Source organism: Aulonocara sp. 'chitande type north' Nkhata Bay, linkage group LG7 (assembly GCF_057382095.1).
Source record: "Aulonocara sp. 'chitande type north' Nkhata Bay isolate Kocher_YH1m ecotype deep benthic linkage group LG7, A_spYH_male_GT1.1, whole genome shotgun sequence".
In the NCBI taxonomy this organism is placed as follows: Eukaryota; Metazoa; Chordata; class Actinopteri; order Cichliformes; family Cichlidae; genus Aulonocara; species Aulonocara sp. 'chitande type north' Nkhata Bay.
The window spans coordinates 34837971-34910059 of NC_141350.1; the positions used below are offsets into that span (position 1 = coordinate 34837971).

The 72089-nt window shown below is 40.8% G+C and overlaps 3 protein-coding genes across 8 annotated transcripts in view; all 3 read left to right on the top strand.

Annotated features, from left to right (window-relative positions):
• The first annotated feature begins 8978 nt into the window (after positions 1-8978).
• Positions 8979-28387, top strand: ehmt1b (euchromatic histone-lysine N-methyltransferase 1b). Its single transcript, XM_086300175.1, is given in 27 exon segments — positions 8979-9055; positions 9057-9180; positions 12465-12555; positions 12644-13164; positions 16558-16813; positions 16930-17078; positions 17530-17682; positions 17833-17904; positions 18057-18159; positions 19299-19412; positions 19984-20261; positions 20998-21230; positions 21312-21524; positions 21606-21688; positions 22230-22336; positions 22498-22620; positions 22706-22807; positions 24083-24187; positions 24284-24438; positions 24534-24704; positions 24816-24960; positions 25719-25796; positions 25950-26065; positions 26216-26302; positions 26969-27047; positions 27188-27357; positions 28155-28387. Coding segments are annotated over 27 exon segments (4080 nt in total). The 5' UTR covers positions 8979-8993; the 3' UTR covers positions 28345-28387.
• A 3301-nt stretch (positions 28388-31688) lies between these two features.
• Positions 31689-38972, top strand: LOC147325605 (uncharacterized). The gene is made up of 3 exons (XM_086300182.1): positions 31689-31749; positions 32947-33268; positions 38210-38972. Exons 1-3 carry the CDS (start codon positions 31689-31691, stop codon positions 38499-38501), a joined length of 675 nt encoding a protein of 224 aa, XP_086156308.1. The 3' UTR covers positions 38502-38972.
• A 1570-nt stretch (positions 38973-40542) lies between these two features.
• LOC147325606 (putative voltage-dependent N-type calcium channel subunit alpha-1B) overlaps positions 40543-72089 on the top strand; it is a 217353-nt gene continuing 185806 nt past the window's right edge. For 5 of the 6 annotated variants that reach the window (XM_086300176.1, XM_086300179.1, XM_086300177.1 and 2 more), the window contains exons 1-2: positions 40548-40648; positions 45429-45568. In XM_086300176.1, coding sequence (XP_086156302.1) covers positions 40556-40648; positions 45429-45568 — 233 coding nt within the window. In that variant the 5' untranslated portion in view covers positions 40548-40555. Of the gene's footprint in view, positions 40649-45428; positions 45569-72089 lie in introns of all 6 variants that reach the window. The other variant, XM_086300181.1, reaches the window with a different exon arrangement.

The following is a 72089-nucleotide window of genomic DNA, read 5'->3' on the forward strand; positions in this document are numbered from 1 at the left end:
GACAGACTCCACCACATTTTCCCACTTTTCAGCACTTTTTCTTTTATTTCCGGTTGTCACAAGTTATGCACGGTGGCAGCTTTTCAGTTGCCAGCTAAACACACCACTAACAACAACAGAATCCAGTTCATTCTGCTTTTAAGCCAGTGAGGCGTGATTGCTGATGCCGCTCAGGTGTGTCTGCCTCCCCCGCAGCCACACCACAGACCACGCCTTGCCACATACCCCCATCGCTTGAATGAGGCCGGGGAGTCATCCGGCCGAACCTATTCGGCAGCAGGTATGTGTTGGCTCGGCTGCATGGCAAGCGGCGTTGGCGCAGCAGTTACGGATGTGAGCCGAGGTTCGCAGGCGGCTGGCATGCAGGACCCCACCGCACGCTGGTCTCTGGTAGAAACGAGGCAGGTCCAGCTGGTGCGCAGGTCCCTCCTGCACTCTGACCTCCTCCAGTTGAGCAGCGGATGCTCTGGATGAGCAGGACTCTCCTGCACACTGTCAACCAGCTCAGGCTGAGCAAGTCCCTCTGCCGGACACCCGGACCGAATGGCGTTGGCCATACGTGGGACGCCGATGGGGGAGGTGGCAGTGTCAGCCAGGACCCAATCCGAGCTGCATCAGGCACTCTGTGCGGTCCTGCGGCTGTTTCCACTGGCGGCGTAACATTGCCACCTGCTCCTTCCGCTCTCCCGGCCACCATTTGGTTTAGCACTTCGCCTGGCTGGCCCAGTCGTAGTTCCGCCATGCTCGATTTCTGGGTTTTGGCACCACTGTAATTGATTATTGCAGATGCCGGTCAGGTGTGTCCGCCTCCCCCGCAGCTGCGCCACAGACCATGCCCTGCCATGCAGTCATTTCCAATTACAATCGAGTAAGATTTAGTCTGCGTGGGGTCGTTATAGAAACACAGGTGAAAGTCCAGTGACACAATTTGTATACAACACAACACCACAACAATGGAGGACGTCAAGACGTTGGTATACCTGCTGGTTAGTGTATGACTTTTTGTTTGGGGACTACGGTGTTCTTTCTTTCTTTGTTTACCCATTCCCCTCATTGCTAAGTTTTAATAAGAGTGGTTTTGATTTTCAAAAAAAAGACTCTTTCATGACTCGAGTGACGCCACTGAATAGCCAGTCGGTAGCATGCAGACTGTTGATGTCACATTTTCGGGTTGCCTAATATCATGTGGAACCCCAGCTGAGTAAGTAATAAAAAAAGTACCTGGTGCTATGTGCTACCACCCAGTGGAAAACCTGAGACGAGTAGGTAGTTCTGACAGCAGTCTACTTGCCTTTGCGAGATGGGCTTCACTGTCAAAAAGACCCGCTAGTCCCGGCCCAACTCATTGTCAAATGAACCTGTGTCATGTTTATTTGATTTTCAGTTGAATTACATTTAAAGCTAAGAGAATCCACTGTTTAACAAACATCATGCAGTTTTTTTTAATATAGTTAATATCTTGTGTTAAATAATTGAAATTATAAAATTGACCAAAATAATCACAACACTTATTTTTCTCGGTAGAGCAGGGCGATATGACCAAAAATATTTATCACGATATACATTTGAAAATTTGTGATAACGATATAACTGACGATATAATTGACACTAGACAAAATACTTTACAACTCCACAACTTTGATGGGGTTTTTTGCACTAATAATGTATTTTCACTTAAACAAGCAGCTATATATATATTTTTTTATGTGCATTAAAGTTATATAAAAATTTAACAGTGCAAATTCCTTGCTGACCGTTTAACCAAAGGGCATTTCCAGTGTAAATTGGCCAACATATCCTTAGCATAACCATATATAATATCCACAAAACTTAAAAAGAGGTTATACACACTAGGGCTGCTCAATTAATTGAATTTTAATCACGATTACGATCTGGGCTTTCAACGATCTTTAAAAATGACTGAGCCGATTATTAGCCCCTCCCTCGTGCTTTACTCTCGCGCTGCTCGGTGTGGCAAATCGAGCGCACCTCTCTGCGTTTCAAACACGCGTCACAACAATTAAATGGACCCGAGGGAAGCTCGGAAAGCTAAGCAAAAGTTATTTGGAGAGGAGAGTGACTGCCGTTGGTTGAAAAGAGAGGTAAAAAAAAAACTTCAGTGGTGTGGAAACATTATGGGTTCGTGGAGTCAGACGTGGATCAAGTAGACTTTGCTATGGTGTCGTAGCTGCACCACAGAGCAACACTGCAAAGTTCACTAAACATAGATGTTTACATTTTTCATTTATTTCTTATATTGCAAACATTTGCACTGTTATCAGTATTTGCACACTATTTTATATTATTTTTTAAAATCATTATTCAATACATTGTTATTGTTAACCCTTTAAAGCCGGTCAGAGCAGCACGCTCCGTTTTGTGTAACTATTTTTAAATCCCTGTAGAACCTGAACCATGTAAGCTAGCGCAATATTTTTTTTGCATTTGAAACCAGAGGAGTTGTACTTGCATCTTATGCCATCAGCTTGTCCTCGGTCACGGTTTCCTTTCACATATAGCTTTGCAAAAATTGCATAAAAAGGCTTGCAGGAACAAAAACATAATATTCCAGAAACACGCTTTGCCAATCCGATCAGCTGTTCGTAACACTTCCCACATTGAAACAGACGTCAGCGCGAACTATCACATGTCCGCCATTTCCTGCCCGAAACCGGAAGTGACGTCATTTTCGCGGAAAATGTAGTTTTTTACTTGTAGGCCTTAAAAGCCTATTCTGGTGTTTTTATAAGTAATGTTTGACTTTTCTGAATAGTTTCTGGGATGCTTAGAACTCGAATTGCACTGCTGGAAATAGTTTATTTTGATGCACATGCTGTTTTCTTTGCAAATTTGCATTATAAGATTGTTTTTCGTTTTTCCTGCAGTATATAAAAATTGCTGTATCTCTAAAATAAAACTATGAAGACACTCAAAATAAATTTCCTGTTGTTGTAAAGTATTTTTTGCAACTTTTTTGTATTTAAAGTTTTGAGGGATAAACCTCTTAAATTTCCCCAAGTAGAAATATATATATGTAAAAAAAAAAAAAAGAAGAAGAAAAAAAAAAAAGACAAAAACGATTTTCAATTTTTTTTTGTAGTTTATTGCACTTTTTTGCAATTAATGTAATTACTATGGACTTAATGCATACATATTATTAAAATATGGGCTATAACAGTTGTATTGATGTATAGCAACTTGAAATGCTCCCACAAATGGCACTACAACATGTAAAAAAAAAAAATATATAAGTTCTGGCGAACTTGGTTCTATGGTAGGTCTTAAAGGGTTAAATAAATATCGTCAAATAATCAAGATCTCAATTTCAGTGAAAATAATCGTGATTATCATTTTTGCCATAATCGAGCAGCCCTAATACACACACAATATGGTAATATTATGTCGAAGCACAGTACGTATCACTCCGCGAGGCGCCTGCCTAATATAGCCGTAATGCTCCGACAATCCATCAAGCGGTGCGGGTTTGTAGCTTAGCAAAGTCGTACTAAGACATTTGACAGATTTTCGAGCGCCGTGTACGACATAAAATCGTTTCGAGGTCAGTAAACAAAAACAGAATTCATACATAAGGCACACAGGATTATAAGGAGCACTGTCGACTTTCAGAAAAATCAAAGGATTGATTTTTAAGTGTGCCGTATCTTCCAAACAACACGGCAATAACGACAGCCCGCTAGCATGCTCTACCAAAAATAGTGCTTTGTTGTGTATCTGATGGACGAAAGCCAGACCAGTTCCACACCACTGAAGTTGCAGCATTTTTACAAACCAATTCTGATTCATCAGTTTCAAACAGCTGAGTCATGGTTTGCGATACATGTGGCAAAAAAGTGCTCCAAGAGTGAGGCGTTGTGGCTATACTTTCCCAACCTTGAGACCTCAGAATTAGGGAGACATTCAAAGGGGCTGTTGGGGGGGGGGTTGATAAATACATTTTACAGTGTTAGGGTTAAATGTGGGTAGTGACCGAAAGAACGAGATCGCGGATACAAGCGGCGGAAATGAGCTTCCTCCGAAGGGTGGCTGGCCTCTCCCTTAGAGATAGGGTGAGAAGTTCGGCCATACGGGAGGGGCTTAGAGTAGAGCAGCTGCTGCTCCACATCGAAAGGAGCCAGCTGAGGTGGTTCGGGCATCTGGCAAGGATGCCCCCTGGGTGCCTCCTGGGCGAGGTGTTCCAGGCATGTCCCACCGGGAGGAGGCCCCGGGGCAGACCCAGGACACGCTGGAGAGATTATATCTCTCGGCTGGCCTGGGAACGCCTTGGTATTCCCCCGGACAAGCTGGAGGAGGTGGCTGGGGAGAGGGAGGTCTGGACCTCTTTGCTTAGGCTGCTACCCCCGCGACCCGACCTCGGATAAGCGGATGAAGATGGATGGATGGATGGATGGATGGATGGATGGATGGGTTAAATGTCACCGTTATTATTAGCCGGTCCAGAAACAGCGGGGGTGTCCAAATTCAGAGGCTGCTTCCACCTGAGGACCCGCCCTTCACGGTCTAAAGAAAGCCAGGTAGTACGTCATGAGTTCCCTCGGTGGAGTGAAACTCAGCCATCTGCTCCTTGCTATCTAAAATATAACCGGGCGCTGGCGTAAACTCTCGACCGTCTCACACTTTCTTTAATTAGTTTTCTGTTTGATGTTTATTCGGCTGTGTGAAAACCCCGGAGGAACCCTCCCGAGGGATTAATAAAGTTAAATTTAATTTAATCTAATCTAATAACTTTAATCTTAGCCAAACCGATTTACTCACGAACAAATAAAACACTGAAAAAGCCAAACAATAACATTTTTAAGTTATCAAAGTGACTTGTATATCATGTTTAACCCGAGTAGCGAAAGACCGCGGGGGTTTGAAAACGATGTGTCGATCGGCTCAGATATTTGAAGTTTACACAGCTACATTCTCATCTGAAAACATGTTAAAAGTTGGGTTTTTTTGCGACCCAGAAAGAGAAATAAGAGTAATATTAAAACTAAGTAGCTGCCGCCATTGTTGGAAACTGGAATTGGCTGGGCCGCGCTATGAATTCTGCGATATGGTTTTTCAATTTTGTTGTCCAGGTGGAAATTCGGGAGAATGGTGGCTCCGGGATTCTCGGATTCTTATTAAGTGATAAGAACAAGTAATCTGATGTCCTGCAATCATTATGACGCTATAATTTGAGATACAAAGAATAAAATACGGTTTTTGGATAAAGTATCGGTATCGGATCAGTATCGTCGATACCCGCCTGAAAATTACTTGGGATCGGAAAGGAAATCAGTGGTATCGCACATGACTACTTGAAATTCCGTCTCCACCGTTGCTTGACACTGCGTGTATAGAGCAGGTAGTGCAACAATAGAAAAATAGTTGCGGGACGGCACTGTGTAGCGTTTGTCTAGGGTGTTGATCATTTTCCTAAATCCCTCGTTTTGCACAGTGTTGATGGGAGCCATATCTTTGGTCAGGTGATAAGTGATAGCCTCCGTAATTTCTTTGTGCCTGCGGGAGTTCGACGGGTATAGGGAAGCGCTGTATAAGGTTCCTGTTATTGATGTTTGGGTGGTTGACAGGGACGGATTTTCTCCTGTCACTTTCTCGTCATCCCTGACGTGCTCTCCGTTGTTTTTTCCCTGCTAATTTTAGCATCACACGGCACAGCTTCTGTATCACGTGGTATAAGGCTCCGCCCTTGTCATTTGTTGAGCAGGAACAGTGAGCGCTTGTTTTCATGCAGATTACGTCCCGGATCAAAATGCGGTACAATCGTCGTCGTCGACATCTTTGAGATTGTCTTTATTATTTCTCACATGACTCTGTTTTACTTAACATTAGGGATGGGTATCGTTTAGGTTTTATCCGATACCGGTGCCAAACCGGTACTTTTGAAACGGTGACTGTGCTTAAACGGTGCTCAAACCGGTGCTTAAACAAATTGCACACGAACAACATTAAGCTACTCACCCAGAGAAGAACGGCTGCTGCTGCCATCATCATCCGTCATCATTTCTGCTACACTGGCAGGGCTAGGGGCCAGGACTGTACTCCTCGGGTTCTTGGGGGGATGTTGCTAACTCCGGGTCCGATAACAGGCACCACATCTGCAGTAGATGTGCTCAGTGTGAGGTCTCGCAGCAAGCTATCAAATACGGTGCATTTTTCGGCTTTCAAAAAAACACTATGCGTTGCCAGGAGTTTCATCAGATTCGAGGTGTTTCAGTACAGCCAGACTTTTTACCTCTTCGCCTTGGGCATTTTTAATCTGTAGCTCTGCTCTAAAAGAACATACGTACCTGGGCCCGCCTACTATCCTTGGAAAGGTAAAATGATCGGCTAAAATCCAAAGCGTATGACATCTCAGGGGGGAAAAGCACCAAAATGTGCACTGCTTTTCGGTCTGGTCACTACCGTTTATGTCAGAACCGGTACCCATCCCTAGTTAACATTTGCTCAATGTAAATGATTTGGGCTTAGCAGTCTCTTTTTAGGGTTACTAGGGTTTAGTAACTATGGGGTCTTTTCAAAAACACATTTTTCTAATAATAGATAATAATAGATTTATCCTGGATAGCTTTTTAAGGGTTTCTAGGAGCCAACAATTAGATTACCCCTCTAATATTTTTTTAGGGGTCCCTTTATACTCCTAGAAAAGCTTAGACACTTTGGGAAATGGACGTGGAGCATCTGAGGGTGTGTAGCTGTGTGTTATCATCAGAACTTTGGCAGCACATCCTCTGTGTTGGGTCTGTATGAATCAAGTTTGTTCCATCAATGCTCAGTCAGATTGAGATATGAAGCTTTTTTTTATTTTTTTTATTTTTATTTTAGTCCACATTGATGCCTTGGGTTTTATTATTTGTAGTTTTTGGAGTGTGGAGTGTGGTGGAGTGTTTGTTTTGCTGGCCTACACACGTGTTCATCAGGGAGAGCTGTTGGCAAGTGAGGTTGTCTGGTCCCACTGAATAACAAATTGAATTTTTGCTTCAAATGCTAATCTCTACAAGATATGACAAAAATGGGTGTCTCCCAGGCCTACTTCTGCTGTCATTGTCCATGCAAACTACAGGCAGTATCTTCAAAGAAAATCACAAGGAAGGTTTTGATGCAGCAACCTTTTTGCAATCAATTTAACTTGGTTGCAGACAGCAAACACTTGCGACCAATCGGGGAACACACATTTTTCCTGAGCCACCAGTGGTTGTAAGGGATCACCAACTGGTCTTGAGACCTTATGCTTGTCATTCTCACCATTGTGAGTGGTTTCAAATGACAAAAGCGACGTCACATCCGCTGGTGTAAGTCGTCCTTTAGTGTTGTTTCAGCTGGTTGCACATTTAAGTTAAATTATAGCAGGTGCAGTTATTTTCAAAATGGACATGTTTCAGGCATGGCTGTGTGAGCATGTCCACCTCTGCAAGCATACATGACACAACGAACATGGGAGGACAGAAATCGTGGAGAGAGATTACTGCAGCAGTGCCGAGTAATTTCACGAGTACAAATGGATGTGGCTGTGTGATGACGTCACCTGATCAGCGCACAAAGCCATTGTGGCGAGCATAAATGGATCATTAAGCCGATGTTATTTGAGAGCATGTTTTGGCTGGTGAGCGATCTTTGAAGAATAGCTGAATAGCTCCTTGTGAAAGAGTACTTCTTAAAAAATATTTTTATTTTTTATTATCATCAGGGACTCACTGAGCTTTTTAGGAGGGGCACAAATGCACTTATATAATGGAAATGGGAGTGCTTGATTTGGAGCAGGAAAAGGAGAGCTTTGTAGAGAAAATTAATACAGAGAGAGTAATAATTATGTCCTGATTATTTGGCTGTCATAATTTAGAAGCCAGAATTAAAATGAACATTCATGAATTATAAAGTATAATGCTTTCTGTTAGAACTGCTTGTTTTCTCCTTTTTATTCATAATAACTTGAGTATTTTCATGTTTTAGACACCCAAGATGTCAGAATGGTATGCCTCCCAACCTGCTTCCATTGTCATTGTCTTGGGCATGTTGCATAGCTCACATGTCAGGATTAGCTTGTTATTGTTTAGCTGTGAAACAGTATAAGCTGTAGCATTTCTACATCTGCATTCCTACCTGTCCAGGAAGTCTCCCAATGAACTAACCTGTTTTTATGTTTTTGATTTTTTTATTAATTGTGAGTTAATTGTTGGCAGAAATGCTAAAATAAAATGTCAGGGTTCGTTGATATACTTCCTCTTGATGTCATTTTTTTTTATTGGATAGATGATTCAATTCATTGATCACATTAAAACAAAGTACGACAAAGACAACAAAAACAACGATGGAAAACCTTTGTACTGACATGTTATGCTAAGTTTGATTGATCTCGTAGGCTGATATCTTCAGGTCCTTTTGTGCTTTCCTTTCTAAGTGTTTCCAGGCTTCTTTAATGGCTGCTCAGCCTATAACTTAATATCTGTTTCATGAGCCTGGCAGGCCATGTTTAGTGGTGTTTGTTGGCCTTGAGCTGAGTGGAGACAAAAGATACTCCTGTTGAGAGGTTCAAAAAGTGGCCTGCTGTCTATGAAGAAAAGCAGTTTGGTTTTGGGCCTCATTTCTTGTACCTCCTCCTTCCTTCTCTCCATTGCTCCACCTGAAACGGCAGTGCCTGCATACTGTCGAGGCTTTTTGGAGCTTAAAAATCCTTTACTGACGAGAAGATTTATTATTTTTATATGAAACGATGAAAGGAATTACAAAATATGTATAAATAGAATAAGTGAATTTGGCATGAATACAGGAATATAAAATCGTCTGTACGTGCTGGTTGTTCAGGCTTTTTCCTCTTATTCTTGTTGGGTATGCAGCCTTTGGGTGGTGATTTGGGTCTTCGTTGGCAGTGAGGGTCTTCCAGTTTGGGGGGGGAGAATGGAGTGGTGTTACAGTTGGAAATGACTGAGCATGCTCTGTGGAGACCCTCTGACAGAGAGGACCGACAGAGGGAGCCACCAGGTCACATGACCGGCGAGGTGAATGTGCATGCGGGGAAAGAAAAGGAAAGGAGGAACAATCTGTTCGACAGATCCTCGCGCTCTCCCTCTCTGTCCTCCCTCATTCTCTCTCTCTCTCAAACACACACTCTCCCTCACTCACTCCTTCTCTGCCGCCTTCTTCTCCTCAATGGAGGCCATGAGAAGAAAGCAGGTATGATGCTTCCTGGAGGCACAAGAGAAACGACATGTTAGCTTTGTATTCTTCACCCTTAGTTGGCTTTTAGTGGTCTGAGGAGATGCATAGTCTTTCTTCCCAGTTCCTTTTAGACCAAGTTACTACCAATTAGTTTCAGCTCTTGCTGTCTTCTCTTTGAGAAGGTTTCTGTTTCTGTTTTTTCTTTCTTTCTTTCTTTTGTTTTTGTTTTGTTTTGTTTTTTTAATTTAAGACGTGCTCCTCGAGCTGCTCATCTGTCAGTAATTCTAATCTGTCAGATTTCTCTGGATTCCTGAAATCGAAAACTAGATCTTAAAGGAGAGAGGATTTGTTTGTGCGTTTTTTGTGTGTGTGGTAGCAGAGAGATGTGATTATGGCATGGATGGATCCTGTGACTGGAGACGGCTCCCTTTGAATTAGAGCAATCACTTCATGACAAATGTCAATCTCAATATGGGAAGATAAGCGTGACCTCCTGAAGATCTTGAAATTTACCTGATTTTTCTAAAGTGAGGTACAGCCACCTTTTTTTGGTTATACCTTTATCTTTAATCCCTTCTCTTCTCTACTCTCTCAGTGGTCAGTATGTAGTAATGAGGTCACTGTGGCCCTTGTCTAGGCTACAGTATGTTCAGATATATACTGCAGATGCTGTTTATTAATTTAGAGGAAGTACATTGGGGTGTGATGTGAGCTATGTTTACCAGCTGCTGGATTCTGACTCGGGGTCATTGGTTCATTTGCACAATGTGTCCCATGGCGGGTTAATTATTGACATATTCATAAAGGTTAGCTGAAATTTTATGCCAAGTCAATTATTATTTTTATTTTTTTTAAGGCTATCTTTGCCTTTTTATCTAGACAGTGGACAGCTGGGAAACGACAGGAAATGAGCTAGAAGAGAGGCTGCATGACAGACCACCCAGACTATTCAAACTGAGGGTTTTTTGCAATTACAGTCTGCAGCTTCAATCCCTAAACCACCTGGAAAAAGAGCTTCTTTGTCAGATTTCTTTAGCACAGTGTCAGGCTGTTACTGTGAAGTGGTAGCAAGTTAAATGTCAGGGTGATCTGTACGATTGGGCATTTTTTAGGATTTTTTTATTAGCATGTAATGGGGGCGGGGGTACTTTTATGTAAGCAGATCACAGCAGAGAACAGGTTTTGCAAATTGGTTCTTCATTCTTGAGGGATCAGGGTTCATTATTGTTTTATCTCATCTGGGTACTTAGGTACTCGGTACTTAGTGCCAGCCCCGGCAGCCTGATAGCTGCCTGTGTAATGTGTTTGTGGTTTGGTAGCTCTCTCTGACTTGTTTTCAGGTCTCTTTCAGCAGATCTAAAGATAGGTCACATCAGCACCTGCCTTGTCACATAAGAGGTTCACATTAAGTTGTATGGACAGGAAAGGCTGATCCTTTATAGTGCTATGAGCTTCTTTCTAATATTTATAGTGTAATATCACTAGTAACTCAACCACTGGGGCCTTCTTTGTGCACTCATAGTTGCAGCTTAGGCTCTGATTAGCTCTCACAGCCTTGGTTTCAGCTTTGGAGCTTCTTTCAGCAGCCTCCATATTCCCATCTATGAGTTTCCAGACCCCTTCAGTCCCCATCTAGTGGAAAACTGCTGCAATGGCTGCGCTGTGTCAGTAAACAATCTGGTTGCGAAATGGCGGCGATCTGCAGACAGCCTTCTCTGCTTCCCTCCCTCCCCCTTCTCCTGTCTCCACTGTGTATGTTCCACTTTTCACCACTAGGGGGAGGGCTGAGGCTTGTGTGTTTTTTGTGTAACTGGCTTTCTTCAAACCATTGGGGGGGGGGGGGGAAGGGAGGGGAACTAAAAGATTCTTCTTCTCTTGACGCTCACAAGTGTTCACTAGATTCCCCCATGTTGATCATACACCAAAGAGGGTTGTCCCAGACTAGATGTTCTTTGGGGACAAACCCTCACAGACCAGTCCTTGGCCTGGACTTGTTGCTAATTGATTAGGTTCATGTTTGGCTCAGGAGCATGAACAGGGACGTGTTTCCTGACGGTTTATTTAGTTGGAGTCTCGGTTGTAAGCAGATCAGGACTCACACAGTCTGACTGTCTGAGCCATTGAGGAGAGGCTTTAGAGTAACTGACTGAATCCATTAGCTTATAGTGGCCTTATTCTCTCTCAGGTCTTTTGATTGGCTTTGTGTGAGAAGAAAATGTGTCCTCTGCTTTCCTTCATAAAGGTTAACTGATATTTTATGCAAAGTGTATTTTTTTTTTTTTGGATAGGCTTTGCCTTTTATCTGGATGGTGGACACTTGGGAAGCAAACAGGGAGAAAGGATGCATGGCAGACCACTCAGACTATATTTGATTGGCTTAATGTGAGAAGAAAATGAGTCCTCTGCTTTCCTGGGGCAATTGGCTTCAGTACCTGACTTACTTCTCATCAGATATGACCTCTCACCACTGATCAGCACGTGTCTGTCCCTAAATATGCCCTAAATGAGTCTTAAGAGGTTAGGGAAAGTGTAAACCTTTATTTTCTGCGCTGGTTCTGTGTAATTCCTCAAGGTTGAACTGGCCTAGATTGACTAAATGTTGATATTTGAGCTGAAAGAGAAGGCTTTGCAACAAAGTAGACCTTAATAGTAAGCATGAGAGTGAAGTCATGATGATTTTTCCTTCAAGGCCTCCTGTTTCCTTTGGGCCTGTTTTTCCAGAGTGAGCATGAAGATGAAGGTCTGCTCCGGAGGAAGAGTCTTTATGTTTCCTGCTGTTATCTCTGAGATGTAAAGACGGTCGATGGGTGATTTGGTTTTCTTTTGAAGCTGTGGCAGGCGTCTGTTGCTCCACTGGTTAGTTGTAGCATATAAGGAGAGAAGCCGGAGACAATGAGAGTGCATAGTGGTGGCCCCCAATCTCTTGGCTGGCTCTACAGTATTCCTGACACTGATACATTACTGAAAAGCACAAATAAAAAGGGATTTTACACAGGATTAGGTGCATCGAAGGATGATGGTTTAATTCAGAGATATGCCTGCTTAGGCCTGGATCACAAATGTGGCTTTGAGAAGCTAAAACCAGACTTTTTGGGGTATTTCTATCAAGAAATATGTCTTTACACTCACTTTTCAGATAGTCTTAGGCTTTAGGAACACCTGGGGGGCCTATTTTTAGACACATTACAAACTAAGCAGCCACTTGATAATGTTATCCACAAAAAATGTATTTAATAAAGCTTAATTTAACAGTTTCCCTCACATGTACTTTTTTTGTTTTTTGTTTTTCTTTAAATCAGCCCGCTGGTCTAGCCAAGAGCTGCGTGGATAAAGGTGGATCCACAAAGAAAGAGGGACTAGATCCAGGAAGCAATGGAGAAGAGAAGTCAGGTATTTGTCTAAATACGCTTGAACGTATTTTATTTGTGTAAATGATGGGTTTACATTGTGATTTAATTTGTCTTGTTTGAATGCGAAGATGGGGACAAAGAGGTAGCAGACAGACTGGCCTTTTCCCCTGCAGCAGAGGTGATGCTGAACGGCACCGAGAGCGACGACACAAGCCACAAGGACCTGACAACAGGAAATAACAAGACTGTACTGTTGTTAAATGAAAATGGCACGTCTGACACGGAGCCACCGCATGGTTCTGTTACTGGAAGCAATGGATTCATTCTCACTAAGCAGCAGCAGCCGGAGCAGGAAGGCAGCGCTGCAGCGGCACCAGGTTTTGGAGTTTCCCCTCACAGGACTAACTGGTTGCCCTCGGGCTCACCGACAGGGGGGCATGCAGCCAAAACCCTCCCTGCCTCGGCATCTGGGAGTGCACAGAGTTCAGGTGCACTAAGGACTGCCCCCAGTACAGGGACAAAGCCGGGGCAGGGGACACCAGACACTAAAAATGGCCCCAGTTTATCTCCTTCCCCGGTTCCAGCGCCAGTCACCGTACACAGAGCGCGCAAGACCATGTCCAGACCTGCTGTCAGCCCTGCACAAAAGGTGAACCATGACCAAGAGCAAGGGATTATCATGTTTGCTTTAGATTTGTTTTTTTTCAACACCTTAAGGAATAAAAATAGTTGAAGGCCAAATTGGAAAAATCTGTAAGTCAGAAATGCCCTTACAATATACAACAGGTTTATCCCTGCAGCAACTCTTATAGTAATACAGCTTATATTGCCCTGTATGCAATTTCAATAGCAGTTTCATAGTTAGGGTACTATTAAACTGCTAGAGGCTTGCATTATGCTTTATATCAGCAGCTCTATCATACATCAACACAGGAGTTCTCAGATTCCCAGCTGGCAAAGAGGGAGATGCTAAAAACGTAGGAAAAGATGAGATGTTCTGCAGAAAACATCCTCCTCATACATTTTGTTTCCTGTTTGAACTTTTTCCATTTCTGTTCCAGTGCTGAAGCGTGGTCATTTCTGAGTATCCACACCTTAGCATTTGGGTGCCTCACACTTGAGTGTGAATGGTTACAAAGCTGTGTTAAAGTAGTAGTTCATGCATGCTGCAACACATCAACCCTAACCCTGATGTTAGAGCTTACAGGGTTAATCTGCGACTATAAAGGCAAGTATTAGAAGCAATTTGACCACAACCACATTTCCTCTGAGTAATGGTGTGTTATTCATTTCATCCCAAGGGTGTTGGGTGACCTTGAGGTCAGTGACTATGTAGGCCAGCCCAATTGTCTTTTCTTGTTTCTTGTGGTTTTTGCCTTCATTTGACTAGGCAAATCATAAAGAACAATTTCTTTATAGATCTGGCTTTGCGAATGTGTATTTTGTCCTGATGAACCAGAAAAACGGCTTCCCCAAACTCAAAGCTGCAAGCTGTCGAAACAGAATTATATAATTGTGTACTCGAGTGCATGACTGCTTCCTTTTTAGACCTGTGGCTCTTTTCACAAAAGGATCTTATCTTGCCTTTGTTACCTGAAATGTCACTAAAAGTTCCTACCTCCTAAGAACTGTTTACAAAGGTGCTGACAGGAACATTTAATAAGGAGCAGAGTGGAAATGGAAGAGATTGGGACCTTTGTGGAACTTTGCTTTTGAAAAGATTGTCATTAAAACGAAGATGGGTGGAAGGAAGAACTTGCCACCATTGAAACACCTCATGTGGGTGCACATTTCTCAATAAGAATAATTACCTGCAGCACTAGTGCAAACTACAACAAATGTAATGGGTCCCCTTGGTGAAAAGTGAAACTTTTAATTGGAAAGCAGACATGGGGCACACAAGTTCTTCACTCTGAGGTTCATCGAGCCAGCTGCTCAACAGGCGGCTTCTCTAATCTAATATGAAGGCAGATGATAAACGATACGACTGAACAAGATTTTAACAAGAGCAAATTATAGCAAACACAGGGATCAATGGTAAAAGTGCAGTAAAAGTTAAGCCTGCATTCTTGGCCAGCATCTGGTGACTAGTTTTATACAGCCTCAGTTCCTTGTCCTGTGACCTCAGTAAAAACCTTGAAGAATTTATGGCTTCAGTCAGTAGTTTCAGGCTGTTTAAAACACCCTAATTTGATTAAATTGCAGTCATTATTGAAATAAAAGAGGATTATCCAGGGTGTGCTCTTTGGCTACTGGGCGTGCTGTGACCATCAGTTTCACAGTCAGATCCAGCCCCTAGTTTCAGTTTCAAAAAGCCAAGATGGCTGACAGCTGAAGGCTTCACAGGCTTCACTAACTCTTGGATTTGTGACACTGATATTGTGCTCGGACATGTAAAACCACTTTATATTTCTTACAGTCAGTATTTTCATGAAGTTTACCTGGTTTAGCAAGTGACCCATAAGCTGGAAGCCTACTGCAGAAGCCCAGGCTCAAGTCAGCCCTAAGCTATTTACTGCTTGTCATTTCCTGTCTGCCACTCACTTGGTAAAGGATAAAAGAATAAATTAAATCTTTATTTATTTATTTTAAAAGAGCAAGAGATTGACAGAGAAAGAATTGTTTTTAGCTGCTCCCTTCCACTACTGGCTTGTTTTACACAGCGACAGCATTACTGCATAAGGAAGTTCAAATAAAATCTGTGCACATTATCTTCTGCATCTTTGAATAAAACTTAGGATATTTCTTAATAAAATAGCTGCAGGCTGGAATTAGCCATCCTGGCTCTCTAGCAGGAATAGCTGCAGCCTGCAGAGGGGAGTCTAGAGAGTGGGCGCAGCATTTACTCCACTATATTTGTTTACACACTTTAGATACTCAGTTATAGATACAGATTAACTAGCTAGCAGTATATAAGGAAATGTGTTTGTGCAAAAGTTCGAGCAACTACTCATTGCTTTATGTTTTCAGGAAAATGAAAGGGAGGTTCAGTGATGAATAGAAACATGCGCAAATATAAAATGAATATAAGGCAAAAACAGTTAAATGACCACCTTCCTTTTTCAACACACGTTGGCCTCTCTTAGAAAACCTTCTAGTAAGGAATAACTCTCTAGGCTTCTTAAGGGCCATTCAAAGTTCCTTTCTTGATGTCGGCAGCCTTTTTGTTATTTCCTGTCGCATTGATCCCACACTGCTTCAGTAATGTTGAGGTTCAGGCGTTGGGGAGGCCAGTCCATGGCTGATAGCATTCTATTGCAGTCTGTATTTTCATGCTGAAAAAATGAAGCTGTTGCCAGTTAGAAGCTTTGCAGATGGTAATGAATGGTGGTTCAAAATCTGATGGTACTCTCCCAACACCACTGGCTGAAATGAAGCCCCAGGCAATGATGGAGCCTTCGTGTATTTGAGTCTTCTTACTTGGAAATATTTAATTGAATGGTTGTAAAACCGTAGCTCACTATGTGGACATTACAACACTAAAAATGTTGGCTTTATTTTACTTAGTGTGTGTATATTTAGGTTTTATTTAAAAAATAAAATAAAATTGGGCCTTGTTTACTTTCCTTATTCTGCCATAAATATACTGTTACAATCATATGCTTATATTAAGCATATCCAAAGTTTCAGATAATGGAATCACTCTTTGTAGCTCAATTGGTTTACTTCTACAAACTCAAGTTTGAGGGAGTTTTTTCTGTTCTTGGCTCTTTATGATGTCAGTGCGTGCAGATTTCACTTATGTTGACATCTCAGAGCCACAGCTCTGACTGTGAGCACAGGTTTAAAGTTAGGAGACAGAGGATGAGCTGATCAGCTGAACCAGGGCTTAGTATACGATAAATATGGATTATTTTGTACTTGAATCATGCTAAGCTGCTCTAAAGGAGTCCATGAATAGAGTGGGGGTGGGGGGGTCCTGGAGCTGGAACAAATCCATTTGAATGGAAATTGGTTTTAAAAACAAGAAAATAAAACAAGAACTAACCATGAGGAAACCTTTTGTAACACATTGATCCTAAATGCTTTTGCCACTCTGCAGCTTCTTAACAGGGAATTAAGGGAAGCAAAGAGTGCCAAAATGGAGTCTCATGTTGCACCCGACCTGCAGAAATCCTCACCGCAGTCACCCTCTCAGAACCACCTACCTCAGAGTCCACCAGATACGCCATCTTCAGCACAAACTGCATCATCAGCTTCACCAGCACCTGTTCCTCCACCACAGCCACCTCCAGCTCCTGCAGAACGGGCAGCTCCTTCGGCTTCTCCTGCTCCTGTCCAAGCCAAGCTCCAGCTAGGTTAGACTGACTCCAGCGACACATCACAAAAGCTAATGCACTAAAAATTGGAGCAGAGTGTAATGTTTGTCTGCGGTAACACTCTGCTGTAAATGTGGTGTTCTCTTGTGCTCTAGGCTCTTACTCAGGAGCGCTGTCATCCCGTAAGAAGAAGAGGCGAATGGGAATGTACAGCTTGGTTCCCAAGAAGAAAACCAAAGTGCTAAAGCAGAGAACTGTGCTGGAAATGTTTAAGGAACTACAACAGACTGCCAAGAGTCCAGAGGTCTGAGCTTCTCATCTTTTCAAAAATTTGCAAAATTAAAAGAAAGCGTAACACGTATTCATTTAGCCTCTCGAGGCACATCTCATACATTCAGTGTTTCAGTCTTATGCTTCTCATGCACTTTCTGCACTTGAATGTTGAAAAAATTGCCACATGTGGAATAAATTATTCCAATCATTGTCCACTGAGACATAGACAATTAAAAATCGTCATATATGACCCCAGCTCTATATATTAGATGTGCTATTGCATTTTTGAGAACAGAACATATTTCAATCAACGTCTCCGACAACTTTTCCTAGTTTTTTTTTTTTTTTTAAACAGACCAGGACTGTTGGTATGGTAAGGTTAATGGGAAGTTGTTCAGGTTCATTTATGACCTCGGAAATGCTGAGGTGCTGCTGTTAAGATATGACATTACATCCACTTTTTTCCATTTGTTGTCTTGCAGGCTAAAGAGGTGGCCAGCATAAATGGGGAGAAAGTGGGAAATGCATCTGAGGATGAAGAGTCAGAAGATCTGGAGTCTGAAGAGGAGGAACAACAGCAGCCATCAGAAGAACCGGAAAGTGCTGCGCAGGAACCCTCTGAATCCATCGCTCAGGTTGGAGAATAAAAGTTGTTTCCTTCTCTTGAAACCTTGTGTGGTTGTTTCTTTGTGGGAACTCTGAATAACTGTGAATGCAATGCATTGCAGTGAAAGTCTTATGTGTTAAATGCTACTGATGAATTCTGTTTGCTTTTCCTGGTGGAGGTGAAAGACGAGCAGGAGTCTGAAGAATCTGGAGAGGAAGAGTTGGAGGAGGAAGGCACTGAATCTGACTTGGTAAGACCGCTTGCCACCACTTCTCCAACTGCATCTCATACCACCTCTTTTAGCTAAAAATGGAAGAGAATTGATGTTTTGTTTTGGGGGTTTTTCTTGTTTCTCTCTGTTGTTTAAAATCATCCCTGTGGCCAAACTCTCACCTGCATCAGAGCACAGAGTCGAGTCTGAAGAAAAAATTGAAAAAGAAAACAAAAGCAGACAGCGCATGGCTCCGGCCCTCCAGGAAACGAAAAAGGAGGATGAAGTCCAAAGGTGATCGCTGTTCCTCTATATGCACATCCACCCAATCACCTATCTCAATATTCTCAGGCTGACTGATGCTATTTCTTGAGAGAAACATGTTGCAAGTGGATGACAGAAAGTAATTCTCTGAAACCGACATTAACCCCAGAAACTAAAACTATGTACTGCTGGGTAAATGTTCAGCAGTGAACTGATTTTAGCCACCTAATAGATTCAGTATCGGTTTATACACTGGCTTTATTTAGATTCTTTTCTAAATAAACTTTTCACCTCTTTACCTGCTGCCAGACTGACAGAAACAGTCCTTTTAGTTCAAAAACATGTGAATTGTTTGTGTGCTGCTCACCTTGATTGGTGAGTTTATTTCTCCACTTCAGACTTAAGATCTGAACTGCACATTCACAAAATAAACAATAAACAAAGCTCTCAATTGTTGCAGCAGCTCTGTGTCTGTCTCCTTGATTCAGGTTCCTTTTTTAGAGGGAGCTTGAAATCCCATGTGAGAGGTGGAGATAGCTTTACTGGCAATATTGCCTCATTTTATATCTCTTAATCCAACCCTAGGCTACGTCTCCAGCTGTTTGGTAGCAAAAAATACATATGTATCTGGTGGCGGGCAGTATTTTTCAGTATACATGCACGCAGGATTACAGCACACAGTTAAGTTAGCTTATTTTGGCAGAAATCTGTATTTTCTGGCCATTTTTGACAATTTAATTTTAAAAGTATATTATATTTGTGTAAATAGTTGCTCAGTTAATAAAATGAGCTTTAAAAATGTATATAATCACAGTGCTGGTGATCTTCTGGGTAAAAATTGGTTTCTAAAAATGTGAGTTTAAGCGTCTGCTAAACCCTAAAATCTGTCTGAGACTCTACAGGGTGGCTTTGGCTTTTATTGACTAAAATGACAAAAGTCAGATTGCAAGCTGACTAAAACTTCAGATCCACATTGGTCTGAAAACATGGCACAGTTCAAACCCAGCGCCAGTTGGGCGCTGGGTTTGAACTGTGCAGAAGTGTACATAGTTTGTACACTTCTGCAGCTGCTTTGAACTAAAGGAAAAATGCCATAATTATATCTTGTCTGAACATTTTTCACCAAGGCTCTTCCTTAAGTATTTTCTTATCCTTCGTCTTTCTCACAGAGCCGGAGGTGGCTGTTCAGCCTCAGGCTCCAACTCCAGCCGAACCCCATGATCACAAGGAGTACACGCAGATTGTCCCACCTGTCAGCCTCAGCATGCCTTCACCCAGCAAAGGTGAGATTCAGTCTAGTTCAGTCACTCCAGTTACCAGAGGTAAGGCCTCAGACACAGATTGGCTCCACCTGCCTGTGCCACAAAACCCATCGAAGCATCTACACGCCTAACTTCAGTATCCAGGTGGATGAGTTACTAAAAAAAAGAAACACCACCCAAAAGTGTGTTCATAGCAGGCTGTAAACATGCTTATTTCTGCTGTGAAGTTGGTTGTTAATATGGTTGCTGGATCTTTTTTTTTTTTTTTTTTTTTTTTTTTTTTTCCTTCCCTTCCCTTCATGTCAATCAGGAGCTGTTATAGTGCACACGTTCAAAGCAATGGAGCCACAAAGTTTTAAAAGCCAAAATGCTACAGAACTGAGAGAGTGGTGAAAATTGAGTATTCGATTTTAATTTGCAAGTTTTACACCCAAAATTACAAAAAAAATCCAATGAACCTCCAAAGGGCTTCTGTGATATTTGGGTGATAAAGGGTTAAATGTCTTGTTTTGTTGATTTGAATAAATAGTTTTCTATTCCTGGTGAGACCAATGTGGTTGATTTCATTGGCCACGCTCTTTTCTTTCTTCAGACACTTCAGGGTTGGCGGTTGAGGAGGCTCAGGAGCTTCCGCTCTGCAGTTGCCGCATGGAGACCCCCAAGAGTCGAGAAATTCTCATTCTGGCAGACAGGAAGTGCATGGCCACAGAGAGTGTAGATGGACAGCTGACTCGCTGCCAGGACGCTGTAGTGAAACATGAAATGATGCGTCCTTCCAACTCCGTTCAGCTACTCGTTCTGTGCGAGGACCATCGCAACGGCATGGTGAAGCACCAGTGCTGTCCGGGCTGCGGCTTCTTCTGCAGAGCGGTGGGTGAAAACTGCGTGCCAATCAGTTTGAGGTCTCTGGCTGCAGTTTAACTTGCAGCTACTGTCACAAATGGAACAATTTACACAGATGAAACACTTGCATGGTAAATGGCTCTGCATTTACTCTGAAGATTGAAGAAGCTGCACTAATCTCAGTTCTTTGGGGTTAATGACGCTTTCACACAGGACACAGCATGTGATGCGTTTGCCATTTCTCAATGAAGCCATTGAGGTTTTCTGTTTTCTCTGGCTCCTTTACTCATACCTCAAGGCCTTTTAATAGATCTGTGGAGCTTCTATAAGGAACGTCTAACTCATCTAATATGTTTATACACACAGTACGTTCACAGATACATAAGACCACACAGTTTGTGCTTGACAGTCTTGACTAAACACTTTCCTAATTTGTGCCTCAGATTTCTAAGTGTGAGTCCTGGATGACACTTGGATGTCAGTTAGTCTTTTTACTCATTAAGTACACGTCGTGATTCAGTATCGTGAAGAACTAACTTTATCAGGAGAAACTTGAAGTAATTCATTATGGCGGACTCTCACATCATTCACCATTCTTTTTTGGCAGATGTTGGTTGTAGGGCTCTTCCTCCTTTGGGCTCTTATGAGTGAATATTGTAGGTTTACAGAAGCAACCTAGACACTGTTTTCGTGTGAGACGTGGTCAGAGGACATGTGCTTTGTGAATGTTTGTTTACAGAGACTGTTTGTTGTTCCTGCACAGGGGACCTTCATGGAGTGCCAACCAGATGTGAACATCTCTCACCGTTTCCATCACGCTTGTGCCTCAGTGCTGAAAGGTCAAAGCTTCTGTCCTCACTGCGGAGAAGAGGCCAGCAAGGCCAAGGAGGTCACCGTTGCCAAGGCTGACACCACCTCCACCGTGCCCCCTGCTCTTGAACATGGGCCAGCCACGCCTGGAGCCCTCGAGGGCCGAGCAGACACGACCACTGGCAGGTAAAAATGCAACTTTGGAACTATTTTGTTTGTTTATTACAAAATGCCGAACTTAAACTTTTGTTCTCACTTGTTTTCTAGCTCCTCTTGTTTAACTGTGGGGGCTGAAGTCAGTGGCCGGGCTGACAGTTCGCTGCCTGTTCGTTCTGCACATGGATTCGACACATCTGCTGTTCCTGGGTCCTCCAGGGCTGCCCCCCTGCAGGCTGTGATGGCAACAACAGCCCTGTGTACACTCACTCCAGGACCCAGAGAAACTCTAGAGAGCATCCTGGTGGCTCTCGACACAGAAAAGTAAGTAAACCCACCTTAATTCACCTAAAAGACCACGATCCATTTACAAGCTAATTCATTTTTTTGTGTCTGTTTGATCAGACCCAAGAAACTGCGCTTCCACCCTAAACAACTTTACCTCTCTGCCAAGCAAGGAGAACTGAAGAAGGTCCTGCTCATGTTGGGTACGTAAATCCCATTCAGGCTCTGTCATCTGCACTCATTTTCATTTTTCACCTTGTAGTGATGTCTGCCAAAACTAGTTTTGCTTCTTCCAGGAAGCTGGTGTAATTTTCATGACCCTCAAATTTTATTATGAATAATTTTACCACATGCATTTGGTAGCATTAGACAAACACAGAAAACTTACAAAGTCCTTGACCCCCAGCCTAAATACACAGTCCACACACTGTATACAATTTCAGCCCATCTGTCACCACAAGCTGGCAACTTCTTGTCACGTGCATCCAACATGTGACAAGAAGTTGCCGACTTTGATCCAAATACTAATTGTAAAATCACAAATGATGCCATTTTTAAAAAAAAAAGAAAAAAGAAAAAAAAAGAAAAGAAAATTATCCATCAAAACTAGCTCTGCTCTAAGCTGGACAGCTGGCACAGTTTACACAGAAGTGTGTGTCGGGGGGGATTTTTTTTTTTTTTTTTTAAAACATAAACGTTGGCAGGTATTTTCATGCATCTTCCTCGCCTTCCTTTACCTTCTAGTGGACGGTATTGACCCGAACTTTAAGATGGAATCGCAGAATAAACGCACCCCGCTGCACGCAGCAGCAGAGGGAGGTTACAAAGACATCTGCCACATGCTTGTTCAGGTAACCTTGTGCTTCACATCTCTCTGACGGAAATATTAAACTTTGAGTAACTTTCTGACAAAAACCTTAAAATAAAAATCTCAACCAGAGGTTTATTCTAATATTAATGATTCTGATTTTGTGGAAGCAGTTTTACATTAGCTGTTTGTATGATGTTTCAGGCTGGTGCAAACTTGGACATGTGTGATGAAGATCAGCGGACTCCTCTGATGGAAGCCTGTGAGAACAACCACATGGAGGTGGTCCTGTACCTGCTCAGAGCTGGAGCCAGTGCCATGCACAAGGTAAATATGCACCAGATTTTTCTCTGAGGTTCCCATCTGCCTACTAAAGATCCAGGTCAATAATTAAATCCTCTGCCATTCTCAGGATGTTGAAGGGTTCACGTGCCTCCACCTAGCGGCCAAATCTGGCCATTACAAGATTGTTGAGCACCTTCTGTCCACTGGACTGATTGATATTAACTGCCAGGTTAGTACACTTAAAAATGTCTCTTGTGAAAGAAGGGGAGAGGCTGCAAGATTGAAATGTACAGCTTCAGGATGCAGCACTCTGTCTATGTGTTAACTACAGAGCCATGTGTAGACTAGCTTAGCTTTAACAAGCAGTGAAAAACAGCTATCCTAGTTTATAAGAAAACAAAAAAAAACCATGTGTGCTTTTACTTCAGCTTCCCATAGTCACCCTGTTCCCAGTTGATTTCAACCTTAGCAAAAGGTTGGTTTTCTGGCTGTAGTTTCATGATTGCTTTGTAGATGAGGGGGTATCAAGCTTCTGATCCATGGGCAAAGAAACAGATGGTGTCCAGGTTCCTGAGGGTCCTTAAAAAGTCTCAAATGCATCATTAATCAAAAATGATTGATGCTGGTTGCTTAAATCTGATGGTTTAAGCAGTTCTAACAAGCAACATAGATGAAGTTGTTGTGGATGCTCATGAGTACACATGAAACTTGTCTCAATCCTAGAGAATTTGTACAGTTTTCAAAATTTCATTTTGAGACATTAAAAGTAGAATTTAAAACATAATCCTAAATTTAGCTACATTTGTTGAAACCCTGTAAAAATGTCTTTCCCCATACCTGTTTAAAATACTTCCACACCAGTCTTTTAAGTTTCTTAAAATTTCAGATCTGAGAGATGATAAACAAAGTTTTATATAATAGTAATTCGTGTTAGGATGTACGTTCGTATTCAGTTTATTTATTTATTCAGTGTACTGCCTACAAAGCAAACATTTTGCACTGAGCTAAAATGTTTTGGTTGACTGATGTCCTCTGCACTAAAAATTGTTGCTCTCAAAGCTCAGTAATGAATAATATGTTTCATATGATCTGTAACTTCCATTAAAAAAAATAAATATTCATTGATTTACTTGTTTTCCATTCATGTGACACACTAGGATGGATTTCCAGTGTGTATTTTTACTGTAAAGCACTTTGTAACTGGGCTTAAAAGGTTCTCTGGGAATAATTGATGCATGACGTGCTGCACTCTGCTGCATGTGTCTTGGATTAAGACGTATGAACTTGCTATATGTAGCATCAGGACAGCTTTGACGTAATGAAGCAGCCTTTCCTTTATTACTACTCTGTACTCAGGAGGACTGAAAATTAAAAGCTGTGCTTTTCTTCTTAGTTGTTGTTGTTTTTGTTTTTTTTTAAAATAGGAATTCCAATATGTAGTTGGATTGATGTTGTTTCAGTATTTCTTCAGCTGATTTTCAAGCCCATTATTAATTTTCCACAGGATGACGGAGGCTGGACGCCCATGATCTGGGCCACAGAGTACAAACATGCAGACCAGGTGAAGCTGCTTCTTACTAAAGGAGCTGACTGCAGCATCAGGGACAAGGTTAGCATAGAAGTCTCTCCACCCCAGGTTTGAAATCCTTTGCAGAAGAATTAAATGTTGGCTAATTGTGGGTTTATTTGGGTTATCTTCATTTAGGAAGAAAACATTTGCCTTCACTGGGCTGCATTCTCTGGCAGTGTGGAGATAACGGAGCTGCTGTTGAACGCTCACTGCAATCTGCAAGCTGTCAACATCCACGGAGACTCTCCTCTACACATTGCTGCTCGGGAGAATCGCCTGGATTGCATCACGTGAGTTGCCAGCCCCACCTACTGGATAATAACGGCGCTAAAAAAAGTCCTTGTTGTCGTAGATAGTCGGTAAAATGTGTTCTTTGTCTCATCAGGCTCCTCCTGTCTCGAGGAGCAGATGTGTTTTTGAAGAACCGCGAGGGAGAAACTCCTCCAGACTGCTGCAGCCACAACTCGAAGGCCTGGGGCGCTCTGCAGGCCAACAGGAAGGAGAGGGATGCCAAAAACATTAGGCTTAGTCAAGCAGAAGAGAAAGCCCTTCACAGGTTAAAGACCAGGCTGGGAGGGATAAAGCATCATAAATAGCGATGTCAAGATTCTGTCCACCTGTTTCTTTCAAATTAAAGCACCTAAACTGTCTCTCTGTCCATTTACAGTGACATAGCTTTAGGGCAAGAGCGAGTTCCCATCCCCTGTGTCAACGCAGTTGACAGTGAACCTTACCCAGATGGCTACAAGTACATCCCCGAAAACTGTGTTACTTCCCCTATGAATATTGACAGGAACATAACACACTTACAGGTGAGCTAAAGGCCATCTGATTAGGCTTTTAACATTACTTAAACCCCAACAACAAACGATAAAGAGACAAACTAAAAGGAAACTGTCTGCATGAAGAACAGCAAGTTCAGATTTACAGAAGAAACCCCTGTCATCAACACAAAGATCCAGTATCCTCAACAAAGTTCAAGAAGAAAACTTTTTTCTTTTTACTCAAAAAGTTGCAGATGAATTTGCGTTTCCACTTAGAAGTGATGAAGTTTTGGAGGCGATCCAGATTTGGACCCAGTAATCTATGGAAAATTCTTCACTGTTGCAACATAACACAGAATTCACATCGTAACTTACAATGTACTTGGATCTGTATTTAAGAAAAAATAAATAAAACGATCACGTTGTGAATCCACAAATGCTGGCTCATAACTGCCAAGGGGAGGAAGGGTGCAGCTGAAACCTGGAAACAAGTTACAGCACATTACCAGAACTTCACAGGAAGTCCTGTGATTTCACTCATTTATCTCAGTCCACTTTTTGTTGCTAAGGTTGAAATCCTTTGATTCAGATCACCTAATTTTGCAGACACTTGTGGTCAAAAGTTTACTTTTGGAGTGGATGCATGATCAGACTGTTCCGGCACTTTCTGTTAAATGTTTTAACGTTGTTTGTGTTGCATTTGATCCAAGCCATCAGTAATACAGTGCCATTAGACATTTTAAAAAGAACTATAGGTTTTTCTTTGCATTGTGAAGTGACCTATATTATTTTCTGCTCTGTTGCAGTACTGTGTTTGTAAGGAAGACTGCTCTGCGAGTATCTGCATGTGTGGACAGCTCAGTCTGCGCTGCTGGTACGACAAGGTAAGAACGGGCAATCTGCGAGTCTGAAAGTGTGCCTACACCTTAATAAAATAAGCTTTACCCAACATTAAATCACTACAGTTTAGTGTAACTACCATCATTGAAACCATCAAGCTCATAGAGAGCACTACATGTGTGTATTGTCCTGTTTAGAGTGGTCGACTTCTACCTGAATTCTGCCGAGAGGAGCCTCCTCTCATCTTTGAGTGTAACCATGCGTGCTCCTGCTGGAGGACCTGCAAGAACCGCGTAGTGCAAAACGGACTCAGGTGATTTAACAAATACAACTCTTAAAGGATTTGTGGCTTTGTAAGCCAGCATGTGTGTATATAACAGAGTTTTGATGTGAACAGCTGCACTACTTGCTGTGTGAAGGTAAAAAAGATGAGTGTTGCTTAAAGATGTTTCTGGTCCTCTAGGACCAGACTCCAGCTGTTCAGGACCAGTAAGAAAGGCTGGGGTGTCCAAGCACTGCAAGACATACCACAAGGGACTTTTGTATGCGAGTAAGTCAAAGACAGCCCAATAACACTTGTTTTGTAGGGATCGATCCTTCAGTGTTTCCCAGCATAATTTATAGTTTGAAAACGAGGAGAATAGTGGCCACGACTTTGTGTTTTATCACTTCTGCTTTCATTTTGGGAAAAATTAAAATGCTATTCTTGCACGTGCAGCTTTATCTTTATCTCCTGCCAGATGGTCCCAAGACTGACCCAAGACGACTGTCAGTAGTCTAAATGCAAGTATTGCACATACAAAACCAGATGTTTGGTTAAGTTTAGTTTTAAACAGGAGCATGGAAGCATCTGAAATATCTGTCTTAGCAAAGGAAGTGGTACATCATGTCTGACCAACACAGAAAGTTATAAATGACTTGAATTTTTTATCTACAGAAGTCAGACTGGACCCTGGCTGAAATCACTGCTTTTCAAAGAGGAATCGGTCATGAATAATGTGCTGCCCCTTGTTTTACGGCCCTTCGGTACACTGCAGTTCGTGCCTTATGTGACTGATTTTCTGAATGTGCTTTAAAAACTCTTCTAGGGACGGGTGTTGCAAACCAGCTTGGGCTGTAAAGTCTGGTGTATTGCACGGTTCATGTCACAAACTTGTGAACAAAAGATGAATATTAAAATGTTCCCGCCCCTCATGGCCCGTCTGTTTTTGAACAGGTATGTCGGTGAGATAATCTCTGAAGCAGAAGCAGAGATGAGGCAAAATGATGCTTACCTGTTCAGTCTGGATGACAAGGTGAAGTAAAAGTGAAGAAAAATTTGAATAGACGTTGGATTGTTTTCTGGTTTTCTTCCTTGTATGCAGAGTTCTTTTAAAAAAATCTTTTAATTTGAGCTTTTCATTTATTTTATTATTCCCCCTTCTGCAAACCACAGGATCTCTATTGCATTGATGCTCGTTTCTATGGAAATATCAGTCGCTTCCTCAACCACATGTGCGAGCCCAACTTGTTCGCTTGTCGAGTGTTCACGAAACACCAGGACCTGCGCTTTCCACACATTGCCTTCTTTGCCAGTGAAAACATCAAAGCTGGAGAGGAGCTTGGGTAAGCTTTAGTTATTTTAATTTATGTTCATCTGTTTTTCTGCAATGTTGTGTTTGTTGTTGTTATAACACAGTCCCCTGTCTTTTTTTGTTTTTGTTTTTTTTGGTCCCCCACCCCTTAGAAAATCTGAACAAATAAAACAAAGGAAAACAAAGTTAAAAAACAACAACGCTGTACAAGACAGCAGAGCAAAATAAATGCGTTTCTGGGGTCTAGTAATGTCATAGTGATGAATTGCTACAGATCAGCACGGCTATTTAGTTCCAACCCTTACGTGTGGGAAATGAGCTGTGGGTGGTGACTGAAAGAGTGACATCATGGATCAGGTGGAAGAAATGAGCTCCTGGTTTGTGGCCACCATGGTACCATTGCCATTTATACTGGCTCTTGAGACATGCCGGACTTGCTGCAGTTTTCTCCTGAATGCAGCATCTCCCTCCCTCAGCAGTTAAGGGCAACAGTGGCATGCAAGAATGAGGCACGGGGCCCTGGGTTGACCCACTGCTTCTCCACATCACAATGAGCTAGCTGATGAAGCTTCCTGGGTGAGAGATCCCAGGACAAACTGGAGAGATTGTGTCTCTGAACTGGTTTTGGAATGTCAGCTGAAGGGGATCTGGAGAGCTTTGAATTGACACTGCCACAGTGTCAGTGGCATACCTGAATAAACAGCAGAAAGTGGATGGACAATTTATAAAAAATGCTAACTTTTAACCACTGCTGATTGTATTTGCAAGCAACAAAAGTGGCAGCACTTTTATGTAAACATTTCCTTTCTTCTGTCGTCCTCCTCTCAGATTTAACTATGGTGACCACTTCTGGGAAGTCAAAAGCAAGGTGTTCAGCTGTGAATGTGGCTCATCCAAGTGCAGGTACTCCTCAGCGGCAATGGCGTCCCTGCAGGCGGACAGCACACCCGAGGACCAGCAGCAGCCCAGCGCGTCGCCTGACACCAGCTCTTCCAACAGTCCTTCCAGTCCCTCCTAAAAAAACAACAACAAAAAAACAACAAAAAAACAAACAAACAAACGCTCCACACACTAAGTTTGGCCTCGTGTACTGACGGACACACGGGGACGCCAGTCCACATCCTCTTTAAACTTTCATTGGTGAACTTGTACTGTATCTCCACTTTGGATTGAAACCACGGACCACTGACCTTCGTTGAGAACCTAAAGACGAGATGCACAATCACATCCTGGACTAACCTCCTGCTCTATTATTCCGCCGTATGTAATGTGAACAGCAGGGGGTGATGTCATCACGCACAGTAAACGCCACAGAGACGATAAAACAGTCTTTACATTTCATACTTCACTTTGCTGGAAAGCAGAACTGTGCGTTTTTGTTTTTCCCTTTTTCACACCCCCCCCCCCCCCCCCCCCCTTCTTTTTTTTTTTTTGTTTTTTTTTGTTTTTTTTTGTTTTGACACGACTGACGATTTTCAGTGGACTTTTACAAAAGTCATCAAAGAATTTGAGGTCACTGATTAAGGGTAATATTGTCTTTTGCAAAGACAGCCCCAGCGCACAGCTGGGTGTTACTTTTCTGACCTTTTCCGTTATTGACCATGAACCATTCCAGCAAAACTAGCTGATAAATATTAAATTATGTTGCCACTTTTTTTTGGTGTCATTCATCTTTGAGTGTTTCAAAGGACTTTTCAGACATTTTTCACGACACCTGAAGATGAATTTACTAAAGAGAAAGAAGTGGACTGCTTTTAATTTGCTCCTCAAGTGGTTATAGGTTGTAAAGTGGAACAATGTTAATCCATTCCTCAGCATTGAGGTGTTTCTAGTCTGAATAAATTGGCTGACCTTTTTATTGAGCATGTGTACGGGGTGTGAAACGTGCCGGACGTTTTCGCCGTTCTTGTTGACGAATTGATTTAAAGTGAAAATGAGCAAGGAAAAAAAAAAAAGAAAATGGTGCTGACAAAGGTTTTTACTTTTGTTTTCATTTTTATTACCCAAGTGAACATAATTTGTAAAATAAGAGAATGTTTTAAAGTTTTTTTTAAGTTTAATTTTATCTCCAGTTTTCTAATTGTAGTTGCCGTAGTCTATTTTAGTTTCATGATTTTTGCCGACAGAAGCCAACCTGTCATTTTAAATGTTGTTAGTAAAGCAGTGACTGTTGTGCAAAGTCTTGAAAGGTATAGGTGGAAAAAAGGTTATAAAAATGCACTTCCATTATGTTCTGTTACATATTTCTGGACCGTGAACCATCCATCTGATTGGTTGTATCTTTTTCAATAAATTTAATACTAATGCATTTATCCTGTTATGCTTCATTTGTTGGAGTCTGCTTGAATGCATTCCTGAAAATGTGCTAGAACAGAAACTGCTTCCTCGTAGCTTTTACTTTGTCAACCATGAACACATTACTTAAAGAGGTGAAGCCTGCAGGCACTTTGACCCAGCACAAACTGAGTAGCAGCCCAGGTTTGACAGATGGGCTTAAATATTCAGCACCTGAGAGGCTGACGCTTCATACGCAGCCTCCTTTTTAATGAGTTGAGATTTTTAAACTTGTTTGTGCCATGAGTTCATTTCTGTAGCGGTTTAGACTGTAAGTACCTAAATCAACTTCTTCTAACAGAGAGCTCTTGCTTTTTGATACAAGGAACAAAATGTTCTGGGCTTTCTGGCCAATCAAGTCTACAAAAGTCATGTAGTTAAACATTATTCAGTGCTCGTGTCTCGTTTCAGTTCAAATGACCAATGTGTGACCCTTTGTTCACTTCATCTTTGTCGGTATAGCTCTGGGGGGGAGAATCAGCTATAAAAATTGGTGTGCAAAGCTTCATGTGTGATGCCAAAATATACAACCTAATAGACTAAACTAGGCACGATAAAATAGGATCTTCTCTGGGTTTTGTTGGGGCGGTGGGGGGTTGTATATTGTGCGGTTAATGGGAGTTTCTTACATTCATCGAATATTCATCATATTACAGATGAGACAACTAATCCACACATACACATGGGAATCTCCTGTTTACCACATCCCAAGGGGGCTCTACTAGCCATGCTGTCTTGTTGTTTATCCCCAGTCCTGACCCTACTGTCTGAATGTTGGAGCAAAAATCGAGACTCAAATTTGTTTCCAATTTCCAAACAGTGGCACCCAGTTTGGTGGTCTGTTGCTCTTCTGCATACCTAGGTTGTAATTGTTTGTTTGGTTTGTTTCTTCCTATCAGCTTGAAACATCGTGGTCATCCTCTGAACTGCTGCTTATTGGATTTATTTTATTTATTTTTTCCCCTGGCCTTTCTCTGTAAACCCTAAAAATTGTTGTCGGGGGAATATCGCAGCAGATCAGAAGCTTCAGAGATACTGACAAAACCAACAACCATGTCACATTCAAAGTCACCTTTCTTCTACATTCTGATTCTCAGTTTAAACTTCACCAGGCCTTCGTGACCATATCTACATGCATGTCACGCCCATTGGATTGCTGCCATGTTGCAAAGCAGCTTGCAGTGTACATGCAACTGAAACAGTTTAAATAATATTTGTGAAAGGGAGTGAGCAGACCCATCAGTTTCACACCTTTTTCTTAAATTCGGTTATAAATGAAACGAGCGTGGAAGAATACACTCAAACTGTAGCTTTAATAGATTTGTCTTTTGTAAGTAAATCTGCTTAAATGGATAAATGGTCCTCTTTTCAGCTAACAGTGGTTAGTATTTGTAAATAATTCAAAAGTTCATTTTTAGTAGGGTTTCTTGGCCAGCCTAAATCAACACTATATATCCTTGACTATTTTAATTTAGATCCAGTAGGGGAAACCAAATCATCCCCTTGTTGTATTGCTCTTACACTGGAACGTTAAACTTTATCCTGCACAGTAAAGCTGTCAGATAAATGTAAAACAGAAAAGTAAAGGCTGAAATGCTGTCACTCAAGCAGCTAAGCTGTAAGACCCCCAGTGGACCAAGATTGAAAAATGTCCCCATAGGACCAGCAGGGAGCCCCCCCCCCCCCCCCCCAAAAAAAAAAAGCAAAAACAACACAGGAAGCGAGTGACTGTGCATCTGGAGGCCTTGTAGGTCTCATAAACTGGCTGATGATTGCTCCCTTCCTGATTACCAGGGTGGACAGCGAAAACTGAGTCGATAATTGAATCAGAGAAATTTCTCCCCGAGCATCGCAGATGGCTTATCTGATAAGGAGGTTTTTAGCTTGGCAGGGCAGGAAGCAGCCTTTCCGCATTCCAAGGTGGCAGAAAGTTTTCTTTTGGTCTTTGGTGCCCCTTCACATGGTGCCATACAGGGCAGCCTCCTGTCAGCAGACCTGCATGAACTGGTGTTGCTTTACCGAGCAGCGATGAAGAAAGCCGTTCCTCACTACTCCAGATGGGCAGAAAGACGATCCACCGTGGTTTATGGTAAGTAAAACTCTGGATTGCTCACATTCGATGTATTTGTTTGTTTGCCTTCCATATATTTCTTTGCTTTATAACGGCAGTAAATGGTGCGTAAAGGCCTCTAGATTAACTCGAGTGTCAGTAGCTCCTGTTTAAAGTCTCAGAAATGACAAGAAGATTAACAAATTAACTTTAGTTTATTGTAATTGCATGAATACTATGCATTTAAAAATTATTTATATAGAAGATTGTGTTCAGGTCTGAGATGTGTAGTCATTTCGCTGTTCAAAAGCATGTTATGATGCTGTGTCTCGGCCTTAAAGGACCTTTAATTTAACAGCTCTCTGGAAGTTCTTGGGAATCTTTGCTGTAAAATTGGCTGAGATTATCTTGGGAGATTATGGAAAGTTTGACAAACTTAGTCTACTTTTGTATACAGAGATTAAGATGTCAGATTTTACAGATTTAAACTTGAGCTTGAAGAATTTGAAACAGCACAAAAAAAAGTTATTTTCTTATCATTAAAAAAGGCTCGAGTAGGTGTTACTGAGCCAGGATGCTCAAACAGCTTCAGCTGCTACATAAATCTCATCATTACACATGTAAAGTTAGCATGTTAAATGTTAAAGTTCAGTGAGCTGCTGTCAAGCACGGTGGAGGATTGGTGATGATCTAAGGCTTGGTGTGCAGTCACAGAAGCTGGGCACCTTTCAGAACTGAAACAAAGTTGTAAAGAAGAAAAAACGGTGCGTAATATTAACATATACACATTTGGTGATATAAATGTGACAGCCCATGACACATACAGCCTCGAAAATTTGCAGTGTGTATAATATATTTATAGTGTTTTCAACTTTTTTTTCTTTGATTGTTTAAAACAAGCATTTAATGGCATTTTATTGTATTATGATCATTAAACCAGTTGAATGAACATAACCCTTTAAAGCCGAGTGAATCTTTTTGTGAGTTCTATTAAACTTCTACATAATCAGTGTGCATTTTTTTCCACCCAAAAGCTAAAATAAAACTGCACGATATATTTTGAAGAAATAAATTGAAAAAATGCCTGTATATATTCCTGTATAATGTATATATTTCTTTACAATCTGAGGGATCTTAATGGCAGCCAATATAGTGAGTCTTAAGCTTTAGAATATTAAACTTATAAACTCATCAGAAATAATAAATATCATCCTGTTTACTTGTTTCATGCTCCAGCGGTTCGCTCAGCCACGTTCGGCTCCTGGAGGATGCTCACGATGGGGGCGGAGTACTTAGACACCTGGGCTCGGTCACCTGACAGGAGAGAATGTCCTGAGAAGCTGGTCAGAGAGGAGGAGGAGGAGGAGGAGGAGGAGCCGGGGCCATCAGATACTGGAGAGCAGGGGGAGTCCTCATGGATATCCGCTGACAAGGACCCAGAACAGAAGTACGAGACTGTTCTGCACCTGGACGGGATGAGCAGACGAGAAATGGGAGATGGTGTCCGGGAGGCCATAAAGAACCATGACAACCTGAAGAGCACCTCCACTAATCAGAGGTGAGACAGTTTGGGTGTGGCTGGTTGGAAATCATACTGTTGGTAGACTAATCCTGTCACCAAATCCTGTGCTCTGGATATTTTCCTTTTTTTTTTAATTTTTATTTTAACAGCTTTTCCAGCACACAACTGCACAGACATCTGCTGACTCAATGTTCTAACTACAGCACAAGTGTCTGTAACTCTTATTGCAGTAAATCAGCTAAACCACCAGATGTCTCCTCAGTCATATCTAATGAGTTTGCATCCATGATCAGCATTTCACAGCAACTACTTTAACATGAACCGAATACTTTAGATACAAAAAAGGTAAGAAAAGTCTGAAGTTTTATGACTAATGGTGAAATGTTGTCTCATGTTCATGAATAAATGGCACCATGCAGTTTAGCTTTAAAATGAAGTGTACTCAGGCTGAAAAGGCAACACCTTCCTTTATAAAATCTGTTGCAATACAGTGGCAAAGGTTAAATTTATGAAATAAGATAAGTTTATTTGTGAAATTCCTGTGTTACAGAAGCTAAAACATTAAATGTAGTCTATAAAACCTTAAATAATGTATAAAGGTAAAAAAAAAAGAAATAAAGAAATTACATAACTAAACAAATACTTAGATGAAGCAAAGGTAATACTAACATTAGAGCTCATTTACATAATGAAGAAAAACAAGAAAAAGATGCCCAGTAAGAAAATGGAAATCATGAAATCCATTAAAAATTCTATTTAAAGCGTTATATAATACAAGAAACTTGCTTAACAAAGCGTAATATGTATATAAAAAATTAAATAAAGCAACATGAAAATGAATATAAAATGACACACTAAACAAATATGAGATGACATTAAAGTCATACCAGAGTGTAAAGTGAGCAGGTCATGTAGATTTTGTTTGTTTGGCTAATGTGAATTATGTGGACACATGTTTTGTGTTCCAGTGTCGACGTAATTTTGGTTTACACCCACTTTTTACGTTATTAGCACGTCTAATCAGCCAATCATGTGGCAGCAGCTCAAGAAGACTTCCTGAAGTTGAAACTGAAATATCAGAATGGGCAATAAAGGGGATTTCAGTGACTGTGAGCGTGATATGGTTGTTGGACTGAGTGTTTTAGAACCTGCTGATCTGATCTGCTGGGATTTTGCCGCACAACCATAGGGTTTACAGAGAATGGTCTAAAAAAAGAGAAAATTTCCAGTGAGCGACAGTCCTCTGGGTTAAAATACAGAACTGCTACGTAGATGTCAGAGGAGAATGATCACACTGCTCCGAGAAGGTGGAAATGCTACAACCAATGTTTGCAGAAGAGCGTCTCCGAATGCATAACATGTGAAACCCTGCAGCAGATAGACTAAAGAAGCAGAAAACCAGACCCGGTGCACTCCTGGCAGCTAAGAAGTGGAAACTAAAACCACATGGGCTCACCGTGATTGGATGGCAGAAGACCAACTGAACATAGCTTAAACACCACATGCTACCTGAAGGACAAACACAAAGAAACCTATAGAGAAACAAGCAGTTAACAGTCATCTGTTTGCTTTAAAAAGACACCAGTACAACAATTCTTCTATGAATATTAATAGGAGGTGACTCACATGAAGCTGAAGTAATGACATGCAGTAAAACAGGAAACTGGATTCAGACTACTTCAATATTCAGACTCATTAATCGTAGAAAATGATGAATGAAAGAAAACATACTTACAGATCTAAGTGGCAAAGCAGATTCAGTTTCCAAATCTAATTTGAAAAGCATAACCATCGTCTCCGGTAAGTGGCACACATAAAACGGCAATTAATGTTCATCTCTGCAGACTCCTGCCTGATTTATAGCGGTCTGAATCAAGGTAGCAACCACTTCCTATAACAACTAACTACCAGCAGCTCATTAAAATGATCACGCATGCAGAAAACAAAACGAAACAATACAAAACAATGGTGGAAGCATGAACATCTATAAAGCTCATCACATATGCAAGCCCAGCTAGAAGAATAGGAAACGTTACCATGTGAAAAGCAAAAAGAGAGAGTGAGGAGACAACATCACGCGTGTGTCTGTGAGGATGTTTATACTTTAGTTGTGGCTCTTTGCTGTAGTGGTTAACACATCTGCCATGCATGTGAAATATGCCCATGCTCAGCTCTGGCAGGACACACCCAGCTTCAAAGGCGCATGAGCTAGCGTCTCGGTCCTAGCCCCGGAAAAATGGGAAAGCTGCATCAGGAAGGGGATCAAATCTGGCAACCCCCTAAAAATAATAAAGCACTTTAAAGCTTGTAGTTAAGTTTTAACTGACATCCAATGCCCCCACATTCTGTACACACATGCTGTGTGTAAATAATAAAGAAACAAAAGTCTGAGCATGCGGTCAGGTTGAAAAAAGGCCCATCAAACATTTATGTAACTTAATGAAAGACGTTTGAGAGCGCATACCTCTGCCAAGGCCAGTGATTTATCTTGCAAGTGAATTAAAAACTCCTGAATGGAAACTCAGATCTGTATCCAACAGGCACATCCACAAAAACCTAAGCACCACATAGCTGAAGCACAGTTACTATGCTCCACCAATCTCTGAACTTAAACATTAACAGTCCTGTGAGTCTCTCTGCTCCATCTTAAAAGGTACTTTTTTGTAATTACCCACTCTGCGGAATTTAATTCAAACCTTCAACAGCAGGGGGCAGCACTTTACCAGTTTGTATGTTGAGATTTTTTCACTTTCCGTTCTTTTAACTTTATATATTTCTTTTTGGCCCTATCCCCGTTTTCTTAGGGGACTTCAAATTTTTAAATAAGAATGTTTTTACGGACTTATGTGGTTAAATAGAGTCACATATTGCTGTATAAAGGGGTCTTGCATAAAAGTCCAGTCTTAGTTTAATTTTAGTCGATACCTCTCCTGCTGGGGTCACCCGAGGGAAAACGGTCACTGGAGATGGGGACCAGGTAAATGGCCTGTATTTATATAGCGCTTTACTAGTCCCTAAGGACCCCAAAGCGCTTTACATATCCAGTCATCCACCCATTCACGCACACATTCACACACTGGTGATGGCAAGCTACATTGTAGCCACAGCCACCCTGGGGCGCACTGACAGAGGCGAGGCTGCCGGACACTGGCGCCACCGGGCCCTCTGACCACCACCAGTAGGCAACAGGTGAAGTGTCTTGCCCAAGGACACAACGACCGAGACTGTCCAAGCCGGGGCTCGAACCGGCAACCTTCCGATTACAAGGCGAACTCCCAACTCTTGAGCCACGATCGCCCCAGGTGTACGATCACTCACAGTTAGTTGCTGTCTTCAAAACAAATGTTAAAAATCTGAGAGTGATTGCAATTGTTTGGAGACAGGTTTCCTCCCGTCAGGCGACACGTGCAATCAAAATAATCTGATTAATTAATAATCTGATAGGCAACTACAGATTTTTAAAAATCTATTTATTTATTTTTACTGCTGTCGAATGACCGAGCCATTCGACAGCAGTACATTGATGTTATGGATTCAAAGCTATTCTTTTGGTAGCTAAACAAATTTACAGTAAGTACCTTTGAAAATCAAATATAAGTCATAGTAATAAATAAAGAAATAATTCAATATAAGCAAATAAGATGAAAGTACTTTAGATCAGGTTTAATGTGCTAGTTTAATTAATTTAGTTCATCAAGTGCAGACAGAAAAGGTTTCATAAAAATTGGATTTACAGATTTTACACAACGTTGCTGACAGACAAACAGGAACAAAAGCATAAAGAAAACAATTAAAAAAAACCAACAAACAGGAAACTATCATATACACAAATACACACTGTGTGGGGTAAAAATGTGCTTAAAAATAAAAGATGTCAGTTAGGTACAATAATGTTGCAAAGTTTCTGAAACGTTGAGTCTCCTGTGTTTCTGCAATAAATAAATAACTGATGGATTGAATGAATGAAAGAATGAACAAACTGTTTTTTTGGTCTTTTGTTTAACTGGATTATCTTTGTCTTCTTTTAGGAGATCTGATGTTGTTTTTGGATCTGAACTTCTAAAGTGTTCACATCATTTTCAGCACCTCTGTAGATTCCGTTCATCTTAATTTAACATATATTCATCTTCTAGTGAATTCCTTTTTATTTATTTTTTGTTAGCTCTAACATGGTTACTCTAACCACGGTCTGAATGTGGATACTTACGCAACCTGTTTTGCAGTGTGAGATGTTAAAGGTGGATCTTAGCCTCGTCTTTCATAAGCATTAATCTTCTCTCATTGGTGCCAAAAGGGAAATGTTCGAGCCTCAGGGCTTTTCTGAACTTCATTATAACCTGCCAGCAGACGGTGAGCGCGTCTGTGCGCTCCAGTCACTGATAGGCTCGTTCTGGTCACGTGCGCTCTTCCTTATTCCACCGAGGACTTGGTATAAAACCTACAGCCCCTCATGCAGGGAGCGACCAAACAGAAATCAGAGGACTAATACTCCTGCTGGATTTGCTTGTTTTATTATTGCTGTCGGCTGGGGGAAAAGCCGCAAAAAAGGATTTTCTTTTTCCTCATGGTATTTTTTTTTTTTTTTGAGCGCCTGACATTTCAACTGGTGTTTGGAGACGATGCTGACAGGATTTGGGACTGAGGCAGGATGTTCTCATCTTATTTCAGCCTGATTTTTCTCCACTTGGAGCTGTAATGGATGCAACAGCCTCAACTGAGTGATTTACATCGGAAGTGCTTTGCGGCTCAAAAACTTTAACGTTTTAAATTTCGCCGAAGATGAATGAATGGAAAGGATCAAGAGAGCGTGGTTTTCAGTGAGGCCACCTTTTATCTGTTATTTCCCAAACGCGGCGCTTTCTCCTCACACTAACGCTGAGCAGTGGTTTGTATGAAGCGTGTTTGTTGTGATGCTTCTCCCCTCCATTTCCACTGACACCACTTTGGATTTCCCCTTTTGGATCTGTGCGTTTCCAGAATGGCTCGCTTCGCAGAAGATCTACCCACCCGCTATGGAGGAAGCGCAGGCGGCGGAGGGAGAGGTGGACCGGGCGCTGGGAGAGGAGGCGCCCGGGGTGGTGGCGCTCCGGGTGGGCAGAGGATGTACAAGCAGTCGATGGCCCAGAGAGCCCGGACGATGGCCATCTACAACCCGAACCCTGTCAAACAAAACTGCTTCACCGTCAACCGCTCCCTCTTCATCTTCCGCGAGGACAACCTCATCAGGAAGTATGCAAAGCGAATAACAGAGTGGCCATATCCTTCCTGACGCACAGAGCAGGTGCATCTGTAGCCTAGAGGCACAGTGGTTGAAAAGCAGAGCCACACAACCGCCTGCAGGCCTGTTTGCCAAGCTATTAAGTTTAGATGTGGATTATCTTCTCTAGTGTTGAATGTGCAGCTATTTACGCCCGTGAAGTAGCCGCTAACACACTGTCCCCTCTTTATCCCCCTCCGCGCAACGCTGGCTACACCTGTCGCCCCGCTTCTTATCTCCCTTCAACATGACACAAAGCTGTTCTCTGAACAGCAGCGGGCTGTGAAAAGACTTCACATCCGCCTATTGTGCTGCCTCTTTTATTACCCCCACCTTCCCGGCGCCCACATATATACCGAGAAGTTCTTTTATCAGTATGTCAGCTGTAAACTGCTCGCTGGGCACTGACAGCAGTGGTTAATCACGATCAAACATCGCTATTGATCCGCACAGCTACGAGTCAATGAAGAGATGCGTGCGTAAAAGGGGCGATGTGGCTTGCGCTTAACCGCCCTATCCCCGTGCTCTCCTACACTGTGTTGTGTTGGGGGGGGGGCAGTTTACTTTAAGTAGAAAAACAGAGAGCGCTCGTCCAGGATAGCAGCACGCCTCGTTGTCTTAGTCGGGAGCCCTCTCCGTGGTGCTGAACTCGCCCACGCTCCCCGCTCCACGCCGTTTATTCCACACTGCAAAATAAAGAAAGAAAGGGAAAAAAAAGAAAAGGAAAAAAGTCCTCTTCGAGGAGTCGTGGTCACTTTTATAATCGCAGTTTGCTCTCTTAAAATTAGCGAAAGACTTGATCATCAGCAGCGTGTTTCTCAGTCTTTCATTCATTTATAAAAAAAAAAAAAATCAATAAAAAAAAATCTCAGGAAATAATCTCATCTCCCCCGATTTTAAGACTCAGTTTCACTCCCCTCCTAAAGTAGGTTTGTAGCTGTGTTTTAATGATGTTAAACGTTAAAAACGTTTTAGAGAGTTACAGATGTAATAATAATAATAATAATGATAATCTCATTTTCACATTTTTTCATATATATAATGCAACATTAACTTTTAAAATGTAAAAAAAAAAGCTAAACTGATATCTGCATGTAAACAACAGGCACGACTTTTGCTGCTGAGGGTTTAAATTCTATTTTCTGATCACATTCAGGCTTTATTTGTGTGAAGGGGGGAAAAGTACACCTGGGGAACAAAAAAAAATCAGCCATCATCTGACAAAGATTCAGGTTTTAACTTGGTGTCTTGTTACTCCTGCTTGTCCCAGAAACAGCCAAAAAATTTTTTTTTATATTTTAATGTCTCTTAAAGACTCCACTGTAGGTTATAAGCTCAGAGAGAGGTTATATATTTCTGTGTTGAAATTGTTTAGACTGGGAAGCCACAGGGCTTGTGTGATGAACATGACCAGACAGCTGGATCTGCTCTGTGGGCGACAATGAGGACAACATTAGCTCTAATCAAATAACAGCATTTATCAGTTTGTCCGTGCCCTCTATGGGCTGATATGAACCGGAACCTCTGATATTCCATATGGACAAGATAATAAAATAATCACCGCGTTCACTCTCATTCCTGAAATTTTCAGGATATGTAAAGCAGCTCAGTATTTTTATCCATATCTTTGCTGTTACGATTATCAGCTTCCAATTCCCTTGTGATTCATGGACCCTCAATAGGCACTGACCCTCAGGGCAGTGACCGAGTGAAAATGAATGACAGAATGAAGTGGTCAACCATCTGGAAGGATCATGAGCACATGTATAGGATGCTTTCTTTCCACAAAAGGCCTTCAACCAGAGCTTGATGGAAAATTTATGCTTAGTTGGACAGAATGCATCTAAATTCAAGTTTAGCACAGGGGCATGCAGGATTATTCCTGTGCAACCGCCATGAATCTGCTTCCTTATTCCATTAGAATAGATGAGTTACAAAAATGTGATGTTTATTCATCAGTATAAAGTAGTTTATCAGTGCTAAGAAGGTTTGCAGACATACTGAAATGAAATACATGTGACATCATTTATAACTACTCCTTAACTCTGCACACTCCATTTGAGTACATGATCCTGGCCACAATTATCGCCAACTGCATCGTCTTGGCCCTGGAGCAGCATCTACCTGCCGGTGACAAGACGCCCATGTCAGAGCGCCTGGTAAGTCCATCTCTTTAAGGTCGCATCCCTCACACGTTGATTTTCTGTCCCTTCCCCGGAGGTGCCAGATTTACAAAAATATTGGGCAACACTTTATTTTAAGTGCACACATTTACTAATTGCTAATTATTCGACACTTATTAATCTCCAGTTTACTGCTTATTGGTTTTACGTATTTATGCATGCTCAGTATTGGCCTTTCGTGGCACTACTACAATCCTTATTAACAAATATAAGTCCATTCTTGTGGTAAACATCAAAAGTGATTCCTTCACTTGTATTTGACACTTTAATAACCTCCTTCACACTTTCGAAATTCACCATGGCACACTACTACTGCAGTTAGCAGCTCCTCTTCTTATTGAGAGGCACAGTTTCCAGTCAGATTCAGTGAAAGAACAAATTCACTAAAAGTGGCAATATGTTAAATTGAGGAAAGTAACACCCACAGTGAGATAGTTCTGCAATCATGTGGAAAAAAAGAGAAATTAAATCACGAGTGAGAAACTCAGCAGTTCCCTGTAGCCTTAGGAGGAGCAGTGCAGGTTTGTGGAAACTGAGCTGTATCAGAAAACAGCGATAACCAATGTTTTCAAAATGCAACAGTTAGTCCTTGTTGAAAGACAGAGCAAGAGGGATTGGATTAGAAACAAATACATCAGGGGGACAGCTCGGGCTGAGCAGTTTGGAGAAGGAAGAGGGGCAAGGCTAAGATGGTTTGGATGTGCAGATGAGGGAGAGTGGAAATCAGAGGGTGTTGAAGATGGAGCTGCCAGGCAAGAGGAAAAGAAAAAGACCACAGACGAGGGTCACATATGTAGTGAAGGAGGACAGAGGAGGCAAATGGCCTGCTGTGATGAACCCTAAAGTGAGCATCCCAGAAGGAAAGGCAGAAAAATGCTGAAATAATATATCCTACTGAACATCATAAATGGTTATCAGGTGGTTATTGATTAAGACAAAGCTCTTCATTATGGTCTAATAAATGATCCTGCACAATAAGCTATCAATAAGAGTAAGCAACTAGTTAATTAGCATCTTTCCAAATATTGATCTGCACTTGCTTAATTACTTTTGTTTATTTGGTGTGTTTAGCTGTGACTGGTTGTTTTTCCACCCTTCTTCTTCTTCTTCCTCATCCTATCACAACTCCTGCTGCCATTCTCACATATGCAATTTAAACCAGCATTTGAACTCTGACGGTCACGTCGCACTGCTGACCAGTCAAAAGAGACACGAGAAACAAAAGAGACTGCTGCACAGCGAGGTCAAGTGTGATATATGCCGGGGACAGAAATTGTGCATGCAAAGCTGCATGCTCCAGCACCTTGTTCCTCTTGAGTTTGAGGGTGCTGTGGCCGAAGGGGAATTTAGCCTTAAAAATAGCAAGGCAAAGAGCGCTACGAAGAGCAACAGCTTGATGTGGAAAATGTCAAAGAATTCCTCACATATTCATCCACCTTGCTGCTGTTGATGGTCGTGATGCTAATTCAGCAGCGAAGACGCGCACGAGGAAGTGATTAGAGTGGTTACACAAAGAAGGAAAACAAGCATCCTCTCGCTGCCTCCTCCACCTCGAGGATGTAATGCAACAAGATGCCTTTTAATTAGAACAAGGGATCAGGTTTTTCTTTTGTTGTTGTTTATGAAGCTCTGTCAATAGACCAGCAGGCATGCTGTAAGTGGAAGTGATGATAGAAGCTATTCAGTGAGAGTACATCACATCCATTGCAGGGCTTTAATGCCATGATCCGCAGAGGATTCTTTAGCTGTTTTCAGAAGGCTTTTCTTTATGATTCCCAAAATTCCTCCTGCTATGTATGTAAAGATTTCAATTTCTTTATGTATGATTATTGTCCTTTTATAGGGCACTGGAATTATTATAATTAATAGCCTAGAAGCCACTAATTTGTTCCTCAATTATAAAAAACCCCAACCCATTCTTGTTCCACCACCTCAGTAACTCTCATCCAACATATCTATATCATGTGCTCCCTGTACTCACTCAGGGGGTATAGAAAAGGTCACCCTTCTTATAGTGCACGGGCCTGTCACACTGCTTTTATGTGATTATTTACGTTGGAGGCTGGGTGAGGCTGGGGGTTGGGGGCACTGTCTGTCAGCTTGTAGCATGCTGGGAGCAAGAGAGAGAGATACAAAAAATGGAGGGGGGAGAGAAGGCAAAGTGTAGGCGTGAGATATCCTCTGCTCGTGCCCTGTGCGTCGCTTCAGGCTCTCTGAGATATTAATGGGGAGGCAAAGGCAAAGAGTGTCCTGCCACACAGGCCAGAGCTAGCTCCTTTACTTGCAGCACATCCTAGGGTTAGCTCAACCACGTAGTGCAAATTATTCCACTGTGACCCAGAGCTGCTTGTTTGACATGGTTCGAGAGTAGTGCAGTGCTCACATAAACTGCCCAGTCATACGTGTTGCCATGTGAGTGCAAACATTTGGCCCGTGTCGGAGCACGTTCTCATCCCAGGCGTCCCTTACAGCCATTGTGCAACAGCAGCGTTAGATGTCAGGAGATAATCGCCGTCTCCTAAAGTTCAGTGCTCAGTGTGTGTCCTGTTTGGGAACTTTGTGCTTCCCAGTTTGATTTGCTTTGTTTTCACTTACTGATTCGTTTCCTTTTCCTTCACTTTGTACTTACACTTATTTTGTGAAAGTAGAAGGCTAAACTGCGTGGTGAGGTTTAGGAAAAAGTCATAGTGTTGTGACTTATACAGCCTGCTTTCATCTTAAGAGGGCCGGACCAGTGAAACGGCCCTTTCTGTTCATCTAAAGGAGTTTAACAGTTCACGGTGTTGTAGCATTTAATTCCTGAGATATCTTATGAGAAAAAGGAAGTCCAATGTCAACATTACCTCTTTTCACATGACATTGACATGCTGCCGTATGAAAGAAAGAAATCTTTCAGCATTTCTAGCAAGCTGGTCTTATGTTCGACACCCCTAGTTTAGGTTAATAATACACAGCATTAGTGAAGCATGCTGAAAAATGAAGTGCATTTACGTGTGACATTAAGCTGCTATTTACAAACATGTATAATTGACCAGCTGGATGTGAAACCAGTGTGACTATGGTTATATCCCAGCACGTCATGACCTCGTGTCTGAGAGATTCCAGCAGCTGTGACAGAATGGCAGCATTTGACACCCAGGAAATAAGAATGGGCTGTCACGCCACAGGGCCTCTTAAATGCCTTTCCATGTGCTCCAATGTGTTCTGACCACTGGCCCTATTTGTTGGTCCAACTGACTTTTTGGCCCTGCTATCTCCAATTATTGTAATTGCTCCTGCCTGCCAGTGCGATGCTTCATTTTTGTGTTCCTGTTGTTGCTCTAAGCACCAGTTTGACTGTCCAAATGCTCCAGTGTTTGGCACTTCTAGCTGACACCTTAAAAACCTGGTTGGTTGCTTATATTTTCCCATGACACATGAGCAGGGCATTTGAACAGTCCAACCTCTTTTCTGGTTGGGTCAAGTTCTTCCCTGGAAGTTTCTAATGCCATGCTTGTGCCCAACTAACCTTCAATGACTGTCTATAAAAGACTCACGTAACTTAAAAGTCTTTAATCTGAGGTCTTATACCTGAATTTTTTCTCATGGTTAGCAGGGGGCAGCTCTGTAGATATCTATGGAAAAATGGCTCAGCTGCTCATTACATGATCCATGATCTCAGTAAACACCTTTCTGATGTGGTTGTTGCTTCAATAGCTGGTTGTAAACATATCAGGATGTTTCTTTTTGTAAATGTTCATCACAATAAGAGTAGAGACAAAGAACAAGGCTGTGCTTTCTAGCAGCTTCATAAGTCACAAGTAAAAACTGTATGAGAGTTTCTCAGCGACATCCATCCATCTCTTATGTCTGGCTCCAAATCACCATGCAAACCATTCAATGACATTATAGTGGCTACATCCATCTTTTATATACAGTCTGTGGTTAGGATCTTAAGAAGGTGCCTTTCATTTGCCTTGTATTTTACACAATAAGGGCAAATAAAGCACTCAGACTCCTTTCAGTTGGATCTGATTCTTTATTAGGAACCTCAAATGCTACACGAGTACTTTAAGTGACCTTCTGGTCAGTCCCCACCTCACCTTTTCCTCTTTCTGCCCATCTACCAACATAATCGCAGCAAGATTTCCCTTCCCTATTTTTCTCTTATGTCATACAAGAAATGGCCAAGTGCCTTTGTTGTTGCTGCCCTATCAGGCTAAGTATCTCAAATGCCTCTCTGGTCAGCCTAAGTGGCCATTTCTTAGTGCCAGATACTCTACCTGACCTCTAGTTTTGGTTTTGTTACCTCACTGGTGAGACAGAAAGGCCCTCTATTCCATTTAAAGTGCCCTGTTGCATGGCCTCAGCAGAGGTTGCCCTTTTTTTGGAGTCACGCAGCACTGATGATATTTAATGTGACAATTTTTTGTTTGCACATGTAGTTGTCTCCATTCACTTGAAGCTAAATTTTTTTGTTTGAATGCATTAAATGTGCACGCCTGGGGCGCCATTAATTTACAATACCCCCATACGATCATCCTGCGTTTGTGGATATTTGTTTTCCCAGTATTTACTGTCTTTTCATCCAAAAGAGAGCTTCAATTCCTGCATTTCTGCTCATGCCGGCATAAAAAGTGAAAGAAGTTTTTTCCCTGTCTTTTATTCACCCCCTGCTCTTTGACTTAATGCTTCAGTAAACACTCTCCTACCTCCAACAAAAAGATATTCTTCTGCTGGTCTCATCCCCTCTCTGATTCTCTCTGTCTTTCTGCAGGACGACACAGAGCCCTACTTTATTGGAATATTCTGTTTTGAGGCCGCCATTAAGATCATCGCCCTGGGCTTCGCATTTCACAAAGGCTCCTACCTCCGCAATGGCTGGAATGTAATGGACTTCGTGGTCGTCCTCACGGGGTGAGTCCCTCGCCCGCTGGGTGTCAGCTGGAGATGGAAACATTGCAGTAAGAGTGGTTTCTTTTGTGCATATCTGTGAGCACCCTGAGAGGGAGTGTAGTGGAATCACCTCCTTCCAGTTAGATCATGTGCCCACAAGCATGTCTGTTATTCAACGAGTAACCCGAGCCTGTGAAAGAAGTGAAAGGAGTGTGATGTGAGCATTTGCTGGTTTTAGCCTTTGTCCTTGAGTTCAACACTGTTCCTGGGCAACACCATACAGACGCCATGTCCTCGCAGAGCGGCTTCCATCTTTGTTTCTAACAATTTGAGGTTGCCTTCTTTTGATGCGGGGCTGACATACCACCTTAGGCTGTACAATATTCAATATTCTGCATGTTTCACATTTTATATAAGTTTCAGATGTAATTGCATGTCTGCACTGGAAGTTGTTAGCTAAGTGGGGCGCTCTGTGACACATGCTTTTATTGTTGAAAGCTTTTCTTCCTCTTTTGAGCAGCTCTTGGTGGCTTCTCGGCAGGGAAGCCATTGAGGCTCTAGGCCTTTGCAGGGATGTAATAGCCTGTGTTTCTTATCATCAGAGGGGAGCCATGAAGAGTCAGTGACAGGGAACACGGTCAAGCCAATAGTACTGAGTAGTTACTGCTAGGATTTCAAAGCTTAGGGCAGTACAGTACTCCCTTTTGATGATGTAAGAAGTCCTTACAGTGTAATACAGGAAGAGGGTGTAAGGATATTAATACGTTTCTAAGTTGGTGTTGTTTTTACTGTGGTCAGATACAAGAGTTTAGTCTTCAGGTTTACATGTCAGTCATTACCTCTATTTCTTCAAAAGACATGAATCATAAAGTGCTTCTGAGCTGCTTACACATGGAAGCCACCTTTAATATGTCAAAGCTTGTCTTTAAGGGTGAAATGTTGTCTTTATGGGACAAAGAGTCTGTCTTATACAGTATATATAAAGTAAAGTATACAGTATTTATGTGTTTTTGGGGTTTTTTGTGAGTGTTTCTTGGGGCGGGGGCATTGTTATAATAAGGCAGATTAGTGTGATCAGTGTTGGGCAAGTTACTTTGAAAAAGTAATTAATTATAGTTACTAGTCACTTCTTCAGAGAAGTAACTGAGTTACAATATTCTAAAAGTAATTAATTACTAGGAAAAGTAACTATTGCGTTACTTTAAAAAAAATGTTTAACCCTCTGGGGTCCAGGGTATAACTGGCCATTTTACTACTTTTGAGTTCCCCTCTACATTTCAGCTTTAAAAACTATTTACTTTGCCTTGTTTGGCATCATCCTTTTCAGCACAACCTCACGTGTCTGAATTTACAGTTATGTTTTCATTTTGACATACTGTATTAACACAACTGATCTAAAATCAGACAGAAAACATAAAATCCGAGTAAAAAAAAGTTATATTTTTACTGTAACAACCACAAACATGTTTAATGAATCATACTTCATAACTTTAAATGCAAATATAAATTGTCAATTTTAAAATCATATGTATAAGTTTTGCAAACAACAAAGTTATTTGCAGCCATTTACCTTTTACCCTTTTTAATAACCATTTCAAACTATTTGTATAACAATCAGCTGTTCTGCATCAATAAGATGCCACAAATTATTTGTGCCACTCCAAAAAAAAAAATTCTGTTCACTATAAAGGAGAACATCACAGCCTGATACCTGCAGGTCTGACAGCAGCAGGTGTATCACTCCTTTTTCTACCTGGAGACAGCAGTCACCTCATTGTTCTGACACACAACACAAAACTATCCACAACACTACACACTAACTACACAAGACAACACATTAACTACACAACACTACACACTAACTACACAAGACAACACATTAACTACACAACACTACACACTAACTATACAAGACAACACATTAACTACACACTACAAACACGCTAAACCTAACAAATATCTCACATCTCAAAGCTCTCTCTCTCTCTCTCTCCCCCCTCCTCTCTCTCTCTCTCTCTCTCTCTCTCTCTCTCTCTCTCTCTCTCTCATCATCATCACTCCTAAAACTTCCCCGTCTTCCTAAACAACCAAATGTCATGTTGCCATATCATTTTTTGATTGGTCGACATGGTGCATTTCTCCACCAACACGAAAGGGCGTTTTTTTTTTGTTTTGTTTTTTTTGCTCATAAGCAGAGAGTGCTTGCTGCGCTGTCCTTAGACAGTAAATGTGACAAAACTATTCAGGAAAAAACGCCGCGTATATATTGTTTATCATGACTCTGGTTTTGCGTGGCCTATCAACACAAGTTAAAAACTATATCACCTTGTTGCTTTGTCATCTTGAAGTGGTCATGTGATTGACTTACCACGACTACTTTATTCTTCCTCAGTCAAACAGCAGCACTCGTGCGATTGTTTTGCCCCCTTAGCTCCAGGTGTTGTGCCAAAAAGTGATCGTCTGCAAGAAAGTGATTGCCACCCATGGGACCGCGCGCAGCTGCTCAAAGCTGTAGCGTCCAGATTACTTACAGCTACTTCCGTGCAACTGATACTGTAAACTGAAGACAGCTTCAACCGTCTGTTTGTTGAAAAATAGTAACGGGACCCCACCACATTTTCTTGTTAGTAATGGTAACGGCGTTGTAACGATAGGAATAGTAATTAGTTAGATTACTCGTTAGTGAAAAAAAGTAACGCCGTTACTTGTAACGCCATTATTCCCATCACTGAGTGTGAATAATGCAAAGCTGCTCAAACAGAGTTCATGAGTAAAATGTGTTTTGGAGCTGGAAATGAACAGAACAGATCGACTTGAATTAATGTCCTAACCAACTTCCTGTTTATAGAGCACAATAAAAACCCACAAACTGGCACAATGTAAACAATCGTGTGCCCTGTGGTTAGAGCCACTCAGTGCCAGAACATTTAGTGTTTTTATGAAACGCATTTTAAAAAGTTTAACATTTTGCTGTAATTATTCCACCTAAAAGCGAGTAGGACACAATCTTTCATTAGGGGATTTGGTAATGCAGTAAGAAGTGTATTTCTACCATAAGGACACAGATATTTATCCGAACACTGGAGTCCTCTGAGATAACATTGTTATGGTCCTGGCTCTGTTACCCAGTGATTTAGAGGTTGTTGTTTTTTTGGTAAATGTATATAAATCTGTTATTCTTGGTTTTCCTTGAGTTTATATTCATGTATCTTTTTGCTTAGTGCATTAATTCTGTTCTGTCCCTGTTGTGTCAAGTCTCCTTCAGTTTGGTTTCCTGTTTTCCTGGTAGTCCGTGTCCCATGTGTTTAGTGTACTGTTTTACTTTCCCCAGTCTTTCAGGTGTGTTCCCACTCCCACATTTGGACCTGTTTCCATACTTCATTAGCCTGTATTCCCCAGTGTAGATTGCTCCTTGTTTCCAGTGTTCCCCTTGAGACTTTTGTTTCAACGACTGGTCTGGTAATGAACAGCTCACTTTAAGTTCACCTGTACCTGCCTCTATGCATCTGCACTTGTGTCCTCAACTCAACATGAAATCATAGCCTAACAAACATGTTACCCAGAGCTTGGAAAACCCCATCAATGTTGATATTGAAATGCATATGAAAGATAGATGTAGCCACTGTGACTCCACCCATTATTCTGTAAAGTGCCCATCAGTTTTTTTTAGCATTGTCGCCATTGCAAGCCAGAACTGACTGTGTTAGGATGTTACAGTGTCTAAAAGTAGGGTCATGGATTGCAAACCTGGAAAGACTCAGATGTCAGTAATGTACAGATAAAATATAAGAAGGTGAACTATGAAAATAGGAGCACAGATTTCTTTGATGGGCTTTTAAGTACAAATCACACAACAAGCCTTTTTTTGCCAGGTAAAGACAATGGAAATGCTCTCAAATGCATACATTTAAGACAAAATGCAATTTAAAAGGCAGATTTATGGAAAAACTGAATACACACGTTTGTCATGAAGGTGTAAATGAGTTGTGAATGTTTTAAACAAGTTGGACATTTTAATGTGGAAACTGTGGGGAATGACTCACTTCTGGAACCAGCCTCATGTGGCCATTGGAGAAATTGCAGTTTTTCAAATATGATATTGATCCATGTTGACTGGGTTACTAGTGACTCCCAGGAGGGAACAAATATTTGATTTTTGTCAGGTTAGAGTATCAATACAATGTCCCCAACCAGCAGTCATACAATATTAGAAACGTGCTGATAAATGCCTGTTTTGCTTTAATAAATGCATGCCCAGAGAGATGATGTCCGGCATTCGTACTCTATGAGCTTTTGATTGGACTCCGGTGATAGCTAATGGCTTTTTCAAAATGTCAATAAAGGGAATAAATTGAGCTGGATTTTAAATGGAAACCAGAACAGGGCTGTAAGTGTTGACAGGTGACAATAAAAACACAACAGCTGGAATCAATGCAGGTAAGGGAGGCTCAAATGACAGATTTGGTTCATGCGTCTCAGAACAGTTATTCTTTTTCAGTCGTGTCATGCCATAAAGAGCACATTTCAGACCTTCTTTTGCCTTCTCTTGGCATAGAATCAGGAAAATAGTTAGAATCTATGATTACATTTATTCTCTCCCTGCTGTACTTGTTGAGGCAAAGAGTTTCTGTTAGAAGATCAGAGCATACAGAGGCATGTCGACTGACGTCTTCTTCTGTTTTTTAGCAGGTCTCAATGTCATTGGCCACGATATTTAATAATCAGAGTCTCTCAGACTCAGAGCACAACATGTGTTTTTAAAGGTATCCTGCGGTGTAGTTTAAAGTTACTTTCATTGCTATTTATTAATTATTGACATTTGCAAACCTGTTATGATTGACGCTGAAGAACTGTCTGGTCATCTGGTCATTTTTCACCTGGGAAACATAATTTCCAACCTACAGTGTAAGATATGTCAGGTGGTTATAACCTGTCCTCAGACTGATCTTATGTGTCCTTATGTATGTTTTTGTTTGTTTGTTTTTTAAGTTCTAAATAGTATAGGGAAATGAGTGATTGCTCAAGACTGTTGAAAAGTACTGCATGTTAGCCATGGTTGACTGTAAAACATTACAATAGCTTTAACTTCAGAGACAGTTGATGGGATCCTTAACTATCTGCATCTGAAAATGGCAGTGGTGATCACACTTTTGCATTGTGTTTTGGTCTTTATGCTTAATAAGCCATAAAGAAGTATGTTTTTTATGCATTTTAAACTTTTATGCACTGATTTCAATCAATAGCTTTTTGTTTACAGTGTATCAAAACTGAAGCTTTTTATTTGAAGGGCTTTTCTTTGCTCCAGAAACTAAAGCTAGAGAAATGGCTCTTCAGGTTTGTCTACCCGTTGCTGACACAGCTGGATACAAATTAGCCATTATGTTGTGATGTGTGTGTCTCCGTTTGGTTGCCAAGCAACCTCAGTAGATAATGTGCTTCGATGTAATCGGGGGTTTCTGTGTGTGTGTGTGTGTGTGTGTGTGCGAGCTTGTGTGTGACACGCTGTTTGTTTTCTGCTCGACACGCCCCTGTGGGACCGGGGTTGGGTTGAGGCGGGGGTGGGGCGGGATGAAGGTGTTCGAACTGAGCCCACATCAATCTGAAACCAATCAGATCACCTCTGGATGGATCACTGGGTCACAGGAGGAGGAATCGGATGAATGATCCTAATGGCAAATGATAGAAGGCTAACCACATGTCCTCAGATATTCACCCCTCTTAGATGAATTTAAGAGGATTAAGTGGATTTTACTGCTCACCTGGGTGTTAAAAAGCCTCTGCTTCACTCTGTGTTGTCAATATAGGGAAGAATTAGTGATCATAATAATACACTCATAAAAATTCCCTGTTAATCAACTAAAAAAACAAAAATCCCTGTTCTACATTTTTGTATGGGCGTATATTATATCAGTTTATTAAGATAAGTCTTAATATTAACTACTTATGTGGGGGTTTTTTCAAGTAAAATAATCAACTTTATTTCAGTCAGAATCAAATGAAGAGCCGCAAGACGCTCCCAGCTTAGACCAGAGTGGGGCTCAGTGACAAGACACCTGACACTGATTAGGTCAGCTGAGCCGTCATCTGATGTAGGCTTGCTTGAGATCATGTGATCTGATCATCAGGTTATCAGTTTGTAGCTTAACTTTAGTTGCAGACCTATGTGAACTGATACTGTGCATAATTTTTTTTCTTTTTTGTTACTTTTATATAACTTTAACAAGTCTCCAACTTCTATTTTGATTTAAAAAACAAACAAACAAACAAACAAACAAACAAACAAACAAACAAACAAACAAACAAACAAACAAACAAACAAACAAACGAAACTATTGAACTTCTTACTTTTCCACATGGTCATCCACAGTCAGGTGCCTCCCACCTGACTAAAATAGCACTATTTTGTGCAATGAATTTGTGATCTTTGTGCCTTTTAAAATGGTTGCTTCAAAAACAGGGACCAGGTCTTTGACCACTCGCAGCAACTTTGGTCTGCCAAGACAATGATAAAATAGTAATAAGACAAAGTCAGTTACCTGTTCTACGTACACAGAATTTCACATTAACTTCTCACATTCACAAATCCCGCCAGAACCTCGTATGTTTGAAACAGGAAGTCCTCCATAAATGTAGTTTCTGCAGGACATATGGGAATACAATCAGTTGATTCAAATCTCCTTTAGCAAAGAGATAAATCGCAGATGGCTTACGCTTCTAGGCGCAGGCTTAATAGTTATGCTCCTTGGTCTAGTTTCAAATGAACTCCAGAATAGTTTGTTTATAGTAGGAAAGGTGTAAATTCTCCAGGTTATCCACTGGGCCAGAACACATCTTCTTCCTGTGTTTGCTTTTGTTGTTCCCGCTGCAGGCACATCTCACCAATAAGCAGATTAAACATTGTCACATGGTATATAGTGATGCATGGTATTCAGTTTTTTCCAGTGTGAAAGGAAACCAAACCATGAGAAAAAGCTACAAGTTTACAAAGTCATCAAGTGATTGAGACAAGAGCAAATGAACTATACATGTGAAAATGCCCTGAGTGTGACGGTAGAGAGACTGATTGTTTGGAAGCAGACTGCCTCCCACCAGGCGACATGCAGTCATTTTCTGATTTAAAGCAGGTGCCATGAGGTTGAAGGTGTTACATGTTCAACCTCTTGGTGACCAGTTGGTCACCACAATTACTTGCAGTTGGTCTCTGACAGCAAATTATTTCCAGCTGTATGGAGGTTACCATCCTACTTTTACTATAGTGTAACCAAGCCATTAGAAAATTATTCTGACATGCGGCTGGAAGATGAAGCTAATATCAAAATCTAGGAAAAAGGAAACCTTTAATACGTCTCTCCCACATGATGAGACCTATGCTTTTTGAATTATTTGTCCAGTAAATTATCAGAAAACTGAAAAAATTATGAAAACATGTGAGAGTATGCAAAATAAATCCAAACCTCAAACCAATCAAAATACTAATATCAAATCAAATCAAATCTAGCTACTAAGAAAAAAAAATGTATTGTGAATTTGTAAGTGCATATATTACCTTAAACTGGTGGTTTTAATATCCCTGATTTAAACGTGTTGCATTTACATCCACTGATATTTATTTTTGAAGAGTATCTCGGTGATGAAACGATAATAAAATGAAAGCAGTTTGTGTAGCAAGAGTTTAAAAAAAAGAAAAATCAATCAAAAACAAACGTAATGCTCCTTCAGTTGGATGTTAGTGGCAGCTGCATAAATGATTGATAAAACATGTATATTAAAAATGCCAGGCAATCAGTCAAAAGCGACTGGTTGTAGTTTCTATTGATCTCCTTGGGCTGAAGTCTAATGTAGGATGTATTCTGACAGGATGTGGCTGTGGCTGTACTGCAGGATATGGAGAAATAAGTAATTCTGTTTTCCCTGGAATTAAAATATTTTCAGTCATGCTCTGTTAATCATCTTATGTCATCAATAAGTCAATAGCTTATTTTCCCACTTTCCCACTATGCTGGGAATCAGTGTTTGTTGTCTGCCAGTTGTACAGTTCCAGTGCTTCGTCCTCAGGCTAATTATGTTGATACAGCCATCCAATCCTAATGAGAGGGTCTAAATGATAGTGTAGCTGAAGGCAGTGGCAGACCTTTAATCTGTCCTGATCAGGCATTAGGAGCTCCTAATAAGAGAATAAATCTGCCTGTGTTGCCACAGGCTTAATCAATATAACACTGAGCTAGCTTGCTCAGGAACACGGAGCCCTGATGAGGAGCCAGACACGGACACTCACATGCTGAGCACAGCAGCGTCCGTGACATAAAGACAAAGGTTGGGAAGCCTGCTCTGCTTAGAAAAACACTTTCTTTTCTGGAGTGTTTGCCATTATAAAGTGAGAATTATAAAAACACAGATAAAATCTTCACCACATTCATTCTTAATCTCATATTATATCAATGCAATTTAACCCTCAGGTGACCAAGCTGCTAGGGACTAAAATGACATAGTTGAGTCATGTATGATGTCATCATATCTTTCACAGGAATACTTTTGTACAAACATAAATCGCAGGCCGCTGACATACTGGATGCTGGTATGCATGTCAGTGCTGCATGTCCACAACAGCACCATCTATCATCTGATTGTTTTTGGTGGAGATGAGCTGCTCCACCCTGTGACTGTACTGGCAGGACAATGCCTTGATCAGAGGCAGCTACAATCAGTGATGTTGCACAACTGCAGGGCACTCATCCAGGAACGGAGAGCAAATCCTCAACAACGGATTCGGACACTTGTGCTGTTGATGCAGAGACGGGTGGCAGCTTGTGTCACGCCCAGAGGAGGCCCTACCTCATATTTAACATGCTGTATGCACATATATTACAGTACTGGGTCTATAAAATAGATTTAATGCCTAATTTTGCATTTCATTTGTTGAATAGTACATTTGGTGTGGATTGTGTGTTCTCCCTGTGCCTGCATAGGTCCCTGACAAAACTGAACACAGGTGTGCGTGTGAGCGTGAAGCCTGTGATAGATCGGAGACCTGTCCAGCATGTACTGTGCCTGTTGTCCTATGACAGCTGGGAAGGACTTGGATAAGTGGAGGAAAATAGATGGAAAGGACAAATTTTGCAGTCAACACTAAAAATCAACCCTTCTGATACAGTACAGCCTGCTACTTTCAATCTATTAGTAATTGTTTACTAGAAAACATAAATTAAAATAAAATCAAAGGCTGTAATTTAAAATGAAACAAACATGCACACATTTATCACAACCTTCCATTATCTTCGCTACACCAATGGGCCAGCTACTGTAAAAACTACGGAAAGTTGTAGGAGAAGTAGATTATGGTTGTGAGGCTGTGAGAAGACTGTGAGATGAGCGTAGGATCCAGTGTGTTAGTGTTACATCTGTTATTTCATATTCATGAAGATGGCTACACTGTAAAAGTTGAATAAGCAAATATTTGAGGGAAAACAGCAGAAAAGTTTTTGAGCAAACTCGCGATAGCGGTTTGCATGTTTGCCAGGAAAACAAAGTCCACTTTGCATATTTACAGATGTTAGTTTGCAGAAATGACGTTGTGTGTAATGGCATTCGAAATCTTTCCCCAGTTTGACAAACTAAGACAATAAATTAAAGAAACAACCACTGTATATATGTTTATGTACTGCCCTGCTTGAATAGATAAAGATGTGTGCAACTTTTCATTAATGAAATACATACTTGTAAAGTATTAGGTAGATAGGTACTATAGATAACTTCTGCAACAAAAGTAAGAAATAGAGCAGATTTATGTAGAAGAAACTAATTTGTGAAGTTAACACAACTTAACATTTGTGTTAGAGGACTTACAAAACTATGTGTTGTGCACAGGAATTCTGCAGTCATTGGATTGGTGGTTGTGGCTTCTTTTACATTTAGAATTTATGAAGTGATGACAGAGTTAATTTGCAGCAAGGCCATACAAATACTCAGATGTAAGGTTCACAAATTAAAACATACACCAAAAAAAATCCACACAAAGGAGAAACACATAGTAAATATGGAATAATACAAAAACAGGTAAAATTAAAGGCCTTGGCTCCTGGGTAATCCAGCAGACCTGGTATGCTTTGCGTTTAGATCTCTGTCCTTTGTCCAAATTGGGGGCACGCCCTTTTTGATAACCAGTCACTGTTATTGACTAAAGCCTCCCATGGCCTTTTAGTGCCTGTGTGGACACTATGGCAACCACGGCCTAAGGCTCTGAGAACAATAATCCCACTGTGATGTCCAGAGAGACAATGCCAGACCAGTTGTTTTCATTTATTTATCTGAATGTTTGATTCACGGTTGCCCCCCCACACACACACACGCCCCCAGCAGTAAGTGGTTGGGGCGAGAGTCGGAGCTTGTGTCGACTTCAAAGTTGCGATATCCTTTCATGTGCTTCTCAGGCAACGGGCTAACACAATGGGAGGCTTCAAAGTATAGCAGCAGAGACTACAGAAGACAGGTCACTTTAGCTTATGCCCCGCAACCAACAGCATGAATAAATGTTACCTTTGAACAGCAGCCAAAGTGCTGCTGTCTGATCTTGTAGGTCTTTCAGTCATGGACTTGTTGAAGTTACACGTGCGCTTTGTATGGACTGTTTTGTGTCTTTGTGCTTGTTTTTCATACACCTGCTGTGTTTTACTTGCAGCTGTGGGCTCAGGTTAAGTCCAGGGTTAAATAGTGTTTGTCTGATTTGGCTTCTCATATCTCATGTCACCTGAAACATGTTCGTATTCATTCATTCATTCATTCATTCATTCATAACTTTGAAAACCCAGCACGTCTGGGTGTGACCACCAAGCTACACAGCAGAAATGTTGACTGCATGAGAGTGAGTTTGCTTCCTTATAACCTCATGTGCAGCCCTGAAGTCAAGGCTTCAATCTAAAGGTGACCCTGCTTTTACCATCTGGGCCCCTCAACTTTTCAGAGACCTGCCTGAAGAAATACTGCCTCCAAACTCGGTGGCGTCCTTCAAATCACTTGTTAAAGCACATTTTTCTGAGCCTGCTTTTATGTAATATATCATTTCATCTTTTTTAAATGTTATTTTAAGAGTGTCATATGTCGGTCTTCTTGCACATTTTAAAAATGTTTTTCCTCGCAATGTTGGGTTAACTTTTCTTTTGTTTTGGGCGTGTCTGGCTTTATGTTTGAATTTAGTAATTAGCTTCTGTCACCAGTAGGTAGAAACTGCTGATGGCTTCTGTATAGTAAGGATATATTATTATTATTACCTGATTTTTCATCTAGTCCAATCCTCAGGTCAAAATGTTAATTCGACACATAATCAAGTATTCACATTTTCCTTTAACCTTATAGTAAATCTTTGATGGTGGAAGTTATAAACTATAACTGTGAAGGATGCATGTGCCACCATGACATCATTTAATATTAAGTAAACACCATCCCAGTATTACCAGGCTTTGTCCATGAACGTGCTGCTTTTTAAAAACAAGCATTGTGTTGTATTGCTCATGATGCATGATTGGCTCTACCTCGCTAGGGAGCGATGTAAAGCTTGTTTTTCTTTGCTTATCCAAGTATGTGGTTAACATGGTCTACAGGAACAAGTCACATGGGTCAAGTCGCGAGTGGGGCTTCATGTTTGAAACACTTTGGAAGGGATTTTTGGACTGCGTTACAGCTGGTTCCCAGGTGGTCTCCTTCACTCCTTTCTCAAACCATCTGTCTATTTGGTCCTTCTTCGAGATGATGATGTTAATATTCACATTTCGTAACGGGAGTGTCGTGATTTTGGCTGTGACAAAAAACATGTCTGAGTTAGCGTTTAGCTCAAAGCATAATGACGTCCATGTACAGTGGACACAGTAAATTGTTTACAGACTCAATTATTAGCGTGCTCCCACTTTGGATTTTTTCCTTGCTTTTATGGACCCTTATGTCAATATAATCAGACTGACAGATGTGGTCAGGGACCTGGGCAGCTGCGAGCTTGAACTGGTTTTCGTGTATATAGTGTGTGGTGGCCTGTCTGTTCTTTTAGTGCCTTCTAGCCAGTTAGTGATCTCTTCAGTGAGTGCTCTGCTGAACACTGCATGTTCTCAGGGGCTGGCTGAGTGCTGTTGATGCCATGTTGTAGCAGGCTGTTTCCAGCCCTGCACTGTCTGTTGGTGGCCACATAAGAGCTCCGAGCAGCGGGAGGGAACGCTGCTGGCTTTTTCCTCTTCCCACTCACGTTCACATGGATGTGGTCAGGAATACAAAGTGAAATGGAGCTGAAACTAATAATGCTTTCATTATTGATTAAACTGTGTGTATTTATTCGATCCACCCCTTGATCACGCAGTCTATGTTAGTAAAGTAGGGAAAATAGCCAGGGTCATTTCATGAGAAAACAGTGAGTGCATACAAAATTGTATCTTCATGCTATGAATGTTTTCTGTCTTACAGGCCCAAAAAATACTTGTACTTCCAGCATTTCTGAGACCTTATAGGTACAGGAGATAGCTGTGTGAAATTTCAGATTGCAGCTCTTTTCAGATTGCAGCTTGATTTTAGTTTTTTTTTTTTTTTTTTTTTCAGAAAGCAGAATCTCAAATTTTTCAAATATGACTTTGTTGGAAAATTATTTTGGCACAGAAGGAATCTTGAAGAGAAGCTAAATCTGGTATCAAAACCTAGGTAAAAAGGAGACCTTTCAGATGCTATAATAGCCACATATCCCACACGGTGACCCTTTTAACCTTAAAAAGTACATTTTGTTTTTCTCCAGGGAATTATGAAAAGACTGCTTTTTGCTACTCTACTTCATGGGTATCAAAAGGTGCAGCTGTGCTTCTGAAATTATGTCCCATGACACTAATGCTCAAGTTTTGTTGTAGGCAAGATAGTGACACTTGGAGGGGGTGTAAAATTATTTTGGCTGCAGTTTACAAAGGGCTTAAATGTGCTTTTTGACCCTGAAAATGTCATGTGTTTTTGTCTTCTGTGCTTGCTATGGTATAATTACTCAAAACTGCTGGAAAAATAGTGCAAAGTTTTGATTCACCTTTGTGTAGGTCTATAACATTGAAAAATGAATGTTTCATTGTATAAAGGTACATTTTGGATGCCTTCACTAAAGTAAAAGAAAAATCAGCAGAATCCAAGGGCGTCAGATGGGAACTTTTTCATATTTGCTGGATTTTAACTCTAAATCTCATAGGTCAGTGTCTTTAAATTGCTTGTTTTGTGCAATCAATGACTCAGTCCCAGAAATTCAGACTATCATTCCGATGCACCAGGATGAGTCAATAAAAAGATTATATGGTCAGTTAAAGGAAAGACAACCATGAAAAAAGAGCAAACGACTTAAAAAGGCTTTCCTGCAGTATTTTACAAACTGCTCATATTGTGCAATAGATTATGTGAAATTGTTGTTAAAATTATAAATTAAATATAAACATTATATATGTCTGTATGTGAAGAAGTATCTACTTTCAGCTACTTTCATCTCATCCACACTCTTTCTGCAATTTCTCTGTTGCTATTTTCTGGCGCATGAAGGTTGTCTACCTCATGAATAAGCTATGATTGGTTTGGTTGTAATTCTAGCTGTTGTCGACTGGAACACCAGGCTGATTTGGTTATTCTTTTCTCAATCAATGTCATTCATATCTACCAAACAGACCATATTGTTATGTTTGTTTCCAACTTTAAATCCACCCAAACAATCAGCAGATTATTGTCTAAGTTTCCTCCTGAGCTAAAGTCAGTCTGCAAAGCACAAGATAGTGTGATCCCCACCTCCTCCTCCTCTTCCTCCTCTCTACGAGCGTAAATTACTACAACGCCTCTAAACTCCAAATAGTTCCCAGTGGGTAGGCTTGCATCTTGCATGTAGCTCGCTGGCACTGATGTGTGAATGGGTGTGAAGGGGGAATGAGAGGCACTTTGTAAAAGTGCCATTTAAATGCAGACGTGCATTAAGAAACGTCATTGCTGAATCACACTGCAGTCATGCAGACTTAATTTTCCTGCATGAAACAACAGCTTTCTACTCTTAATTTTGTGTTTCTTCTGTATTGAATTCATGCTTTACAACTTAATAGTGTCAGTGGTTAGTATACCATTAGGCTGTTTTTCAGTGTTCCTGTGTTTATCTCTCAAGGTTTTGTCACAGGTCTCACACTCTTTGCACCACACGATTGTGGGCATGTGGTCCCTACAGGAGTCTCAGTCCTGGTGTTGAGAAAGTATAAAATTTGTCTTAGCCAAAATCATCGTAAGTGAACTCTGGAGTACTCTGAATACTCAGTATTGTTAGCTGAATCTGAACACATCCACAATAATTCGAGCATAAAAACAAAAAAATTAAAGTAAGAATCATAACAGAGTGAGCTGTCAGTATGAAGAAAAAAATCTTTTTTTAACTTGAAAACTGAAAAATACATTATTCTGTACAATTAGTAGCTTGCTATTCATGTTTTCTCACAGGTAGCAGTATTTAAACCAGCCAGTGGCATTAATTAATACCACTTTGTAGAAAAGCTGCTGAGGTGGACAAATTTATGCAACGAGTGGCCTTTGGCACGTGGACGTTGTGTGAGAATAATCTTATGAGTCCACAGTTGTCAAAACAACAGTAAAAGTAAAAAGTCTCATGGATGCAGCCATTCTCCTCATGACTTTGCATGTCTGTGTTTCTCTTTCTTTCTTTAAAAAAAATGTATTAACAAAGAGTGGGACATTATAGCATTTTAAAGTAAATTAGTTTTATTAAAATGGAATTTCTTTAAAATTATTAATCTTGGTGGCCAAAAAAAAAACTATTAGAAGAACCGACAAACAGCTACAGGTGATCTGAGTTTATGGTCACTGGATGAGGATGTCACACTTGCATGTTTGGACAACTCACTTGACAAATTAATTAATAAGAGCTCACAATAACCAGCAGCCACCCCCCGTTCATAAATATTTATGAGAAGAGAAATACAGTAAAGCCAAGGTGACTCAGAATAACAAACACTGTAGATGTTTGAAAAAAAAAAATCCAGCCTGCATCTACGGCTTTGCTATCGCACCTATTTATGTCTGACTGAAATGGCTGCTAGCAAGATGGCTACACATGCAGTAGCTCAAACAATTATCTCAATGACTCTCATGTGGTCAGTGGCTGGCAAGGTGCACCACCAGCTGTAACACATAACATAGAGTAGAAAGGCACGGCTCATGATATGGATGCTTTTGAAGAAAAACATGACATCACTTGACTCAGTGAGGGGTTGGTAAGCCCAGAGACGCACACCATAACAGGAATTAATCACAGATTTGTCGTTCTAACTGATGTGCATGACGAGTGAAGCACACACAAGCACTCATGCATATCTAGACACATGAAAACCCATATGATCAAAGTAAATCCTCTCTATTTTTACACACCAGCACTCAGGCACATACACTCACACGTATGCATGCATGAGTCTGTTGGCTTGGCTGACAAAGTTCCAGTGAAGCATGGCGGAAAGTGATGCCTGTCATTTCCTGTAGGCAGAGGAAGTGCACGACTTCACCACTGATGTGGCAGACTGGCAGGTTTCCTTCTTCACACACGATTCAGCCCGGAGTTAAATGCAAACAACGTGTTGTTGTCTGGCAAACATCGGTAATTTTGCAGGTGCTCCAGCCAAATTAGTCAAAAGTGAAAGTGACAAGTATGAGGATGTTTTCTTTCCCTCCTAAAATGACTCCGGATGCCAAAAAAAATCTTCCAAGACATTCACCTAGGGGCTTTTCTTTTGCTTTTTAAAATATTTTTTGATTTAGTATAATGCATGAAATTAAAAATAAGGATTAAAAAGCACATCACAGCTTCCCATAATAGTGTATTCAGAGATCCTGCTTCCTTCAGGAAATAGTCCTGCCAGGAACAGCCCAAAGGAGATGAGAGAACATGCAGAAAAGTAGCAAATCCTCGTATTTTAGAGCCTGATATTAGATATGGTGTTTTATCCATGGCAGAAAAGCAGCTTGAGGCCAGACTACAGAAGCTGCAGTGACATGTCAGAGGGAGAGATTAGGATTTTTCCATTTTAAATAGAAGTGTAGATTTTAGGGGTATTGGTGGGAATACAGTCCCCCACATATTTAGGCATGCATTTGTTCACCAAAAATAAAAACATGAAAGAATCAGAGAAAAAATAAAACTGTCAGCTATGAGTTGTAACCACATAATCTGAGCCAGAAGAAAATCAGGTGGTTGTCCTTTTTTTGCTTATAAAATTTGAAACCCAAGTAAGTTGTGAACCAAATTATTTAGAACTGAATGTTTTATTAGTTGCTAATTAATCTTAGGATTACATTGTCTGTCTTTGTGGCTTTCAGTCTGCCTCAACAACATATCTACATGATTCTTAGAAATGTTCCTGAAACACACATTGATGCACGTATGACATGCTTTGAATACTTTGTATGTGTGGAGACTAAACAAGGGCAAAAGCGAGATCAGAAAAGTTGAGAATGACAATGCCTAAAGGCTTCACTGCATTATATTTCTGTATATATTGTTTCATTTTTATGTTTTCCTCTGCATAAATACAAAAAATAGCCACCACAAACTGCATAAGAATTCACTAGAATCTTAAAATAAAGTGTCTCTACAACCATTACAGGGCATGTTTGATATGCTACGTGCAGAGCCAGAGATATGTTGCATGTGCACGCTGCAGCTGCTTGAACTAGCGTGCAAGTTTCACTCCATTACTTCATTTTCTGATTAAATTATAGAGCCCTGGGTTGTCCAACACTTAAAAAATTACATTTTCCGCTGCTCATTTCCTCTCTGCATTTGGTCATAATTTGGTAAGTTTCATTATTACCAACTGATGATGGTCTATGTCCACAAAATAACCAGATCACACAGAGACTTTTCTGCAGAGCAGCAGTAATGTTACAGAACGATGTAAATATAATGCAGTTTACTAACATAACCATAATATTATATCAAATATACTGTCATTTTTCATATTACCTTGTAAAATCTTTTTAGAGGATAAATGTAGCATTGTTTGCAATGCTGCTGTGATGGGTAGTTGGTTTTATATTCTCATATTACTACTTGTTGTGCAATCTAGGTTTTTTGCCTGAATGTTTTCCATGTAGTTATTATTCTTAGTTCAGTCTTTAGGATCCCGCATCTCTCTTATCGATTCTTCTGTGACCTAGATTCTGTTTTTGGACTATTACTGTCTATTAAGCATCTCTATTTTGTTCATAGTCTTTGAGTCTTTTTGTTCTTAGTTTATTGCTTTCTGGCTCTTTGTCATTTTGTAGTTACATTAATGCTTGTATATAGTCCCCAGGTTCCTTAATTGGTTGTGTTTGTCTTTGAGTGTAGTGTTTATAGCTTCTGCAGCATACACTTTTCCTGTATCTTGTCAAGTCTTTGTCTGATTGTTTGATTTCTTCCTGTTTTATTTTGATAGTCCTTTGTCTTTTGTGTATTACGTTTCACTTCTTGTATCATTGTCTTGATTAGTTTCAGCTGTGCTCTGTTCCTGAGCCATTTCTCAATCCCTTGAATAGTCCTCATCGTGCCTGTGAATATTTAGAGCTTGTATTAACATTTATTGGAGTGTCTGTTACCTTCCTTTGGAGTCTATAGACTTTGTTCTTCCCTGTTTGTTTATAGTTTTAGTTTTTCCCTGTGGATTTTGTACGTTTGGGATTTCACCTTAACAAAATTTAAAAGTTTGCTTTGCTCAGTTAATCTGCCTACATTTGTTTCTCCAAAACATGACACTGTTATGTAGTGATAGTTTAGAGAAATCCCTGTGCAATGAAGCAGGGAAATCTTTGAGATTGTTAAAGACAGCAAGCTGAGAGCGTACGCAACAGTATTTCAACACCATTTGCATCCTGTTGTGTTAACATAAATGAGGCTGCTTCAACGAAATGCACAACAAACTAATTCATGAGATAAAATGTTCTGGGAAAAGTGTGCTGTGTTTATCGTGATAACTTATTGTGTTCCTGCCAATAAACCAGCGGATCCTTAGAACAAATGTATCACTGAGCTATCTTTGGATACAGTGGTGTCAGCAATTTCAGTGTGCATACTGTGGATTACACTAACCTGGCTGTCAAAAAGTTCCCAACATAACAACATAGTGCCAAAACACCACTATTGAACTTGTTATCCTGAGTAATGCATTATTTGAAAAATTATACAGACATAACAGAAGAACATAGGATGCTACTACTGTTCTAGCCCAACCAAATTTTGTTTGTAGGTACAGTAAAAGCTAAGGTGTGAGCTCACTACATAAACAACAAATCAACACACTGGAACTTGTGGTGGCGTGTTTGTGCCCACAAGAGTCTAATCTCTCGGGACCTCTGTGAAACTGAGATTGTCCCGTGTGTGTAATGGGAACAGCACTGTTAGTTTGGCATCAACAGCTGTCTTCTGAATGGCTGAATGTGGTTGTGAGTGGTATAAAGAGCATAATGAAAGAAAACAAGGAGACTTTATGATCAAAAAGTTATTTTTAATTTTAATTAAGTTAAATGACAGTGATTCTCTAGCAATAAATTACACGAGCCCAAAAAATTGAATCGCGAGGTCTATACCGAACAACAAAACCAAGCCGAGCTTTAAGTGTCCTCTTGTGGTCCTCCAGCAGGGTGAGGCTCAGATTTCGCCTTGGAGGCAGGGTTAGCTAGGATCACACGCAGACCTTTAAATTCTCAAGCCTGCAGTCAGCAGCACTTAAGAGAATGTCACGTTTATTATGTAGCACATTTGGGCATGAATGACTTGGCAGCCTGCAGGATGTTAACGTGACTGTCACCTCTGACAGACATCTTGCTTTCTTCATCCTGACTATAAGTGCACCATCATTGGCTGGAGATGCTTCTTTATCTCAGGTTCAGGAAGAGAGGAACATGTTACGGAATAGAAACATTCAGCTTTAAATGTTAGTATTGTTAAGGAAATATTTACTGCACTTACCCACGATGTGTGTTGACCCTGCTTGCCCTGTGATTCAGTGAAATGGTTGATAGTTCCTTTGACATTTACTAGCAGCAGTCTACGTCTCAGTGCACTCCTGTGTGTTTAAACTCTCTGTTCAGACAAAATTTTTGACATGACCTGCTGGACAATGTCATTTTTATCTTTTCAGCTTGAAAAATTGGTAAAATTGTGTTTCTGTTTTATTCTGAAACGGCTCACCTTGTTTTATTCCTATTGATGTTACTTTCTCCTGTGGTTGTTTCTGTTTCCTGACAAATTTCTGCTACACTTGTGTCCCATTAGATAATTACTCACCCAGTATGTTTACTCACATGGTTCCCTTTCTTCCTCAATTCTCTGTCATTTTCTCTGGTTTATGGCTACATTAGATTTTGGACTTCAGACCCTTTGCTTTCTGAACTGCTTACCTGTGTGTGACCCCAGCTTAAGGCATTAAAACTGCAAATGCTGTTGGTTCAGCCATTACAGAAGAAGCATGGCTGCCTCTCTTATGTACTTCATCAAAGCTCTTGTGCATAAAGTTGTAATTGAAACTATATATAGATATTTTAAGATTATTTTTGTGTCATTCACAACTCCCGCAGGTGTTATAGATCTCAGTGTGATGCAACTCCCTAGGATGGTGTTGTTCAGTGTTTAGCTTGAAGTAAATGATTTATGCTGCTTCGTGGGTTTTATTTTAAAAATGTCAAACAGCATGGTGAAAATTTACTGACTTGTGAGTAAAATCCTGCTTTACCATCTGTTTTACAATAGAAGTTGGACCTTACTTTAACAATTCAATTAAACTTTATTTCAAGAGCTTCAAATCACAACAAAATGATCTCAAGGTGTTTTATGTTGTTAGATAGCATACAATACAGAGAAACCCCAACAATCGCATGACCACATATGAGCGAGTACTTGGCGACAGTGGGAAGAAAAATTTCCCTTCTAACAGGAAGAAACCTGCGGCTCAGGAAGGAGCAGCCATCTGCTGCGAATGGTTGGGGGGAGGGGAGCAAAGAAGTGGAACATAGTCTAAGGAGCTTGGAAAGAAAAGCGTCTGGACTTCTTTAAGTTGCTTGAAGACGTTTCACCTCTCATCCGAGAAGCTTCTTCAGTTCAGAACTGAAGAAGCAACTTAAAGAAGTCCAGACGCTTTTCTTTCCAAGCTCCGTAGACTACGATGACCTGGATGACTGAGAACCTTCACAGACACAAGTGGAACATAAGACTTGAAGCTAGTGATTAGGATCATAAACCAAGGGAAATGTTTACTGAGGTCAAAATGGAGTGAGAAGCAAAATACTTTTCTCAGATTTCTGTCCCATGATACATTTTTTTTGGGGGGGGTGGGCATTTTAGTAGTCGCCCCCTGCTGGCCACTAGAAAGACATTAAAACGTTTCTGCGCTTGCTGGATGACTGATTGTGGTTACAACATGTTAGCATGCTGGCATGGAAAAAATAAATAGGTGAAACCTAAATTTCAGTCAACCATTTCCCTGTTTGGTGCTAATGTTACCTGCTACCTTTGGTGGTTCTTGGTACTTGTGATTTTTGGCTTAGCACCATGGATGATTATAAACACAATAAACAGACTCCAAATACATTTGTATTGGGAGGCTACACGCGCTTCATTGGCTGAATTAGATATTCTAAAATATTTGAAATATGTGTATTTCCATAGTGACCCTGACAACTTTCCAGTATCTTTGTAACTCCAATGGGTCAGTTCCTATTTGAGACAAGACAAAATTGTGGCAGGAAGTATTTTTGACAGTTAGTATATAAAGGCAGGACTGGTCAACCCATTTCTTTATATTTTGTTTCCTGAGCCTTACTTTCTTGTCCTTTTATAACAAAGTGGTCTTGAGCAATAGTTCTGCAGCCCTTCTGAAGACTTAACTCAGTCACCTAAAGCTTAATAGACTGGAGTTAAATTCATGTACATACCATTAGTGCTTTATTTCTTTTTTTCTCACTGGCTTTCTTTCATGCAGCCAGAAGGAAACATCTAGTTGTTCTAAACGCGTGCAAATGTAATGAGCTTCATCTTTACTGCTGGCAGGAACCGTCTTTGCGCTCTACTTTGATTTCTGTCCTAAATCTTATTGCAGCCCTTCAGTGCTGACCCACCTCCCCATGATGTCTCAGCTAGAAATGCAAGTGAAGTGAAGCAACCTCAGTATTGAATTATCTAATCATGTCTTCCTCTAGTCTGCCAGACAGCATCTCCCTGCTCCCCCTGAGTTCACCTGCAGATGCAACAGCTGCACCACAAAATGAGCCCACTTGGTCATATTGCTGCTGTAATGGATGAATTGTCTCCCCTTGTTTTCTTCCGAGCTAAGCCCTAAAAGGGTTGGAAAGTGGCTTTCTGTGGCATCCCCTTCTGTTCCTAACCTAATGGAGCAAATTGTGGCACAGAGAGCATCTCCTGCTCACTGCCTGCTGCCTCCAGCTGTGGGCCGGAGAGAAGGCATCGGTGGGGGGGTTTGTTTGCACTGTGCGGTAAGAGAAACAACATTCCTCCTCCAGTTTTTCTTCCCTTCTGTCTCATTAAACCTACCAGGAGGATTCTGCCGCTGCCGAAGTGCTCGCCGCCTCCACCTCGCCTCTCTCTGTCTCGCCTCAGTGGAGAGCCGCTCTGTTTGTTCACCCTTCCCGGCCCCCGTGTAAGCTCTCTCACTGTGGAATAACTGACAGAGTCACACACAGAGAGGTGTAGGGCACAACAAAGAGGAGGGAAAATGAGGGCGATAAGAGAGGCTGAGACTAAAGTGCCGTAGGATTAGCAATCACGATAAACAGTATACGTAACCTTGTGTATTTCTGCACTGACAGAATTATTTTTGAGCCTCAGTGAGCTTAATTACAATGTTTTTCATCTTTGTTTAACTGGATTGTAGAGCACTTAGTCTGCTGTCTGTGCGACTGTACATGTTGTGATCTTTGGACATCTTTGTAGGTGTATGTGTGCTTTTATGAATTCTCATGAAATATGTTTAGTGGAGCTGTTATAAACAGCTACCATACGGCTTACAGTGAAGTATAGACAAGCTTTACCTTACAAGCTCACCTATTAGAATTAAACATTGTAATATGTGGATATTAAGTAATAAGGTGATACACTTCTACGCTTGTGGTTGTGCTTGCTTTGCATAAGACTAAAATCATCACTCAGGAAACTACACTAAAGCGAAGCATCACAGACACTGGGCAGTTGGGCAGCTGTTCCCCTCAAAAGTTATTGAAAGCGAGCAAAAAGGAACATACCATAATTTTCCAAAAGAAATGTTACCATGAGAGCAGCCCAGACTCTTCTGTGATCTCTAAATGTAATGTATCCCACATGGAGACATAGGTCTTCAGAGCTTATCAGAAGTACAATTTAAAAGTTTTATTCAGACAATTATTAGAAACATCCAAGGTTCAAGGGCCGTTTTGCTAGTATCCCAAGATACTGATGCTCAAATTTTAATTAAAAAATGTGATGAACAAAAGCAAGATTGTGTCCTTTGAAATGGGTGTTTTCTTTTTGTTTTGTTTTTTTAAACAAAGCTCCTAGATATTTATAAGAGCTTTTCCTGAAAATGATGTGGATGGAGTTATGAAGCTCTGAATGCTCAAAAATATGTAAGAAAAGCAAATTATCCACCCATGCATCCATACCAGGATGGTGGGATCCTGGAGCCTATCCTAGCTGTCATATGGCGAGAGGCAGGACAAACTTTTAGGGCCTCCGACTCAGAAAATGTTCATAGTAAGAAGGTCAAATTTTGAATGCCTTCATTAAGTATTGCATTTGTTGCCCTGTACCTGTGCATGTGCAATGACAATAAAGTTGAATTCTATTCTATTCTATTCTATTCTATTCTATTCTATTCTATTCTATTCTAAGTAGACCAAAGAAACCTGTTCATTCTGAAGGGTCAAATGGGAACTTTCTGCAGATGTGGTTGTTTTATATGGAATTACATACTAACATATGCAGTGCACTCATAGTCTCCAGATGCACCTTGCTATAGCTAACTAGCGTTGGCACCCCTCCCTCATTTGAAATTGACATTTTAAACGAGGGATATCCACACACCTACACACACATGCAAGCTGTTATGGTGATGTCTGAGCAGAAAACAATGACTGAGAAGCCTCTCTAACTAGTGTTTATACTGTATTAGCACTCTGTGGCATATCATAAACTCTTCTTCAGGTCTTTTGGCCAGGTTAGAGTTTGGTGCACAGTGTACAGAGAAGGGGAGAGAGACCATGTTATATCCTTAGCTAAGTGGCCAAGTTTGCTTGGTCTTACTTATTTTTAAACTGTGTTGCCAATGTTACCATTAATGAGCAGGGATGCTGTTTCAGATGCTTTTGTGTAATTATCAGTTCCAGTACGTCTTCCTTAGACTCATTAATTCAGTGGCCGTTTTCAGCTTTGCACAACCATAATTGCAGTTTGAGTGCTAATGTTTTCCTGCTGTTAATTTGATGTTCTGTTACACCTAATTATCTCATCTCTTATCTAAGCAAATTGAGCAAACAAGGAAAGCTTTTATCTTTTCAGCAAAACACTGCATTTTGGTGCTTTGGCCATACCCTGTTGAAGGCATGCATGCTTAATTGTACAATTCACCAAATTACAGTAGGTTAATACTGACAGTAGAGGGATAGGAGACTAGTTTAGGGCAGATGGGTGCACAGAATTAGTGGTTTCTCTTGAGTAATCTGCCAGCAGAGTATCTTCTGTCTTTCTATTCATCTCTGTGACCAGGCAGGCTCTCTGACCAAATGTCTACTCAGCAGTGTGGGCGACTGAACAAGCCTGTTAACACTTATGAGAGTGGCAATGCTGGGGATCAATGGGGTCCAAGACCCTGTTTGTCCTTCAGAATTCAAAACCCAGCAGGACTGGAACAGCTGAACGATGGATGAATGGGCATCTAAGAATCTGAATCACCATCAGCTCTCTAGAACTAAAAATATTATTTTTAGATTCGAACAAATATATATAACATCATTTTACCAAAGTAGAACTTAACAGCAGTAAGTGAAGAATTGAATGTTTTCCACCAAAGAAAATCTTGAACCAGAAAGATTTCATTGGATTTTTGATCACGGAAAAGGTCGGGTGTATCCTGCTTGATCTAAGAAGTGTTTTATGTCATTGTTAAGGGCCAAATACCTAAGATTTAGGCTCCGATAGTATTCATGAGTGTTAATAAGCATTTTAACTTTGTGTTTCCAACCTAGTTATGGACCTGCTGGAAAGAGATCAATGGTTTGCTGGTTAATTTTTTGGTAGGTGTACAAAGAGAAACTTGATTATATCAACATAAAAGAGATGCAAGTCAACTGGGTCGTTCGTATTGGCAAGGATTCCTCCAGATTAATATTTACTTGCAGAAATGTTGCAGGGATCAGTTCTCATGTGTTATCCCAGATACACATGAGAACGGACTTATTTTGTAAAGAGTTTTCCTTCTCATGCAGCATTTGGAAAAACTAATCTTCAAGAGAAAAAGGTCTTTGTAATGAGGTAAGCTCAGTGAGGGAGTAACATACAATAGGGTTCAACTTTAGATTGTATTACCGTTTACTTTTAAGTTTAGTTTTCACTTCCTGTTCAGTCTCATTTTACCAACAGATCAGATTGTTGCCTGAAAAACAGATTATACAGCAAGAAAATGTTACCTCATATATTTAAGAGAGGACACACATTTTGTAGAAATCTTAGCATTTGTTTTCACTATCCACCCTCACTGCACAAATGCAAAGGTGAACACAAAATGTAGATCAGAAGATCAAAAGGTCAGATGAGGTTAACCTCTGGGAAGTTAAAAGGTCAGCAGATGGAAGATGCAGAAATGGCAGACTGAAACTGATACTGATTGTGCATTTGCACCAAAATGTAGACAACCTCCCCGAAACAGTGGCACATAAAGTAACCGAAGATGACAGCTGTTATTATCTTCATCCCAACACCTTTCTTATCAACATCCCCGCCATCCCTGACCTGTGCTATTATTGCCCCAAGACAGACCATCAAATAAAAGTTAAAAAAAAAATAGTTGTGTCTCTGCTTGTGTGTGCTGAGACTGAAAAGTCTCAAGAGAAGCAGGCAAGCTTTGTGTTGTGTGACTCCCAGGCCATTTCTGTAAGCACCACTAATACTGGAGTGTAAATGGGAAAGAAAGTGAAACGTTTTCCTTCACTACAAAGACACACTGGATGTTTGTCCTTTACAGAGCACAGTCGAGATCTTTCATCCTCATCATCTAACTCTCAACCAGGTAAAATAACTGTAACTTTCTATCCTGTTCATGTATTTTTTAAAAAATTTTTTTTAGTGAGTTACTTGCCTTTTATAGCCTTGTGTAGTTAGTCTAAGGTTAAAAATCTTTACAGGTAGAGATTTGAAAAGCTAAAAATCTTTGCTAGTGTTCTCCAATAATGACAACAAATATTACAAGCATGACAGACCCTCTAAAGTCCTACTGAGAGATGATGTAATTAAAAAGGAATCTGATGGTGACCCAAAGACAGTCAGAATGGATTTGAAATCGGTTAGTGGGTAAGCCTTTTTCAAACACTAATAAACCCTAACAGCATGATGAGCGACCAATAATACCCTCAGAAAGCACAGCGAGATGAGAGTAAATGTCTTGAAAATTGGTGTATTAGGAACTTTTTTCATCAACTGATCATTAGTAAGTTAAAAAGTATTGTAATACAAAGACTACAGTGGAGTTCCAGATCAGATTCAGTCTGTTTTCTTTGAACTCACATATGTTGTCGTCTTTCACAGACCAAGGGATCTTACTGTCTCTATTAGGTTACATGTAAATACACACCGACAATCTTCTCTCCCGACTCTTGCAAAGGGTTCCTACAGACAGTTTGGTTGCACAGATCATCCTTCTATTTTAAACCTACTATTTTTCTAACCTACTGATCTATTTGAAATATCTGAATGTTGCTTTAAAGCCGCTCACTCCCCTACTTCTCTTTTTTGCCTCCAGCAGCTCTTTATTTTTTGCCTTATATAGTTGCCACAGTTACTCTTGATTGTTCCAGCATCCAACATTTTTGGATACATGGGGAAAAAGCTCCTGATAACTACTGGCTAAACAAAAAACTACATTCTTCCTGTTTTGGCTGTGCGATGAAGCCTTCCTTTACATGGAAGATTTCATGCCTGATGGAAGGCAGAATTGCATAGTGAAACCATGCAAGTCCATAAAAGGTGTTATTATTCTGTAGCTGCTACACCATACAATCAATAATAATCTTTTCTTGAAAAGTTAGCAATAAAAGGTTGTCTTTTGCCCTTTTAAGATCTACAGGAACTAATGTGTCTGCACAGCCGGGGTGCAAGTGCAGAGGATTCTAGGGAAATCATGCATGGCGAACATGAGCGAAAGAGTAGAGACAAAGTGTTTGATTAGAAAAATTGTGATATAATTTGTGCATAAAATAGCCCAAGTGTGAGACACACAGACTGTCGGCTTGTTATGACTGAGAATGATTTATCTCATCTACATGCCAAAGC

Bases quoted from the DNA above. Each gene is read 5' to 3' on its own strand.
- LOC147325605 (XM_086300182.1), top strand. From the start codon at position 31,689: ATGAAGAAAGCCGTTCCTCACTACTCCAGATGGGCAGAAAGACGATCC. The intron at 31,750-32,946 runs GTAAGTAAAACT...TTCATGCTCCAG, and splicing joins ACGATCCACCGTGGTTTATG to CGGTTCGCTCAGCCACGTTC. The intron at 33,269-38,209 runs GTGAGACAGTTT...GTGCGTTTCCAG, and splicing joins AGCACCTCCACTAATCAGAG to AATGGCTCGCTTCGCAGAAG.